Source organism: Taudactylus pleione, unplaced genomic scaffold (assembly GCF_031769625.1).
Source record: "Taudactylus pleione unplaced genomic scaffold, aTauple2 ptg000374l, whole genome shotgun sequence".
Lineage (NCBI taxonomy): Eukaryota > Metazoa > Chordata > Amphibia > Anura > Myobatrachidae > Taudactylus > Taudactylus pleione.
This window is the reverse complement of record NW_028284775.1, coordinates 6,142,215-6,214,303: the sequence shown is the minus strand read 5'-3', so window position 1 is coordinate 6,214,303 and position 72,089 is coordinate 6,142,215. Positions and strand designations below refer to the sequence as shown.

At 43.4% G+C, this 72,089-nt stretch overlaps 1 protein-coding gene across 1 annotated transcript; it reads right to left on the bottom strand.

Annotated features, from left to right (window-relative positions):
- Positions 1–31,948: 31,948 nt before the first annotated feature.
- On the bottom strand, positions 31,949–59,139 carry CDKN1A (cyclin dependent kinase inhibitor 1A). Its single transcript, XM_088444928.1, has 3 exons — positions 59,049–59,139; positions 39,069–39,329; positions 31,949–35,468 (listed from the first exon to the last, which is right to left on the bottom strand). The coding sequence occupies exons 2-3, from the start codon at positions 39,322–39,324 to the stop codon at positions 35,419–35,421; spliced, it is 306 nt and encodes a 101-aa protein (XP_088301054.1). The 5' UTR covers positions 39,325–39,329; positions 59,049–59,139; the 3' UTR covers positions 31,949–35,418.
- Positions 59,140–72,089: the final 12,950 nt, after the last annotated feature.

Sequence of the window (72,089 nt, the reverse complement as noted above, 5' to 3'; positions counted from 1 at the left end):
ATTCTTGCACTGAATTGTGGATAGTGAAACCACCAAAACTTGAATTAAAAAATAAGTGAGATTTCGTACTGTAACAGTGGCAGAATGAAGCATTCATCATTAGTAGGCAATACTAAAGCAATTGGCCAGCACCAGTGCAGTGCTTTCCAATGCTTTGTGCCAGCTCCGCCCCCGAACCCATGATGTCATGGGAGGGGGTGGGGCCACCGGCAGGAGAAGAGTGTAGAGCTGGGCAGCTCTACACAGTGACATACTGTAGCAGTAAGAGCAGTAATAATCCCAGTTGTGGCTGGGCCAGCTGTACAGCAACCCCTACCTGCCTCAAGTCTTATGACAGGAAAGAGTTGACCAGGAGACCATTAACAGTAATTAAAATTAACATTGGTGATATCTGTATGTATCGGGCATGTAATGTCAGTGTGACCTGTGCATAGTGGGGCTGATTCTCTACGGAGACCATTAACAGCAATTAAAATTAATATTGGTGATATCTGTATGTATCGGGCATGTAATGTCAGTGTGACCTGTGCATAGTGGGGCTGATTCTCTACAGATTGCTTTTGCGATTGCAGCTGCGATTACGCCTGCAGGTCTGCTGTGAAAATATGCTAATGACTGCAATCGCAAAGCAAGTACAGAGACGCCCACTACGGCTTTTGCACATCTGTAATACCTTGCAATCCTGCGTATACATCGAGTAACATCGGCCCCTCACGCACAATTACAACAGGTCTGACTTTACTCAGAAATTGCTAACCTCGCACGCAGTGAGCACTCAAGCTGCGCATGCCGTCGCAGTGGCTATAATTTATACACGCCCATGCAACAGCGTTCAAACGGACAGGTACGCCCGCCTGTGTTTCTCCATACACTCCCCCGTCACCACCCCCAAATCCTGACATTCCGTCCCTCCATCTGCAATGGCTATGTATCTGCATGAGTGATTGCAGTGTGATCGCAATGCTAACTTGCGCACACTCACTGCGGTGTATACGCATGCGCAGTTAGCTCCATCAACCGATCTGCCTACGCTGTTGCAGTTGTTTTCCATGATGAATCAGGCCCAGTGATCAGAGTGTATAGAGTAAATAGAGTGATCTCAATGGGGCCCCAAAACAGTATCTTGCCTAAGGCCCCATGGAGTCTTATGGTGGGTACACGGTACACGATATGCTCCCTGAGCGATATCGTGTAGTGTTGTCCCCGGCAGGCTGTGCTCAATGTCATTCATGACATTGAGCACAGCCGCTGAACGATATCATTAACGATATCGTTCAGTGCCGGGCTCTCTCACCCATTCCCTGACATGCAGCAACCTGACGAGATCGTCAGGTTGGCCTGCATGTCCGCCCGATGAACGATGATGACGAATGACCCGCGGGAACGCGCGTCGTCGTCATCGTTCATCTTTTTGGTGTTAATAATGGACGATAAAGTGGACGACTGAACGATAACGATATCGTTATCGTTCAGTCGTCCACTTTATCGCCCAGTGTGTACGCACCATTAGGGTCTGATTCAGAGATGTACGCTAATGCAGCCACTCATGGATCTCAATTGTGAAAATATGCTAATGACTCACTTGCTATCCAGTGCTTAGAGTAGGGGTGGGGAACCTTTTTTCTGCCGAGGGCCATTTTGATATATGTAACAAAATTTGCGGGCCTGCTGCAGGCTCCAACCCTCCGTGTGACATCACACGGGGGTGGGGCCACAATCGCCGGTGATTACAGTAATGCCTGGAGCATCCTGAGTATGCTCCGGGGTGCTGTAAGGGCAGCGGTGTGACCGTCTGAAGCATCCTAAGGATGCTCCAGACGGCACTGCTGCATAGATTCTGGCTGCAGGGTGCCATTCTAGGCACACTGCTAGCCAGTTGAGGCAAACAGAAAAAAGCTCAGAGGGCCATACTGAATGATTCTGGGGGCCTTATATGGCCCCTGGGTCTGAGGTTCCCCATCCTTGGTAGAGACACCACTGAAAGCATCTCATGTCTGCTCAGTGGCGGATCCAGGGGAGGGCGATTGGAGCGATCGCCCCCCCTAGAACAGTTTGTCCGACCATTATCATCTCTCTCCTCTACATCATTAAGTTCAGATTAGAGAGATGATAATGGCTGGGCTGTGCTGTGATCGGAGCTCCCGGCGTCTCCCAGTTAGGGGATGTGTCAGTGACAGGCTGTCACCTGACCCGGGAGCTGGGGAGGAAGTGATCACAGCCGGCTTCTCACACCCTGTGATCAGCTGTTTGGTCTAAATAGACCACACGCTGATCACTGCTAAAAAAAAACAAAAAAAACAACTTACCTCTGTCCAGGGACCGAAGATCGGGGCTCCGTTGATGTCCTCCCTCCAGTCAGCTGGTCTCCCGGCTCCTGCACTGTGAACCTGGGCAGCTGCTGCATTAAACAGCTGACCGGGTCACAGTGCAGGATGGGAGAGCAGCTGACCGAAGCCAGGAGGGAGAACATCACCGGAGCAGCGGAGGTAAGTGAAAGTAAAGGGGGGGGTTGCCGCGAGGGGGGGGGGAGGGGGGTTGCCACGAGGGGGAGGCGGAATTAATCATTAACTCGCCCCCCCTAATACAACAGTCTAGATCCGTCCCTGTGTCTGCTGCTCATGCACAAATCCGGAAAAATCTAAGAAGTTTAACATGTCGCAGACACAGCGCTTTTCCAGACAAGCGGTGGGCTCTCCTGCTGTGAGCAAGGATGAGGTGGCTACTTTAATTCGCCCGGAGAACAGTGTTTAAATGGTCAGACACACCTTCGTTTTTCTAGCTACCCCCGATTACTGTACCTCCCCCAAATGCTGACTACCTGTCACTCAGTTTGGAGTGAACCCTCTGTGTGGGCGTATTTACAATACCATCGATGCACGTGTGCAGTGCGGCTTACACGCATCCGCAATGACAATCGCTCAATCTGCGTAAATATCAGCTTTGCGTCCATCTCTGAATCAGGCCCTTAATCCGGCTCTGGGTACAGAAACAGAACTAAGGGCCTCATTCAGTTACGTGCACTGCTGAATGCAGATACCTGATTACTGGGAATCTGACCGTGCGCAGGACCTGTGTTACGCATGTTCTGCGCATAATTATCAGGCCGAGGAGTTAACAGGGCAGTGCGGGGGAGGGGACGGACTGCATTCTCGGAAACGGGGACATGTCACCCCTGTTTTCCGGGAGTTGCAAGGCCAGGACCTGTGTCCATGGATGCAGAATTCTGGCCTTGCAAGCTGTCCAGCTTGCGTAAATTGAGGCTTGCTCAGATGGCCACCGCCATCCAAAATCCGATGGTCACGATGGTGTTCCCAGGCCGCAACCTTCTGCTGTATTTGCACTTTAGCAAGGACAGAATTGCAAAGCTGCTTGTGTGCGGCTTTGCAATTCCATCCTCTGAATCACCTCCTAAAAGTATATTTTTATTAATCACATTATCTCTAGAATTGTAAATAAAATAGTAAATGTGTATAATGTATATTTGTTTAACTTAATAAGTACAATCACAAAAATATGCTTTTGCCTCGGTTTGCACACTGTGGCGTGCTGTAATGCTAGGCTTTATAAACCTAATCACACTTTGGCTGTAGGAACGTGATCACTGACCTCGAGTTCAGGCAAGGTGCCAGCTAATTGCGCGGGGAAATGTTGTGTCTCGCTCAGCCTTATAGCTTTCAGTAACGTGTCTGTTTATCTGGTGAACCTGCACTTAGGGAGTAGTTTATCAAACTATAACTATGGTAGTTTTTTTAACTGTGTTGTTTATCAGTGTGGTGTTAAAACTCAGAGACACAAAACCAGACACATTTAGAGAAATAAACATAACAGTACTGGGGTATATTTACTAAAGTGGGAGTTTTTAGAAGTGGAGATGTTGCCCATAGCAGCCAATCAGATTTTAGCTATTATCTTCTAGAAGGTGTTAGATTAATGTTATGTAGAATCTGATTGGTTGCTATGGGCAACATCTCCAATTCTAAAAAGCCACACTTTAGTAAATATACCCCTATGAATTAACCAGGGCACTTTATTACTACTGACTTCACCATGTACAATACAATACACAACTGACACTATTTGTGAAAGTGAAGTCTAGTGTATTCATGGCGTAAAGCCTAAACTTCAGTATAGAAAACGTATGCAAAAATTCAAATAATAGATGTTGTATTGCAAATAACTATTTATGGTTTGTCTAATGTATAGAATAAATTTCAAAAATAAATGTTTTGTAACACAATAAATAGGAGCATGGCATACTTTGTGATGGCTTTTATTTGTTTCCACAATTCCACTACTTTGATCGCGAGCAAATGTTGGACGAGCATTGCTGTAATCTGATGGTACAGGATCACCTGCACAGGTGTAGTGAGGACATTATATATCTGGTGACCAACAGCCTTACACAGTGGGAAGTAAGCAGAGTTTACCATCTGTCTGGCTCTTCATCTGTTTATATCTAATTGGAGCACTGTTTTGTTTCTGGTCTATATCTCTAACACACAACACTTTACTGTAATTATCCTATTACAGCATGAAGGCTTCTTGTGCTACCCTGGAGTTATTTTGCTGTCAGCTGGAAATAGCGGCTCATTTGGGAAAAACACTATAATAATATACACAATTACACATACAGTATATGGCTTCTCGACTATTTCCAACTTTGATTAACATAGAGGAGTTTCCTGGGGTATAGTCATTAGATATTTGCTATATGTATGTTTGGGAAATGGGGAAATCAGCTTGTACCCCAAAAGAAGGTAAACTACGATAAGCGAATAGTATAGACGTATGTTAGTGGACATAATTAAAGGGTTTGGGGTTGTTAAATTGTGTCAATTGGCTGTTACATGTATTTTTCTATAACAGTGAAAAAATTATAGAACGCAAGTTTTTTGTTACCAAAATAAATGTTGCAGTTAAATTAGGGGTACATTAAAATGGGTGCAAGTATATTTTTGTGTAATTTTAGGGCACTTTTAAAAACTGTTAATAATACACCTGGTGCAGCCACCTGCAGTGACACTTGTCCCATCCATACTCGATGCAATTATAATCCCGACCGCTGGAATTCCGGCACTCAGAATGCCACACCGGAATCCCAACACCTGTCAGAATCCCGGCGCCAGCATCCTGACCACCTGCATCCCGAAGGTAAGTAGTGGGGTTAGGTGGAGGGTTAGTGTTAGGCACTAGAGGGAGGGTTAAGCACTAAGAAGGGAATGTTAGATTTAGGGGAGGTTAGGTTTAGGCACTAAGGGGGGAGGGTTAGGTTTAGGCATTGGGGAGGGAGGGGTAGGGGGAGGGTTAGGATACTGGCCGTCAGGAGTCGGTATCCTAACCCTGTCGCGATGCTAGCATTGGGATTCTGACCACCAGGATCCCGCGCACTGGCATCCCGTACCCAACCCCTCCCATACAGCCCAAAAAAATACATGACCCACTACTTTTTCCAAAATTTTAATTTTTCACCTTAAAAATGATTTGTAACTAATTATTGCCCAAATTAAGGTAACTAAAAACTTATTTTTGCCTAATTAGTCATTAAGGGGGTGTCCAAGGGTTTCTGTACCAAGCCCTGTCCTGACATGTATACCCAAAAATAGGGATTTTGCACAACTTATCACCTACTCAGGGATGGTGAAAAATTATTTGCGATAATTCCTATACAAATTTTTGCATATGCGAAAACCGCACCTAATAGGATTTTGTGATAACCATTTTTCTAGAAAAGTTCTCAGAAACGAAAAATTATTGGGGGAAAAGCCTTATTTATGTTTCTGTGCCTGCAATCAGTCTAATCAGGTAGCACCTCCCATTATATATATATATATATATATATATATATATTCAAGGTATGCAGTCCAGGAATCTTTCCCATATACTCCATTTAATGTGCTTTATTGCACACCTGAGGGAAAGGAGACGCCCTCAGTCTGGATTAGCACCCCTACTTTATTGGTTTAAAAGCATGGAGTCTTGTAATGTATATGCACACTGGAATTAGGCACAATTCTAGGTTAGCCTACAAGTTATATACTGTAGTGCAACTTTGGTTCATTTTTGGGGCATGGGTCCCCCTGGCTTGCTTTGGTTGATCTGTTTCAGGGCACCGCATTATAACACATTTTCTTTTATAACACATTTTAACCCTTCACTGTTTGTTTATTATACATGTACTTCACTTTTTATTTTCATTCTTTATAAGCAATTGTGGCTGCTCTTAGCTATCTCTTTTACACTGCACTTTTCTTACTATAGCAGTGCCCTGGGGTGGCTTAGCTGGGCCAGTTTGGGGGGTCCTGCGCTCTGGATTTGAATCCTATTATGGTAGGGACCTACCCTAAACAGGTTACCTGGATATGGTGGGTAGGCCAATAACCTTGGCCAAGATTATGCTAAAAACCTCTATTGATTGCAAAATTTTATTGCATTTATATATTATCAATAATTTGGAGTTGTGCACCTGAGATTTGTCTGTTTTTGTGCCTGCAATTAGTCTCATCAGGTAGCACCTCCCATTATATATATATATATATATATATATATATATATTCAGGGTGTACAGTCCGGGAATCTTTCCCATACAGTCCTGCAACATAACCGTAATTTCTCCACTACACCTGAACCCCTCTTCCTATGTTTCAGATGAACTTTGGTTGGTGTAACTTACCTCAACTAAGAAAGGAGCACTTGGCACAGGGACAAGAAGGAAGATATAGTAGCATAGCACCCAATAAAGAGGTATAAGGATAAGAAGAAAACAGAAGATTTAAATATAGAGCTCAGAAAAGAAAAAAACTAAATAATATAGGGTAAGACAGAGAGAGACAACACAAACAAACAAGTGTGGTTTTCTCACGTCACATGATTCATGTGCTTTGTTGTGCAGTTTACTAAAGGCCAAACCACACATCAAAGCACATGAATCAAAACTGCCAAATCCTAAATTACAATCTGAAATGAAAAACGAAATTCAATAAAGACAAAAAAAGTGATCCTTCCTCTTATATTCTAAAAGCTCAGCTTTCTCAGCATTGTGCCTGGTCTACTAGAAGAAGGCCTGGAAAACTGTCTGGGCTCCCGTACCTAGAGATTATTGAATCAATGCAGAGTGACAGTGGTCCCAACTTAGTATCCTTGATCAATGGGTATCAGGGTAATATTGTGAAAAACACTACAAGGGCCAGAATTTAGGGACACCATAAATGTTCTTGCATGATGATCCTGCTTGTAGAAACTCGAGCAAGTTGGTCACAATAAGCTTTGTCAGACACTCCATATTGGCAAACCACAGAGCCAAACAGGATATTTTCACATCTGGATTTACCATGAGGATTGTCCTTGACCACATAATGTTTACAGATCTGCATACTGCCACACATCAAGTGCAGATTAAGTTTTCAGCCTCCAACCAAAAGTAACTCTTGAGTCTGAAAACTGCATTTGATGCGTGGCAGTTGTAAACCTCATACTAAACCGCTGCTTAGTAAATCTCACTAGAGTGAAATAATAGGAAAATCAGTAACGTAGAGGATATTTACGTATTCTCTGTGAAGTGTTGTGTAGTATGTGTGAACTATATAAATACTGTATCTATACATAGTATATAATAAAGTCCCTGCTAGGCGTCTGTCTGCCTGGCAGAGCCGGTCCTAGCCAAATTAGTGCCCTAGGCAAGATTTTTGGTGGTGCCCCCCTCCCCATGGTATCCTGAATAGGGGTATGGCCAGCACAGAACGGTATCAGCACCCACCCTCACCCACCACCACTATCCCAGCAGTGAGCACCACAGTACCCCAGCGCTCTCCCAGTTCCAAACTTACTTTGCATGAGCGGGCAGCGGTCCCGCTTTACCCATCTCTGGCTGGCAGGCTGCAGCTGTGTGGGATGATTGCTGGAGGCGGTACCCAGAGTCGTGAGGTGTGGCTCACTGCTTCGAGTTCCGCAAAAGCCCATGGAGCAGCAGCTCTCCCGCGACCATTTACTTATAGTCCTGAATGAGCCTCTGCCCATGCCCATAGGGAGCGTGGTCTATGGTAATTGGCCACACCCCCAGTATTGGGCGGTATTGACTGACCCGGCACAGGGTGCTCCAACCACTGGAGCCGGCCCTGCTATAGAGCATTTGTGGAGGAAGGATTAGGCATATGAAACATTAATGTATGACAAAAGGGAGCCAAGCAGTGATGAATTTAGTGAATCAAGTCAATGAAAAAACGGTCCCTGGTAGGCATCTGTCTGTTTGTTCCGGTTCATCTGGAGAACCACTGAACGGATTTTGATGCAGTTTTCACTTTTCTATAGAGCATAAATATTAGTGTATGACAGAAGGGAGCCGAGCAGTGATGATTTTAGTGAAGCAAGGCAATGAAAAAACAGACATCGGAGCACATTCTTGGCTTAGGCTGCCTAAACCGGTAATGATGTATCACAACGATGGACTATTTTATACCATGTAAGGATTGATACATATTATCCAGATTCTCCAGAAAAATTTATGTAAGCCCTGTTTACTAATAGAAAATTTCAGTTTTTCCATTTTTTACTGTTCCTATTTCATCCATGTGAAAAACGATTTTTAATTTCAAACTAGTCCATTTCCCAGTAGGAGTGTGCTTTGGCATAACAATAAATAAAGCACAGGGACAGAGACTTAAAGTGGCTGAAGTTGACCTCAGTGGAGACTGTTTTGCTCATGGACAACGTTACGTGGAACTTCTGTGTGTCACGTCAAAACTAAATATTTTTGTTTTGACGTCACGAGGAAAAAACTACTAAGATTGTCTATAAGGCAATCTTATAAGACCTCAGTTAGAAGAGACTATTGCCGTAAATTCAAAATTGCTCCAGTGCGAAGGCGGGGCGGGTTGCCGGTCTGTTAATAAATAAATAGGGATAACATAGTAAACAAGTGTGAAAAAAAACCCACATTCTTAATAATCAGGATAATTTACAATGGATATAAATCTGTGCTAAATAGATACAAATTGCAAAAGGAAAACTGTCCAAATAATAGTGATCCATCTGAAATAAGATAAGTGCAGAAGATGATGAAGTCCAAAGAAGACCAATATATAATTTATGTATAAATTAATAGGGGCATGTTTATCAAGGCTTTCGGACCCATAAATAATGTGGAAACAGTAGTTTCCGCATTATTTTAGTAAAGTATGTGCCAAATACTAATACCAATGCCAAAAGCAGGAGATATAGCAGGTATCTTCTGCATTTGGATCCCAAACAGCAACATACTGCCATCCCCATACATATATTTGGGGACATTGCACTAGTACAATTTAACAAGCTCTGGAGACCAAAGGATTTTGGCACTTGCATGTGTAAGGTAACATCAGGGGCTGGCTGACAACTTTTAGCCTGGGGGGCAAGTCCAGAGAACTGGCCCATAAGCAAAGACCCATACACCTCTCTCTCTCTCTCTCTCTCTCTCTCTCTCTATATACACACACACATAGGGCCTGATTCAGCAGCAGACGCAATGGCGATTACGGACACAGATCAAGCAATTATTTGATATTACGCATGCATATAATCCGCACTGCGTGTGCACAGCAATCGTATTGCAATAACAGACACACAGAGGAATCCATTGCAAAATGAGTGACATGCTGTCAGCGTTTGGGGGCGGTGATGGAAAAACGCAGGCGTTTGAGTGTGCATAAATTTAGCTATTACGATTACATATACGCAGCATGAGACTTGCAGTGTTTACAGCTGGTCAGTCCTGTTGTAACGGCTGTGTGACTGGCCGATGTGCATCGATGGTACAGATATTTATGCAGAAGAGCGACATTGGATGGATATGAGAAAGCAGCAGTGGGCGTCTTTAAGCCAGCTGAGCTTTGGCAGGTATTAGCATACTTTTGCAGCTGCGTTCTGTGCAAAATCGCAGCTGCGTTCCCATTAGCGTCCACGGCTGAATCAGGCCCAAAATGTTCAAAAAGCCAGCACTCCCATGCTTACATAAAGTAACTTGCGTCAGCCCTCCTTAATTACCGGTTCCTGGTCGCAACTGAATCCATCTGTAGGATGATTTTTGAGGTGGATTAGGAGCGTGTCCGGGCCCTGACAGGTAGAGCGCAACAACATATTTGAGCCATAATATGAACCAATAAGATCTATAACTGAGCAGTGCTGGGCTGGGCAGGTGTTATATTGTACTCTGAAAGCAGGGACTGAGGGACATACTGTTGTAAGACATTATATGGCTAATAAGGGTTAAGTGATTATATTAAAACAGTTATTGCAGAGAAAGGTGCTTTGTGTGGGCTTGTGCAATGGTCAGGGTGTAAACAAGGCACGGATCTCCCCCTCCATCAATCATCCTGTCCTGAGCACCAGATCGGCAGAACTCACAATTGTCCCCTGTGCATTATCAGCTTTCCTGTAACCTCTTCCCTGCCAGGCAACACTGACTGGATGGCCGCCTCCAGAGTAGTAATAAAGCAGCATAGCATTCCCTGCACAAAAACATAAAAAACCAACATCCCTCACTCATCGTGGGTGTTGTGCATATTCTACCTGTGGAAGCCTTGCATGCAGGTGGGAGATCTGCAGATTGTGCTGCCCCAGGAACTCTGCTGCTGTTCCCTGTAATCTGCAGAGCAGGCAGCATGCAATATGTAGCGCACAGGCTGTGCTGACATGCAGGACACGGTATGCAGCATCAGTCCAGCACCATCCCCTCCTGGGAGGAGCTCTATCAGGGGAGGGAGGGGAGGATCTGGCCCGGGGATTAACCCTGACACTACTGCAATACAGTGTCAGTACAGTGCTGCCCTCCCCTAACACAATGGCCCGGGGCAGGCAGCTATGACACCGTCTGACTGCCGACCACTCGAGCTTGATTCTGCAAGGAAGGACAGAGGGGCTCTCTAATAGACACTGCCGCCAGCTGTAGTGTGGCCGTGTTACTAATATTTTTATAATTGGCAATTGCTGGCCGGGCCCTCTCCTGCTTGTGGCTGTGTACTGCCTCAGGCTGTCACTGAGCGAAGCCGCAGCACAGCACAAGCAGTCTCTCCACTGTGATAAGGCCGCCTATGCGTGGCCATATCACATCCTGGTTTGTCACTAACTTTACTCCTACAGGGCTTCCGTAGCCCTGTAGGACATAAAGTAACTGGAAGGAGGCAGCTGCCGCCGGTTACTGGTAAGTATGTGTGTGATGCATCGCGACCACTGGAGCACCAGGGTTTTTCTGGTGAGTGAGGAGGCGGCCCGGGACACCAAGTGACGGTGCAGCCCAGGGGGCATATGGCACCCTGCAGCCCGGCCCAGGCCGCCCCTGGGTAACATCATCTGAAGGTGTCACCTATCTTACCTTAATACAGCAACCAGGCCGGAGAATGATCCTGCAATCCCTCTCCGGTTGGCTGTAGCCAAACGCAACGCCCTTTGCAACTACTTTACACTACACATGATTGGCTGGATAGCTGTCAATGTGCTGTAGTGCCTCCGGGCCCAAACCTGGAAGTAAAGTGATATGGTGGGTACACACTGGGCGATTAAAGTGGACGACTGAACGATATCGTTATCGTTCAGTCGTCCATCGTTTTTGTGATAAAAATGGACGATAAAGTGGACGACTTAATACGGGGCTGGGCGTCTGCAACTTGTGCTGCGGTCTCTATGCGTATGCATTGATTAGCATATTCTTGCAGCGGACGGGTGCGTGCGTCTGCTAGCATGCGTTCCTTGCTAAATCACATTTTAACACAATTTATTTCCCATATAAGATACAGTGGGCCTCATTTATCAGCGAGTTTTATCACTCAAAACGAGTGATAAAATTCGCTGTGTATGATAATGGTGCTCAAGCCAATCAGCTCCCAACTGTCATCTGTTCAAAAAATGACAGTGACAGTTGGGAGCTGATTGGCTGGAGCACCATTATCATACACAGCGAATTTTATCACTCGTTTTGAGTGATAAAACTCATTGATAAATGAGGCCCAGTATCTTGTACCATTATAGAGCTGCAAGGCAGTAGTTTTTCGTATATATTATTGCATGTGTACAGTACAGTAATTATGATTTAATAATGTAAAAAATACTGTACATACCACAAAATAGAACTGCATGTTATCTCAAATGATTATTGTTTTCCTCCAGTTAACATTTTATTTAACTGTACAGATTTACATTTTCCAATGATATACATGATGAAACAAACTGGTTAACATAATGTACTATGGCCAATTGTTAATAGCCACATATTCCCTCATTTCACACTTTTGCAGATTTTACACCACTTTTTTCCCTGGTCCCTTCAAAAATGGAAACAGTGAATTAACTGTATTTAGTCATATGTTTACTTTAAACATACATTATTATTTTTTTTAAATGGCTCATAACTGTAAATTTTCCAGAATAATCAAGTTGTTCTGTGAATTTTACATTTAAATGTATCATTTAATGTGAGAAACTAATCTTCACTAAATTGTATTTTTAATGGAGGTTTTAAAAGCATGATACATAAAGTTTTACATATTCAATAAACATTTTAGCTGCCATATCATTATAAACAAACACAGTTACAAAGAGGTTTGTATTTTGTGCATTTGACTGTAAAATAATATGTTATTGTTTTCTTTACTATAAGACCATGTGATTTCTGCCCAGAAGTATGATAAACTTGTAAGTATATAATTATGTGCTTAATACCAGAGTTACCATCAGAAATTGTGGGGCCCAACATAAATGAAACTTAAGTCCCCAACCTCTCCCATGCCACAAATACACATATAGGATACAGACATAAATAGAATGGAAACTGAGTATAGCACCCTGTATACAGGAATATGGCTCTACACTGACGGATACATATCTGACTGTGCTGTGGTATATACTCAGGGCCGGTGCTGGGGTGTTTGCACCCTCCTCACCTCCGTCAGGGACAGACAGCTGCCAGCTATCTCTGTCTCTCTCTCTCTCTCTCTCTCTCTCTCTCTCTCTCTCTCTCTCACTCACTGTTCGGTGGGTCCTGCTCCAGTCGTTGTGGTGTGCAGCTGTGGCAGCTCCTTCATTGCCCCTCTTCTTGGGCACTGCAAACCACACACAGAGTGAGCAGGTGTGCCTGTGTGGCATAATATCACATAGGTTGCTCATGTAAACTGATGGTCTACATCAGTGGTCTCCAACCTGTAGCTCGCGAGCTACCAGTAGCTCGCGGCCTTAATTTTGGTAGCTCACCTATCTGCAGTTCTGCTGAGTCAACTAGGAGGAAGTGACCTCTGACGTTTGCTCCCTCGTGGCATCGATGCCAAGGATGGAGCCACAGGGAAGCACGTCGGGTGATTGCAGCAGCCTCAACAGCAATCACATGACGTATTTTCCCATGGTTCCACCCACGATGTTTACGCTACGGCGGAGTGAGTGACTCTCGTCCAGCCCTGACGGAAAATCACACAGCAGCCCTGCCTATATCTTTTGCTCCTCTACTACACGTACCTCCTTGGAGCCGGTAATTAACAGTGAAATGTGCCTGTGCTTAAATTTTATTTGCAAACTGCAACATCACTGTAATAATTAAATACATTGTTGTTTTGTTTGAAACATTTATATATTTTTTTCATTTTCATTACATTACCTTCAATTGTTCGGTTATTAGCCAGATTTTTTTCTACAATTTTAGTAGCTCTTCAAGAGGTTTCATTTATCTAAAGTAGCTCACACCTCAATTAACGTTGGAGACCACTGGTATACATGCTATTGCTGGCAGTGTCGCTGCTTATAACAACTTAACAAGGCAGGGGGAACAACCTAGCTCCGCCCACTCAGGGTCTGACAATGAGATCAGTTTCTGACCGGGCAGTGGGCTCCATGGACATAAATTACATTTAAATTAAGGGGGAACGACAATCTGGCTAATAGGTGGTCTGTAGTCCAGACCACCCATTAGCCAGATCACTGAACCATCTGAATAAATCACTACAGTGATGAGACGATCTGCAGTATAAATCACTCAGAGATTAGACGATCTGCAGTATAAATCACTCACAGAGATGAGACGATCTGCAGAATAAATCACTTACAGAGATGAGATGATCTGCAGTATAGATTACCCACAGAGATGAGATGGTAAAGTATAAATCAGAGCTTCTCAACCTCAATCCTCAAGTTTTCCCTACTGGTCAAGTTCGGAGCTCAAGACATGCCCACCACCATGGATGCAACAACCTAAAGTTTTCACTCCAGGCTGATAAAGGTGGGGAAGAAACGACAGACCCTGAAAGGCCTCTTCCATGTAACAATACAAGCATTCAGTTTGTTGGGAGGTAGTCAGCATCCCAACGCGTGATGCCGACATCAAAATACCGGCGCCGGAATCCCGACAGCATCAAGACCCCAGCTCCAGTATTCCGAAGGTAAGTATCTGGGGTTAGTGGGAGGGTTACAGTTAGGCACTAGGGAGAGGGTTAGGGTTAGGTACTGCAGGGTGGGGGAGATTAAGTTTAGGCACTAGGGGGGAGGTTAGGTTCAGGCGCCAGGGAGGGAGGGTTAGAGGTAGGGGTAAGAGTTAAGGTGGGCACACACGGTACAATGTGTACCCACCGATGCGACCCACGATCCCAGGGCCAACATATAAGGCTGAATGGGATAATCAGCCGCATCACCCAATCTGTCTGCATGTACAAAAGATCAGGTAATGCGGCTGGCGACCCCACGGGTGAGAGCGCCCAATGCACAATATAGTGCATACACACGGAACGATATTGCTGATTTATCCTTCCGATGCGTTGGATTATTAGCAATATCGTTCCGTGTGTAGGGCCCTTTAGCGTTAGGCTACTTACCTGATGCTGTCGGGATTCTGACTGTAAGGGATGCTGCTGTCGGTATTCTGACCAGAGGCATCCCGACCTCTGGGATCCCATACCTAGCCCGTTTTGTGAGCAGGACCAAACATACCTCTCTCTGGTATTTAGTGATCACTACACAGAAGTGTGTGTCTTCTCTTTATATTTCTGTTTCTCGCCAAAACATCTCAGCAAGAGTAGCGCTCGGACCACATTTCATATACTAGTCTGTCTAGCAAGAGGTGAAGTTGACCACCAGAGATCTTGAAGCAGCAATTTAAAGTCTTGTAAGTAATACAACTCTTATTTTATATTGCCACTCTATGCACAATATCTATCCATCTATTAACTTAGTAAACTTAGTAAAAAAAATATGGCAACAGGGTAATACTATTAAATAAGGAAATGCATGCTTTATCCACATATCCTGTAAAAAAAAAGAGTCTTTGTACCGAGTTCAACTGTGAGGAAAATGCCCATGTAGTATTTACTTTCCCAACCTGTAAAACCTCCTCGATTGCTTGTAACATACACTATTCCTGGAACATGCCTTAATGGAAAACAGAAAGTATAACCCTTCTTAAGATATAACTAAGAAGCTTTCCATTTAATTGATTTTTCTTTGACCACCTATTGCAGGGGTGGCCAACCTGCGGCTCTTGAGACGCATGCGGCGCTTTAGGTTTTGTGATGCGGCTCCCCCCACTGGAACTGTGAACGCTGGCCTCTGAAGTGGTCAAAAGCTAGAAGAAGCCTCTGATTGCTTCAGAAGCCAGCGTTCCCAGTGATACAGAAGCCAGCGTTCCCAGTGATGCAGAGGCCAGCGTTCCCAGTGATGCAGAGGCCAGCGTTCCCAGTGATACAGAGGCCAGCGTTCCCAGTGATGCAGAGGCCAGCATTCCCAGTGATACAGAGGCCAGCGTTCCCAGTGATGCAGAGGCCAGCGTTCCCAGTGATACAGAAGCCAGCGTTCCCAGTGATGCAGAGGCCAGCGTTCCCAGTGATACAGAGGCCAGCGTTCCCAGTGATGCAGAGGCCAGCGTTCCCAGTGATACGGAGGCCAGCGTTCCCAGTGATGCAGAGGCCAGCGTTCCCAGTGATGCAGAGGCCAGCGTTCCCAGTGATGCAGAGGCCAGCATTCCCAGTGATGCAGAGGCCAGCGTTCCCAGTGATGCAGAGGCCAGCATTCCCAGTGATACAGAGGCCAGCGTTCCCAGTGATGCAGAGGCCAGCGTTCCCAGTGATGCAGAGGCCAGCGTTCCCAGTGATGCAGTGCACGGGTGACGTCATGACATCACACGCGATGTGAGGAGCCTGCCCTGTTCTCCTGCTGGATCTATTTAGATCCAGTCAGAGGCAGCGGGACCCAGAGCCAAAGCCAGTTTGATCAGGTAAGTACTGGGCACGGGGCACTGCTTAAGGGGCACTACTTTAGGGGGCAAAACTACAGGGAGCACTGTGTAAGGGGCAAAACTACAGGGGGCACTGCATAGGGGGCACAAATACAGGGGGCATTGCATAAGGGGCATAAATATAGGGGGCACTGCATAAGGGGCACTGCTTAAGGGGCACTACTTTAGGAGGCACTTTCAATGTGCTGGGCTCACCCCCAATGTGACTAAAAATTAGGGGTGAGCGGGTTCGGATTTCTGAAATCCGAACCCCCCCGAGCCCCCCACGATCCGAGTCCGATCCGAGTCAGGCTCGACTTTTCCCGCCTGACTCGGATCTGAAATCGAGGCAAAACGTCATCATCCCGCCTTCCGAGTCTCGCGGGTTTTGGATCCTATATAAGGTACCCGCGTCGGCGCCATTTTCTCACTCGGCTGTGGACAGTGAAGAGGGAGGGTGGGAGTTAGGGCTGGCTGGGCTGGGCTGTGTAGTGTAGTGTAGTGCTGCTGTTGTCCACTACTTCAAAGTCCATAGGGGCTGGCTGGGTTGTGCTGTGCTGCTGTTGTTAATAGGGGCTGTGTCCACTACTTCAAAATCCATAGGGGCTGGCTGGACTGTGTTGTGCAGTCAGTTCTCCATAGGGGCTGTGTCCACTCCAAAGTCCTGTGCAGTGTCCCAGTCCTAAAGGGGTGCTGTAGTGTTGTCCAGGGGGTGCTCTGTCCATCAGGGGTGCTCCCCCCAAGTGCTAAAAAAATAATATATTTTCTGTGTTTGTGAATTGTGTGCGCAGTAGCCGCACGTGCATCAACAAAGTAGTGCCAAGCGTGCGCCTGTGTCATAAGTAAAGGGCCATCTGGCTTGACCGTTAAAGGGTGCTGTAACCCCCAAAGTACACTCCAGTCCAAACCAAAAAAAAAATTATTTTCTGTGTTTGTGAATTGTGTGCGCAGTAGCAGCACGTGCATCAACAAAGTAGTGCCAAGCGTGCGCCTGTGTCATAGGCAAAGGGCCGGCTGGCTTGACCGTTAAAGGGTGCTGTAACCCCCAAAGTACACTCCAGTCCAAACCAAAAAAATATATATTTTCTGTGTTTGTGAATTGTGTGCGCAGTAGCCGCACGTGCATCAACAAAGTAGTGCCAAGCGTGCGCCTGTGTCATAAGTAAAGGGCCGGCTGGCTTGACTGTTAAAGGGTGCTGTAACCCCCAAAGTACACTCCAGTCCAAACCAAAAAAAAAATAATTTTCTGTGTTTGTGAATTGTGTGCGCAGTAGCCGCACGTGCATCAACAAAGTAGTGCCAAGCGTGCGCCTGTGTCATAAGTAAAGGGCCGGCTGGCTTGACCGTTAAAGGGTGCTGTAACCCCCAAAGTACACTCTAGTCCAAACCAAAAAAAAAATTATTTTCTGTGTTTGTGAATTGTGTGCGCAGTAGCCGCACGTGCATCAACAAAGTAGTGCCAAGCGTGCGCCTGTGTCATAAGTAAAGGGCCGGCTGGCTTGACCGTTAAAGGGTGCTGTAAACCCCAAAGTACACTCCAGTCCAAACCAAAAAAATATATATTTTCTGTGTTTGTGAATTGTGTGCGCAGTAGCCGCACGTGCATCAACAAAGTAGTGCCAAGCGTGCGCCTGTGTCATAAGTAAAGGGCCGGCTGGCTTGACCGTTAAAGGGTGCTGTAACCCCCGAAGTACACTCCAGTCCAAACCAAAAAAAAAATTATTTTCTGTGTTTGTGAATTGTGTGCGCAGTAGCAGCACGTGCATCAACAAAGTAGTGCCAAGCGTGCGCCTGTGTCATAAGTAAAGGGCCGGCTGGCTTGACCGTTAAAGGGTGCTGTAACCCCCAAAGTACACTCCAGTCCAAACCAAAAAAATATATATTTTCTGTGTTTGTGAATTGTGTGCGCAGTAGCCGCACGTGCATCAACAAAGTAGTGCCAAGCGTGCGCCTGTGTCATAAGTAAAGGGCCGGCTGGCTTGACCGTTAAAGGGTGCTGTAACCCCCAAAGTACAATCCAGTCCAAACCAAAAAAAAAATTATTTTCTGTGTTTGTGAATTGTGTGCGCAGTAGCCGCACGTGCATCAACAAAGTTGTGCCAAGCGTGCGCCTGTGTCATAAGTAAAGGGCCGGCTGGCTTGACCGTTAAAGGGTGCTGTAACCCCCAAAGTACACTCTAGTCCAAATCAAAAAAAAAATTATTTTCTGTGTTTGTGAATTGTGTGCGCAGTAGCCGCACGTGCATCAACAAAGTAGTGCCAAGCGTGCGCCTGTGTCATAAGTAAAGGGCCGGCTGGCTTGACCGTTAAAGGGTGCTGTAACCCCCAAAAGTACACTCCAGTCCAAACCAAAAAAATATATATTTTCTGTGTTTGTGAATTGTGTGCGCAGTAGCCGCACGTGCATCAACAAAGTAGTGCCAAGCGTGTGCCTGTGTCATAAGTAAAGGGCCGGCTGGCTTGACCTTTAAAGGGCGCTGTAACCCCAAAAGTACACTCCAGTCCAAACCAAAAAAAAAATTATTTTCTGTGTTTGTGAATTGTGTGCGCAGTAGCCACACGTGCATCAACAAAGTAGTGCCAAACGTGCGCCTGTGTCATAAGTAAAGGGCCGGCTGGCTTGACCGTTAAAGGGTGCTGTAACCCCCAAAGTACACTCCAGTCCAAACCAAAAAAAAAATTATTTTCTGTGTTTGTGAATTGTGTGCGCAGTAGCCGCACGTGCATCAACAAAGTAGTGCCAAGCGTGTGCCTGTGTCATAAGTAAAGGGTCGGCTGGCTTGACCGTTAAAGGGTGCTGTAACCCCCAAAGTACACTCTAGTCCAAACCAAAAAAAAAAATATTTTCTGTGTTTGTGAATTGTGTGCGCAGTAGCCGCACGTGCATCAACAAAGTAGTGCCAAGCGTGCGCCTGTGTCATAATTAAAGGGCCGGCTGGCTTGACCGTTAAAGGGTGCTGTAACCCCCAAAGTACACTCCAGTCCAAACCAAAAAAATATATATTTTCTGTGTTTGTGAATTGTGTGCGTAGTAGCCGCACGTGCATCAACAAAGTAGTGCCAAGCGTGCGCCTGTGTCATAAGTAAAGGGCCGGCTGGCTTGACCGTTAAAGGTGCTGTAACCCCCAAAGTACACTCCAGTCCAAACCAAAAAAAATATATATTTTCTGTGTTTGTGAATTGTGTGCGCAGTAGCCGCACGTGCATCAATAAAGTAGTGCCAAGCGTGCGCCTGTGTCATAAGTAAAGGGCCGGCTGGCTTGACCGTTAAAGGGTGCTGTAACCCCCAAAGTACACTCCAGTCCAAACCAAAAAAATATATATTTTCTGTGTTTGTGAATTGTGTGCGCAGTAGCCGCACGTGCATCAACAAAGTAGTGCCAAGCGTGCGCCTGTGTCATAAGTAAAGGGCCCGCTGGCTTGACCGTTAAAGGGTGCTGTAACCCCCAAAATACACTCCAGTCCAAACCAAAAAAATATATATTTTCTGTGTTTGTGAATTGTGTGCGCAGTAGCCGCACATGCATCAACAAAGTAGTGCCAAGCGTGCGCCTGTGTCATAAGTAAAGGGCCGGCTGGCTTGACCGTTAAAGGGTGCTGTAACCCCCAAAGTACACTCCAGTCCAAACCAAAAAAAAAATTATTTTCTGTGTTTGTGAATTGTGTGCGCAGTAGCCGCACGTGCATCAACAAAGTAGTGCCAAGCGTGTGCCTGTGTCATAAGTAAAGGGCCGGCTGGCTTGACCTATAAAGGGTGCTGTAACCGCCAAAGTACACTCCAGTCCAAACCAAAAAAAAAATTATTTTCTGTGTTTGTAAATTGTGTGCGCAGTAGCCGCACGTGCATCAACAAAGTAGTGCCAATCGTGCGCCTGTGTCATAAGTAAAGGGCCGGCTGGCTTGACCGTTAAAGGGTGCTGTAACCCCCAAAGTACACTCCTGTCCAAACCAAAAAAAAAATTATTTTCTGTGTTTGTGAATTGTGTGCGCAGTAGCCGCACGTGCATCAACAAAGTAGTGCCAAGCGTGCGCCTGTGTCATAAGTAAAGGGCCGGCTGGCTTGACCGTTAAAGGGTGCTGTAACCCCCAAAGTACACTCCAGTCCAAACCCCAAAAAAAATTATTTTCTGTGTTTGTGAATTGTGTGCGCAGTAACTGCACGTGCATCAACAAAGTAGTGCCAAGCGTGTGCCTGTGTCATAAGTAAAGGGCCGGCTGGCTTGACCTTTAAAGGGTGCTGTAACCCCCAAAGTACACTCCAGTCCAAACCAAAAAAAAAATTATTTTCTGTGTTTGTGAATTGTGTGCGCAGTAGCCGCACGTGCATCAACAAAGTAGTGCCAAACGTGCGCCTGTGTCATAAGTAAAGGGCCGGCTGGCTTGACCGTTAAAGGGTGCTGTAACCCCCAAAGTACACTCCAGTCCAAACCAAAAAAATATATATTTTCTGTGTTTGTGAATTGTGTGCGCAGTAGCCGCACGTGCATCAACAAAGTAGTGCCAAGCGTGCGCCTGTGTCATAAGTAAAGGGTCGGCTGGCTTGACCGTTAAAGGGTGCTGTAACCCCCAAAGTACACTCTAGTCCAAACCAAAAAAAAAAATATTTTCTGTGTTTGTGAATTGTGTGCGCAGTAGCCGCACGTGCATCAACAAAGTAGTGCCAAGCGTGCGCCTGTGTCATAAGTAAAGGGCCAGCTGGCTTGACCGTTAAAGGGTGCTGTAACCCCCAAAGTACACTCCAGTCCAAACCCCAAAAATATATATTTTCTGTGTTTGTGAATTGTGTGCGCAGTAGCCGCACGTGCATCAACAAAGTAGTGCCAAGCGTGCGCCTGTGTCATAAGTAAAGGGCCGGCTGGCTTGACCGTTAAAGGGTGCTGTAACCCCCAAAGTACACTCCAAACCAAAAAAATATATATTTTCTGTGTTTGTGAATTGTGTGCGCAGTAGCCGCACGTGCATCAACAAAGGAGCAGCGCCAAGCGTGCGCCTGTGTCCCATAAGTAAAGAGCCGGCTGGCTCATTTCTTAAAGGCTGGTGTAACCCACAAAGTGCACTTCTCTTCAGCAAAAATAAAAAAATATTTTCTGAGTTTAGCCGCACGTATATATCAAATCGATATAACATAAATGGAGGACCAAACTTTCTCCGATAAAAATAAAATAGAGAAAGATCAAGAACCACTTCCTCCTAGTGCTGAAGCTGCTGCCACTAGTCATGACATAGACGATAACATGCCATCAACGTCGTCTGCCAAGGCCGATGCCCAATGTCATAATAGAGGGCACATACAATCCCAAATGACAAAGTTCAGGAAAATGACCTTGAAAAAAACATTTAAATCAGCTGAAGAGAAACGTAAACTTGCCAATATGCCATTTACGACACGGAGTGGCAAGGAACGGCTAAGGTCGATCCCTAGTATGTTCATGACTAGTAGTTCAGCTTCACATGACGATGGAAGCCCTCCTCCCACTAAAAAAATCAAAAGAGTTAAGCTGGCAAAAGCACAGCGAAGAACTGTGCTTTCTAAGAAGATATGACAAATCCCCAAGGAGAGTCCAAGTGTGGTGGTGGTTGCGATGCCTGACCTTCCCAGCACTGGACGGGAAGAGGTGGCTCTTTCCACCATTTGCACGCCCCCTGCAAGTGCTGAAAGGAGCACCCACAGTCCACTTGCTGATATGCAAATTGAAGATGTCACTGTTGAAGTACAACAGGATGAGGATACTGGTGTAGCTGGCGCTGAGGAGGAAGTTGGCGAGGAGGATTCTGATGGTGATGTGGTTTGTTTAAATCAGGCTCCGGGGGAGACAGTTGTTGTCCGTGGGATGAAAAAGCCCATCACGGTCATGCCTGGGCAGAAGACCAAACATTCCACCTCTTTGGTCTGGCAATATTTCTATCCAAATCCGGACAACAACTGTCTTGCCATATGTACCATATGTAAAGGTGAAATAAGTAGGGGTAGGGACGTCAACCACCTAGGAACATCCTCCCTTATACGGCACCTGCAGCGCGTTCATAAAAAGTTACTGTCAAGTTCAGAAACTTTGGCTAAGACCGTAAGCAGTCCAGGGACACCTAAATCCCGTTGTCCTGTTGTATCCAAGCGCCTGCAAACCACACCGTCAACTCCCTCCACGTCAATTTCCTCCTTAGTCAGGATCGGAAGTAGTCCTGCAGGCCATGTCACTGGCATGACTGACTCTCCTATCCGGGATTCCTCCGGAGGATCCTGCATTGCTACGCCTACTGCTGCCGCTGCTGCTGTTGCTGCTGCTGGGAGTCGTTCATCATCCCAGAGAGGAAGTAGGAACACCACTACTTTTACTAAACAATTGACCCTCCAACAGTCCTTAGCGAGGAGGATGAAGTACGACAGCAGTCATCCTGAAGCAAAACGTATAACTGAGGCCTTGACTGCTATGTTGGTGTTAGACGTGCGTCCAGTATCCGCCATTAGTGCAGTGGGATTTAAACAATTGATGGAGGTAGTGTGTCCCCGGTTCCAAATCCCGTCTAGATTCCACTTCACTAGGCAGGCGATACCGAGACTGTACAGAAACGTCAGAAAAAGTGTCCTCAGTGTCCTGAAAAATGCCGTTGTACCCAATGTCCACTTAACCACGGACATGTGGACAAGTGGAACAGGGCAGACTAAGGACTATATGACTGTGACAGCCCACTGGGTAGATGTATCACATTACGCAGCAACAGCAGCAGCGTCACCAGTAGCAGCATCTCAGAAACGCCAGCTCGTTCCAAGGCAGGCTACGCTGTGTATCACCAGTTTCAGTAAGAGGCACACCGCCGACAACCTCTTAGAGAAACTGAGGGAAATCATCGCCCAGTGGCTTACCCCACTTAGACTCTCCTGGGGATTTGTGATATCTGACAACGCCACCAATATTGTGCGGGCATTACATCTGGGCAAATTCCAGCACGTCCCATGTTTTGCTCACACAATAAACTTGGTGGTGCAGAATTTTCTGAAAAGCGACAGGGGCGTGCAGGAGACGCTTTGGGTGGCCCGAAAAATTTCTGGCCACTTTCGCCATTCAGCGACTGCGTGCCGAAGACTGGAGCGCCAGCAAACACTCTTGAACCTGCCCCGCCATCACCTGAAGCAAGAGGTTGTGACGCGGTGGAACTCAACCCTCTATATGCTTCAGACCACTACATTTTGGCCACCGTGCTCGATCCTAGGTTTAAAGCCTATGTGGTGTCTCTCTTTCCAGCCGACACAAGCCTGCAGAGGTGCAAAGACCTGCTGGTGAACACACTGTCAGCTGAAGCGGAACGTGACACGTCAACAGCTCCTTCTTCATTTTCTCCCACAACTGGGGCTGCCAGGAAAAAACGTAGGTATCCTAAGCAACCCGCTGGCGGTGATGCAAGGCAGGCAGGACCAAGTTTGGACATCTGGTCCGGACTGAAGGACCTGGCAACAATTTCTGACATGTCTACTGTCACTGCATATGATACTGTCACCATTGACAGAATGGTGGAGGATTACATCGGTGACAGCATCCAAGTAGGCATGTCAGACAGTCCATACCTGTACTGGCAGGAAAAAGAGGCAATTTGGAGGCCCCTGTACAAACTGGCTCTTTTACCTGAGTTGCCCCCCCCTCCAGTGTGTACTCCGAAAGAGTGTTTAGTGCAGCCGGGAACCTTGTCAGCGAAAGGCGTAGGAGGTTGCTTCCACAGAATGTGGAGAAGATGATGTTCATCAAAATGAGTTTGGGGCCTAGTTTTTCAAACTGCCATCCTGTCTGCCACTGCAGTATCACGCCTAGATGGGTCACGTGTTTGTGCCGCCCACTCGTGTCGCTTAGCATAGTCATCCAGCTACCTCGGTGCAACCTTTTGGACATAAAAACACTATTGTGAGGTGTTCAGAATAGACTGGAAATTAGTGGAAATTAAGGTTATTGAGGTTAATAATAGCATAGGAGCAGAAAAACCTACAAATTCTGTGATTTTAGCTGTTTTTATGCTTTTTTTCAAAAAAATACAGATCCAAAACACAAAACCCAGAATCCAAAACACGGAAGGGTGGTTTTGGCAAAACCAATCCAGATCCAAAACACGAAGAAAGATCCAGATCCAAAACCAAAACACAAAACACGAAAAGTGGCCGGTGCACACCCCTACTAAAAATGCTTCTGTAAAAGTCATACCAAAGGTGTGCGCACAAAAATGGGGCGTGGCCTTGTGACAGCTAGCTATCGGCTCTTTAGCTTGACTACAGATAATTTTTGTCTCTTAGCCTCTGACTGGTCGGCCACCTCTGATCTATTGTATTCCTGAATGCCCAGCTTATATAACGTCTAGACGTTTCTGTACCACTCCCTACTGTGCACTTTCAGCTGATGCTGATATTGTGATTGTTATTAGTGAACATACAAAGGCTACTCTCCATGTCATGCATTCTCTAGAACACATGCAACTACAATAGCAAATATGTATCTAAAATGTTGTTCCCTTCAGTCTAAGCTTCCAAAGGTTGTATTGTAACAATGGTAGCTCCGTAGGACTTTTCATGAAAGTCATGCTCAACAAAGGGAGAGAGGGCTGGTATATATACATACGATAACTGGGGTATTGAAGAAACATTTATTCCAGGATTATTGTTGCATCAATTAGCCCACTGAGTAATGTGCCGTTCTATTGGTGTCAACTGTATAGAGTTTACAACACGCTGTAGAATAGTAATGACAATTTGAAAACAAATAAATGTAAACAGATATTGTGTAGGGGATGCTCTCTGCACTTACCTACCCAGAGGGGGAAGGGGGGTTTTGTGGGAGGGAAGGAAAGGTGCTGGGGCGATAGATAACCAAAATTTGCCTATAATGTGTTCACAATAAAAGGATTTATTCCACAATCATTTAAACAGCAATACTTGTACTGAACAAATAGCCACATACACTGGTGTGTCAAACTAAGGGATCCGGTCAATATCCCGACAGTTGGGATGCTGGCGCTTAGAATACCGGCGTCAGTATCATGACACCTGTCAGAATCCCGGCGCTGGCATCCCGACGGTAAGTACTGCGGTTAGGGGTTAGGCACTGGGGGGGAGATTAGGTTTAGGGTGCTGAGAGGGGGAGATTAGGTTTAGGGTGCTGAGAGGGGGAGGTTAGGTTTAGGGTGCTGTTTAGGGTACTGAGAGGGGGAGATTAGGTTTAGGGTGCTGAGAGGGGGAGACTAGGTTTAGGGTGCTGAGAGGGGGAGACTAGGTTTAGGGTGCTGAGAGGGGGAGACTAAGTTTAGGGTGCTGAGAGGGGGAGATTAGGTTTAGGGTGCTGAGAGGGGGAGATTAGGTTTAGGCACTTGGGGGAAGGTTAGATTCAGGCACCGGAGAGGGAGGATTAGGGAGAGGGGGTAGGGAGAGGGTTAGGATACTGACTGACAAATGCCGGTATTCTAACCCTGTTGGGATACCGGAGCCAGGATTCTGAGCACCAGCATCCTGTACCCAACCCCAAACATCCCTGAAGGGTGAAGCCGGTTGGAGGAATCTTACACTCTGCAGAAGCCCTGAATACCGGAAACAGCTGCAGAAGGAACCGGAAGTAGCCAATGTGCGTCCCATAGTGAAGTCCAGCAACCAGGATGTACACAGAGGCGCCGGGCAGAGCGAATGCAGTAGCAGCAGGACCAACACTGCTGCTATCTGGACCTCAATTGTGGGAAAAAGGGAAACTCAAGCACCACATATCACAGACACCATCCCAGGTAAACACCATGTATTCTGACTTATTTAGCCAGTTTCGTTTTGGATAATCAGGTCTCTGAACTTATCATCACAACCACCTGCTATCCTGTGTATTTAACACCAGAATTATCTGCAAAAATTGTTGTCCACCCTGATGCAATATTCAACCATCTGAATTGACCCATGTATACCTAGCATTGTACAGCCAGGTAGGCAAAGCATTTTATAAGATTACAGGTCTCTGGATATTTTCTATCATAACCAAGGCCAGTTAGGCCTATTACCTCTTGACTGTTTCTTTTATTATTAAATATGATATATATATATATATATATATATATATATATTGCCAGTTATTATAAGTAACTCTTACCAAGTATATTTATTAAACGAAATTTATTGTATGAAGCTTGCCCTTCATGTGATTATAATTCATGTGTATTTATGCGTATTTTGTTTGACACATCAGTGAAAGTATTGCTGTTTTAATTATTTTGGAATAAATCCTTTTTATTGTGACCACATTACAGCTGCATTTTTGTTATTTATGCCCTTCCTCACACCTTCACTTCCCTCCCACAACCCCCCTGGATAGGTAAGTGCCAAGAATATCCCCTATACAATATCTATTTTCTATTAATTTGGAAAGGAACCTAGTTGTTGGCATGCTGCGCCCTATCTCATAACGCCCATTGGATTTGCACAGATAGTTTCAATAATTCCTCAAAAAAATTCAAAAGTATCCCTTGCACACAAAATAAGTCTGTTTCCTGTTGGGAACCCGGGCCCTAAACCAAAGTGTCTCTACCAAATTCAAGGGGCTCTTCCACCAGTTAAATTAATATAAACATAAATTAAGAAATCATAGTTCAAACAAAATTCGAAAATGTTTAATAAAAAAGTACTTTGGCAAAAATTTACACACATTTGGAGGTACTTGGAAATAATTTACACTTTATACAGCCATCAGGGAAACACAATAGAGGGTGTTTCAAACATGATGCAAAAAGGTTGGGAAACTATCCTAAAATAACAAGAGCCCTGGGACCCCTGGGACTCTTCCCCATTTCCCCTCTCTCATTGCAGCCTTCAGAGTGATTGGCATTTTTGTTTTGGAAACCTGTTTGTGGCAATTTATTATGATATAGCAGGTTGACTAACATAGCAACATCTCCACTATCAGTGTCCATTTATTAGATTTTACACTACTTACATTTCCCAATACTAAATTTACACTGATAACAGTATTTTGTGTTGATAAGTACTGTACATAAGTTTATACTTTGTAGGCAAGCTGCAGACGTGTGTCAGCATCTATTATATTTGATCTGTTAAATATATTTTAAGCCCTTATGCATGAAGCCATGTGGTAACATTAAAATACATTTCATTTCTACGTATGATTTTTATTCTAAGAAATAGTTCCAATCAATCTTATGAAGCCTGCAATGCACAAACTAGCACATTATCACACTTACATGTGTATGCAAGACACACATATTTTATCTACAATTACATAATAGATAAGTTTATTGCCATTTCTTCTCATCTCCTGGAGGCCTTCCGCAATTCCTTTTGCCCATTTTGGCAAGAAGGACATATAAGCTTCCATTTTGTGCTCCGGAATATTTGTTTCGATAAGATTATTTCATCTATGATGATGCAAATGTATTTCCATTGCTTGATTAAACATTTGAAAACATTACATGACTGTATGTATGTGTATTGTTCAGAGTTTTTAGACACCCGAGAAGAGATGTAGTCAAGAAGCCGGCGGTCAAAATGCCGACCGCCGGCTTCCCAACTGTCAAATTCTGGCACAGGCCTAAATAATGAAATCCCGACGCCTATCATTATCCACCTAAATCCATTAAAAATCCACCTAAATCCATTGCCTAAATCCCGACGCCCAGCATACCGAATGAAGGCAAACCGGGCAGCGCAAGCAGACAGCCGCGGGGGGGGGGGGGGCTAGTATTATGGGCTCCCGGGAGGGTTAGGCTAGGGGAAGGGGGGTTTAGGGTTAGGCAACCCCCTGTGGGGAGGTTAGGCACCCCCCTGGGAGGGTTAGGTTTAGGGTGCAGGGAGGGGGGTTAGGTTTAGGCACCCCTGGGGGGAGGTTAGGGTTAGGCACTAGGGGGGAGGTTAGGGTTCGGCACCCCTAAGGGAGGGTTAGGGGGGGAGGTTAGGGATAGCTTACTTACCTGCCCTGTCGGGATCTGCACTGTTCGTGCTGCCAGCATCGGGATTTGAACTGACAGGCTCATGTCAGGCGGTCATTCATACCGATCCCCCTGAGAGTCTATGCTTTGTCTCTTTTCTGTATCTCTATGAAGTTATTCAACTGAACAATGAAGAATCTGTACGTTATTTTACATAAGCACATTTTTCTCACTACTATAGCTTTTGGATGATGTCACAGTGTATTATATGTATTTATACAGTACCTTCACCGCTGGGTGCTCCTTATTTCTAGTTTCCAAATTACATTTTTCACCAGAGGAGACAAGGGAATTATTAAGGCTTGTTACCACCCTCAAAAGGGAGTGAACCATTTTTATGCATTATACTTTTTTGGTATACTACTATATATGGTATACTGTGTGGTGGGTTGGGTATGGGAGCCCTTGGGATGTCAAAAGACCGACAATGACATCTCGATGCTGAGAATCCCGACAGGGGATACGTAAGTGTCCTAACCCTCCCCCTTCACCCTCTAACCATAACCCTTCTTTTCTGCACCCTAGCCCTCCCTACCCTGCACCCTAACCCTCCCAGTTAGTGCCTAAACCTAACCCTCCCCCCTTAGTGCATAACACTAAAAAAACCCCTTCCGGTGGTGTCTAACCTTAACCCCGCCCCGCTGTCCGCAGCTTTACCCTAACCTCCCCCCTCCCGCAGCCTAACCCTAACTCCCCTGGGGTCATTAAACCCAACACCCCCCCCGCCCCACAGCTAACAGCTAAGGGGGCCTGCTATACTTACGATCGAAATCCTGGCATTGGCATCTCCACTCATGTCGGGATTCCGGGCGCCAGTCTTCTGTCCGTGGTTCGGGATTCCGGAACCGTAATTTCGTCAGCCAGTATCTAGATGGTAGATAATGTAACTACATCCGTGTGGTAATAGGGAATGCATGTGTTGGTGATGCACCTCTTCCTTTGCGCTCTCATTTGCACTGGCTACATCTCGGTGTGCACATAGGTGACGAGGGGTCTTGCTCATATGGGTCTAGCAGCAACTTACATGTGTGGACACAAAGGTGCCAGGGTGACGGTGCAGAGCAAGCAGATGTCAAATTGAATTACCAGACCATCTCTTGATTTCAAAAGATGACATTTATACTCCTCTTGCTCCTACTCCTGAACAGTACTTGAGTTGCAATAACTTTATATGTCCCTTGCACATTCTCATAGGACACTTGGAGATGGATCAGTTCACGGAGAACGGTCTAACACACTCCGGGGGGAGATGTACTAATGCTTGGAGAGAGATAAAATGGAGATAAATTAAGTACCAACCAATCAGCTCCTGTCATTTTACAGGTTGTACTTGAGAATGACAGTAAGGAGCTGCTTGGTTTATACTTTATCTCTCTCCAAAGGTTAGTACATCTACCCCCGTCTCACAGGTGCCTCACAGCCCTCATAGCTGGGCTCTTTAGTTCCACGGTCCATTTCAGCTTACGTGCATACAGACTGTCTATGGATCTTACTGTATCCCCTTCTCTCACTTGGGGTTTTTCTCATGTCAGCAGTAAACAGTAACTAACTGCTGTCCACACTTTAAGGGATCTGAGACCACTTCCCACTCCTATCAGTCCCCAGCCCTGTGCTTTCCTTCCCCTGTCACTTGCCGACCCGGTCACTAACTGTCACTGCATAAGCTCACCCTCCTGGTAATGCTTGTCTGCCTGTGCCACCATGGAGCGCACCACCCACATGCGTAGCCCGATGGGGTGTTATACTGTATATGTACATCCTTACTATAACTATTGAATTAATGACTGCAACACTATACGTTTTAGATAAAGTGACATTTGTTACACGCTTTGCAGAATGTCCTAAGGCTAAGCATTTCAGCCAAACACAGATTGATATGTTATGGGAGCTTTAAAACTGTCAGCAAAAGAATGTTAAACAAAATTCTGTCAGTTGTTTGCAGTGTAATTTGTAAAGGCAGTGTGATTTGTAAAGGCGGTGTAATTTGTAAAGGCGGTGTGATTTGTAAAGGCAGCGTCATTTGTAAAGGCAGTGTCATTTGTAAAGGCAGTGTGATTTGTAAAGGCAGCGTCATTTGTAAAGGCAATGTAATTTGTAAAGGCGGTGTGATTTGTAAAGGCAGCGTCATTTGTAAAGGCAGCGTCATTTGTAAAGGCAGTGTGATTTGTAAAGGCAGTGTGATTTGTAAAGGCGGTGTAATTTGTAAAGGCGGTGTGATTTGTAGAGACAGTGTGATTTGTAAAGGCGGTGTGATTTGTAAAGGCAGCGTCATTTGTAAAGGCAGTGTCATTTGTAAAGGCGGTGTGATTTGTAAAGGCGGTGTGATTTGTAAAGGCGGTGTAATTTGTAAAGGCGGTGTGATTTGTAGAGGCGGTGTGATTTGTAAAGGCGGTGTGATTTGTATTTGCAGTGTGATTTGTAATTGCAGTGTGATTTGTAAAGGCGGTGTGATTTGTAAAGGCATTGTAATTTGTAAAGGCAATGTAATTTGTAAAGGCAGTGTAATTTGTAAAGGCAGTGTAATTTGTAAAGGCAGTGTGATTTGTAATTGCAGTGTGATTTGTAAAGGCAGTGTGATTTGTAATTGCAGTGTGATTTGTAAAGGCAATGTGATTTGTAATTGCAGTGTGACTTGTAATTGCAGTGTGATTTATAAAGGCGGTGTAATTTGTAAAGGCAGTGTAATTTGTAAAGGCAATGTAATTTGTAAAGGCAGTGTAATTTGTAAAGGCATTGTACTTTGTAAAGGCGGTGTGATTTGTAAAGGCAGTGTAATTTGTAAAGGCATTGTAATTTGTAAAGGCAGTGTAATTTGTAAAGGCGGTGTAATTTGTAAAAGCAATGTAATTTGTAAAGGCAGTGTAATTTGTAAAGGCATTGTAATTTGTAAAGGCAGTGTAATTTGTAAAGGCGGTGTAATTTGTAAAGGCAATGTAATTTGTAAAGGCAGTGTAAATTGTAAAGGCAGTGTGATTTGTAATTGCAGTGTGATTTGTAAAGGCAGTGTGATTTGTAATTGCAGTGTGATTTGTAAAGGCGGTGTGATTTGTAATTGCGGTGTGATTTGTAAAGGCGGTGTGATTTGTAATTGCAGTGTGATTTGTAAAGGCGGTGTGATTTGTAAAGGCGGTGTAATTTGTAAAGGCGGTGTAATTTTTAAAGGCGGTGTGATTTGTAAAGGCGGTGTGATTTGTAAAGGCAGTGTGATTTGTAAAGGCAGTGTCATTTGTAAAGGCAGTGTGATTTGTAAAGGCAGTGTGATTTGTAAAGGCGGTGTCATTTGTAAAGGCGGTGTAATTTGTAAAGGCGGTGTAATTTGTAAAGGCGGTGTGATTTGTAAAGGCAGTGTCATTTGTAAAGGAAGTGCCATTTGTAAAGGCAGTGTCATTTGTAAAGGCAGTGTCATTTGTAAAGGCGGTGTCATTTGTAAAGGCAGTGTCATTTGTAAAGGAAGTGTAAATTGGCAGCACATAAAATTGGCAGGGATGTTGTGGTCATGTGTGTGGAGCTTAACCAAACAGCAAGATGGTGCACTGGATTTCATTCACTCCTGTCCAGTAATGCAGATGGCTGGTGACTACCACCACTATGTGTGTACAGAACATTGGTCAACTCCATTAATAAGCTCCCAAACTCCATTAATAAGCTCCCAAAGGATCATTCTGCTCAGACTGACCACTGAACCCTCAGATCTGTACAATTTGACTAACCACCATTTTTACATATGGGACCACTCTAAATCAAAAACAATAACACAAAAAGCAGATAAAGAAACACATGACTAGGTACTTAGAGTTACTCCTTTATTCTTAATAAATACATTGTAGGCTTTTAATTACACAATGCTCCAACATAGTATGTACAAAATAATAATTAGTGCTAACAATTTGGCATACAAAGTGCATTAAAGTAAACATGAACATTGGAAGAGCGTGAGAGTTGGGAACCCTTCATAGTAGTTACTATTTTGTTTTACACGTTATTATTGTTTGAAAAATCCAAGTTATGGCCTTATGTAAGTATTATGTGACTTCCCTGAATTCTGGTGCAGACTAGTAGAGGGATACCATATTTTCCTAGTACAGTTTAGAAGATGAAAGCAAACATGGTTGGTTGCCATGGGGACAGCAACTTTTGCACCATTTTTCATAAATGTTTTATCCACAAAGGAATCAGTGAATCCTTTATTTTATTCCAAGTATCCTCTCACACTAAAATAATTAAAACACAGGAACTATGGTGCTTCAATTAATTAAACATTTTACAATTATACAGTATTGGTACAAATTTATTACAAATATCCGTATATATATTTCTTTACAGATTAGAACAGCAGGAACCCAACTCCTGCAAATCTCAGAGGTCCACTAAACCCAAATATGAGAGAGCGCTATATCTACATTGCTTACACAAATGTGTTATTTAAAATAAAAGTTAAAAGGTTTTTATTTACCTTTCAAATTGTCCGATTTTATATACATAATTAGCTACCATTTAAAATAGATTAAGATTTAGCAACAAAACTGGAAAACACCAGGGAACAGCAACCAATAAGACTACAGATGTCATTTTTCCATGTGCAATGAAAATGAAAGCAAACAGTGTTGTTATAGGTTACAACTCTTTTTATTTTACTGTGTACAAGTTTTTTTAAGTTATGGATGATATGCAATGTATGCTTTATATGTTTTAAGATGTATTTTGGCTGTATTTGTATAAAGTGCTCAGTCCTTAGCTAGTGCTAGGTGTATGTACTGTTATGATGATGCAAGTTCTATATATTTGTAGTAATTATTTTATTACACAGTGGCGAGTAAATTTTGCAAGAACTAGCATTTAGGGGTATATTTACTAAAGTCCGGGTTTTTAGAAGTTGAGATGTTGCCCATAGCAACCAATCAGATTCTACTTAACATTTATCTACCACTTCTAGAAGATAATAGCTAGAATTTGGTTGATTTAGACAACATCTCCACTTCTAAAACCCCGCACTTTAGTAAATATGCCCCTTAGTCCGGGTTAGGAGAAAGGTAAAATTATTTTGTTTACAAGGTTACATGGCTCTCTTATAAATATTTACAAAGAAAGTGGCCAACTAGTAGACTGAAACCTGTTGAAATTATGCAGCTTTGCCATATAATGGCACAAATGAGTAAGGCTGCCCATCCACTAGCAGACTATAGAAACGACAGTACGATTACAACATTGTAATCGTGCTGTCGTTTCTATGTCTGTGATAAGCCTACATTGAATGAGCAGTCGTTCAGTGCAGGCTCATCAATTATCTGGCAACATGCTGAACCTGACGTTATCGTCAGGTTGACCAACATGTTTGCCCGATAATTGATGTCGGAAACGACCAGCGCGTTTGCATTCCTGGTCGTTTCTGACTTTAAAGTGCCCGATTTGCGGACGATTTGCAAGCGATTGCACGATAACGACTTCGTTATCGTGCAATCGCCTGTCAAAATCGTCTAGTGGATGGGCAGTTTAAGTGCAAAGTTTGCCTGAATGTAAAGTGCTGCCATAAAACATAGCTTTTAGTGTTGCAACAAATACAATATATGTTTTTTTTTAACGCTGCATGCTTTAACATATAATTTACTCTATTTCTAGTAACCTAGACATATTGGGCATTGTTTAAATGTAGAAGTAAATTGAAGTAGAAGGTGTTTTTTCACGTGACTAAGTCATGCTGCACTACAAGGAAGGCCAAGTAACAAGTGCTGGCACTGTGGCAGACAATGCAGAACATCATTTACCAATAACCTTGTATACAGACATCTCATTTTATTGGAATCAATTATACTTTCCACTGCTACATTTAAGCTCCACTCTTCAAGTGCTTATATGTAAAAGGAACAGAGAAACGCAGGCTGCAGAGGCCCAGCATTTCCCTGTACCCAAGGCAAGGTAATCTTAATCTGTGTATAAAGAGCATACACATCGTACAAACAAAGGAATAGCAGCTAAAATGTATAGTAAAGAACACATTAGACAAGCAATACAGCTGCAGCTCTGTCATATTTGAAAGCCTTCTTATATTTTATACAGAAAAATATTCCAGTCCTTAAAATAATCTAAATATTATATTAATGCATATAAATTAAGATAATTTCTTTAGTAACATATATACAGATAAACGTGTGTATGCGTATACGTATGTCTCCCACATCTTAAATTAGCACTAAGCCCAAAATATTGTCATACATTGAACATTTTCAGAACATAAATAAAACATTGCACAACACATATCAGACAACAGATAGTTTTTACATAAAACTGAAAACTGCAGGAGTGAATATCTTAAGAATATAAAAGGTAAAAGGTATATGATCCAAGACCCGGACAGTGCTTCTTAACATTTCCTAGCATAACAAAGACTGTAAATGGCTTAAGCACATATATGCAGAAAATCCACCAATATACCAAATAACAATACAGAGGTCAGCAACACTGTACAAAAAATAATTTTGTTTTTAAATAATAAAATGTGTCCCATCAAATTCAATATTTGTTGAAATGTTTTTGTGTATGTTTTTGGGCTGTCTTTTTCTTTTTCACTAAACAGAGTATAAAGAATATAGACCACACTGATCCACACAGGCTTTTTCTTTACACATATAGCTATAGGCAATTTTCTTCATGTTGCAACATTTAGGTGTTTGGAAAATGAGCCAGTATTTATTTTCCATCCCTGTACAAGGCGGATTCTAAATGGAAAATATTCATAGGTATTTGAGCATTGTTTATATAGACTCCAAAGCAAGTGAATGGAGAGGCATTTTAGGTTTGACTAAGAGCTTCAAATCTGTTTAATGATGTATACTACACAACATTGTTTAGTTCACCACATCCCTTTTTAAATATTGGTGTGCTTACTGCAATTTGTGCTTTTATATAATTATTTCTAAAGCTCCACAAAGTAGTACAAGGTTTGCAAATACATACGTACACAAAGGTGACACACGTTAGCCCTTGGAAAACATTCTTCATATATATGCAATAACTAGTGATTTTTGCGCTAAATCGGTTTTCCTATAGCAACGAAGGGGTTAGATGCTCTCCAGAGTCTGTATGAAGTGCATCAACATTTCCAGCTGTTGAATAATCCAGGTATTGTCTATGTATATTTATAAGTAGACGATTTACATCCTCAAACGGATATTAATATGGAAACGTATACTTTTAATTCTTGTCCTGAGGAAGGACGCTTGGAAAACAAGCTTTGTGAGATCTGGAACTGGGCCAATCAGGGGCTAGACCGGCTTGGAGAAGGAAGAGCAGCGACGTTTCACTTGAAAGAACTCTGAGGAAAGAGCACAGAAAGTGAAATGAATTGTATATACTGCATCAAACAAATACAGACACGTTGTTCTCAATAACTCATATACAAAAATACAAGAAATGCAGTTAACCCATCATTAGAGCATGAAATGATTTGTTAAAATGTTATTTTAATTTGACAATACTGTAGACAATATAACCCAAGTAATAGTTAGTTGTATATACTTAGTAAACCAGATGTCCTTAACTGGTGTGCTATGACAAATCTTAGGTATATAGCAGTGGACACATGGAGCTTTCAATCTAGCAAACAGAGGGCCTGATTCAGAGCCAGACTCTCTGACAGAGCGCTCACGCTGAATCAGGGCCGTCCCTCTTGTTTTTCAGAGCGGCCTCCTGGCCGCTCGCATAGCTGTGGGTGACCACCCACAGCTATAGCGAGCGGCCAGGAAGATAGTTGCGATGGTCAAGACCATCGCGACCATCGGGCTTGCGACGAGACCCTTGTGGTAGGGTCTCGTTGCCGCAAGCCCTAGAGTGCTTTACCAGAGCCGAAAGCACTCCCACTGACATCACTTGTGATGTCAGTGGGGCCAGCCCCAGACGGTAGGCATTCCCATGGGAACGCCTCCGTCTGCGCAGCCACGCCCCCGACCCGCCCACCAAAGGGGGCGTGCTGTCACTCAACATCGACAGCACGCCCCCTTTGGTACGAGAACCGGAGCGACGGTTTGCCGGTCGTCATCCGGGTCTCGCGCATGCGCACGACGGAGCCGGCTCCGTCATGCGCATGCGCACTGGGCCACCATCGACCCGCTTGCGAGCGCATAGCGCTCGCGGGAGGGTCTGAATCAGGCCCATAGCTCAGATCATTTCTATCCTCTTCCTCCAGGATAATTCTAAAACTTCCCAGTGCCTGATCCTGAGTTGTGCGTAGCCCATAGTCCTAGCACAGTAAGGGCGTGTTCACGTATTTGCCAGACCAGCATTGAGACGCATATACTGTCAGTAAATGTATAGGTTGCAAGTGCAAGTGCCAGAGGGTTGGTGCAAACACATTTTATTGATGATGAGTCGCCAGCACTAACTTACTGCATCTGATTAGCTGACTGTGGATTCACCTCTGAGGCTGACAAGAGCTATGTTCATTAATTGTGCATATATTATGTCATTCTTTGGGCGTACTTACATTTTTTTTGCTATTATAATTCATACACGAGAGGAAACATAATATCCTTAGAGGATTTTTATGTAAACCAAACCTAATAGTGAATGCTTTTGTTCTGTATTAAAACTTAAACCTAAAAATATTGGCAAGTGAAAAACAAGGTTTAATCAGAGAACAAAGGGCTCCATTTACTAACGAGTTTTTGTCTTTAAAAATTTGTTTTATCAGTTATTTAAAATATACTTGTATTTATTATTGCTGACACAGTTGTTTTTAAGCAACAGTACCTCGCATCCTCATAGCAGATGCCAACAGGTTGTTATTTATCAATGAGTGCTATTTGTCAAATAGCGTTCGAGAGACATGTGGCTTCCGGGACTGAGGCTACTTCGGCAGCAGCTCAGCACGGAAGCGGACTAGGGCCTGGTGTACGAGAAGCAGGGGGAGCCCACGCAGGTGTTGCAGTGAGACATCCTTATGAAGAAAGGTGGCCTATAGAAGCGCTGTTAAAAAAAATAAAATAAACCTCAGTGCTATATACATATGAAAAATAGCGCTGACAAGACTCAAATTCATTAGCGCTCGCACAGAAACCTGAGATTAATAAATATTGATGTCAAACTAAAAACTAACGCAAAGAATGATAAACATAATTAGCACTATGCTACCCACTCGTTAGTAAATGGAGCCCTAAGCATTTCTTTCATTCCATAACGAGTGAATGAAAGGAGTGAGATGCAACAAATCTTATGGTACATACACATGGGACGACTGTCAGTGATAGCGATATCGCTGAACGATCTCCCGGGTGTGCTGGATGATCGATACCCATTTTTGCCATAGATTGGTTTTTTTTCTCCATAATAAAAAGACACAGTATGTATATTATATTGTATTTGTAAGCATCTTATAGCAGTGGCAGTGATTCCATACAAATGAAAGGAAATTGGAATGACAAACAAATGGGAAAATGCCACCAACAGTAACCTCAGGCAGCATGTGGTTTGAGCTCAGACACATTAGTCCAGTAACTCATGAAACACATGTATATACGCCTATGCAGTTGTATACCAATATAGACAAACTAGACAAGTAGCATATACAGTAACATGGTCACATAACCATTTCCGGTCCAAATTGGGAATTATGCAAGATCTATCTGTACAGTGCTTCGCTCATACTAAGTTAGGGTATACTATAAGACCCAATTGGGACTTGGCCAGGGTCCTGGTGGACATGCCTAGCACTTGTGAAGCACCGTTCATTGCAGTGCATGTGACACCCATTCCCTGTAGCTCTGCTATGCATAGAACTGGTCAACGGGAGATACCTCGAATTCGAGCAGTCCCACTTTAATAGGGACAGTGCGGAGGCAAGTTTGAACAGTGCTAGCCCGTCTCTTGAGCACCATAGCTCTAGGCCAAAATTGCATAGCTATGGCTATTGGACAGACATTATGGATGAATAACAAATTATAAAGAGACTATAAATGTTTACACAGAAGCTGAAATTGGAGATAAAGACAACAAAAGGCAATCCATTTCATCATGTCCAAGCCAATCATCTGTATACCCGGCAGATACTGACAAGCAATTCAAATAGAAACAGTCATAACAAACTAGGCAATAGCCTTGATCCTCCCAGTCCACGCCCAGGCTAAGATTTTGTGATAACCACGCTCCAACCAGTTAAGCAAGCCCTTTTCTATGCTACTAACTTTTCTATGAAAACAGTCTGACAGCTGGGGTCTAGATAAAGAACCATTAGAAAATAGAAAAATAACTAATTTGATAACAGGATAATCTCACATATAGCAACTAATGCTGGCCATACACCTGCGCGACCAGCATCAGATCAGATTCACCATCCGACTCCCCGGAGCTCCCTGGCAGTCCCGGCAGCATATTTGTTGTTTTTCTTAGCACACGATCTGTTGTATGATCAATCCTGTGCCTCACGCGCTCATCACGGAAAAAGTCATTGAAATGACTTGAATGGACGCACGATGCATCACATGCACAAAATACACGGTACAATCTGCACACGATACGATGGAACATATGGGCTGCACATCTGATCATAAGATCCGATTATAGGAGCTGCGGGAGCGCGCATCGGATCGTTTCTAACTAAAAAATACACGATTTCCACAGGATCCATCGTAAGACACGTCGAAAATCAGGCAATCGGCCCGAAATCGTGCAGGTGTATGGCCAGCATAACTTTCAGGGTTGATGTGTTCTAAAATTAGCTAAATTTGTCATATTTCATCTATAGAAATTAGTTTTTATAAGACACACTGTATACACCATAAAGTCCATCTATTGTATACACTTTACTGACCATTATGTGCAGTAGAAAATACACCTAGTTCTTAATGGACCATATTTTTTATATAAAACAACAAAGCCAGCTGGAGACTCTGAAGACATGAAATGGAATGTTTTGAATTACCTGTAATAAGTTTTTGTTTTCGTTTGCAACCACTAGTATCTGGGCAATGAACTTTCTCCCACTTGAATTCACCTTGCAGTGGAACCTCATTGACAAAATCAAAGTTCCATCTGCGTTTGGCCTCTTCCACAGACTCACTTATCGCTGCTTTATAGTCCATTTTAAGGCGTTCATGATCTACAGGTCCAAAGAGGTTCCTGCAAACTGCTGTACTGACGCTGTTATTGGACTTTAAGGTGGCACTGGCTGAATGCATGTTTTCTATGAAAGAAGAAAACAGAGTTAAATGAAGAAACTGATATTACATGTATAATAATCAAACATTTTTTTTCTCTGGATTATTGAACAATAATTAAAGCCTAAGTATGGCATTGTGATCCAATTACAATACGTAATTAAATTTATCAAAATGTGTGTACAATAAAATAATGTAGTGAAATGTCAGATACGCAAGCAGGTGTGGTCTCTGTATGAGCCCCCTCCTCTCTTGTGGCGCAGTAGAGAGTAGACTCTGACACTGTTCCAGAGTCTACTTCACATGTGCAGGTCTCTGGGAACATGGTGCTCGCTACTGCACATGTGCAGGACTCTGGGAACATGGCGCTCACTATTGCACATGTGCAGGTCTCTGGGTACATGGCGCTCGCTACTGCACATGTGCAGGACTCTGGGAACATGGCGCTCACTATTGCACATGTGCAGGTCTCGGGGTACATGGCGCTCAATACTGCACATGTGCAGGTCTCTGGGGACATGGTGCTCGCTACTGCACATGTGCAGGTCTCTGGGTACATGGCGCTCGCTACTGCACATGTGTAGGTCTCTGGGCACATGGTGCTCACTGCTGCACATGTGCAGGTCTCTGGGTACATGGCGCTCGCTACTGCACATGTGCAGGCCTCTGGGAACATGGTGCTCGCTACAGCACATGTGCAGGTCTCTGGGTACATGGCGCTCGCTACTGCACATGTGCAGGTCTCTGGGAACATGGCGCTCGCTACTGCACATGTGCAGGTCCTGGGAACATGGTGCTCGCTACAGCACATGTGCAGGTCTCTGGGAACATTGTGCTCGCTACTGCACAAGTGCAGGTCACTGGGTACATGGTGCTCACTACTGCACATGTGCAGGTCTCTGGGTACATGGCGATCGCTACTGCACATGTGCAGGTCTCTGGGAACATGGCGCTCGCTACTGTACATGTGCAGGTTTCTGGGGCCATGGTGCTCGCTACTGCACATGTGCAGGTCTCTGGGTCTCTGGGTACATGGCGCTCGCTACTGCACATGTGCAGGTCTCTGGGTACATGGCGCTCACTGCTGCACATGTGCAGGCTCTGGGTACATGGCACTTGCTACTGCACATGTGCAGGTCTCTGGGAACATTGTGCTCGCTACTGCACATGTGCAGGTATCTGGGTACATGGCGCTCGCTACTGCACATGTGCAGATCTCTGGGTACATGGTGCTCGCTACTGCACATGTGCAGGTCCTGGGAACATGGTGCTTGCTACAGCACATGTGCAGGTCTCTGGGAACATGGTGCTCGCTACAGCACATGTGCAGGTCTCTGGGAACATGGCGCTCGCTACTGCACATGTGCAGGTCTCTGGGGACATTGTGCTCGCTACTGCACATGTGCAGGTCACTGGGTACATGGTGCTCACTACTGCACATGTGCAGGTCTCTGGGTACATGGCGCTCGCTACTGCACATGTGCAGGTCTCTGGGAACATGGCGCTCGCTACTGTACATGTGCAGGTTTCTGGGGACATGGTGCTCGCTACTGCACATGTGCAGGTCTCTGGGTACATGGCGCTCGCTACTGCACATGTGCAGGTCTCTGGGTACATGGCACTCGCTACTGCACATGTGCAGGTCTCTGGGTACATGGCGCTCGCTACTGCACATGTTCAGGTCTCTGGGTACATGGCGCTCGCTACTGCACATGTGCAGGTCTCCGGGAACATGGCGCTCGCTACTGCGCATGAACAAATCTTTGGGAAAGTGGTGGCTGTGCCATTTTCCCAGTGATTTCTGCAGCTCCATCGCCAAACTCTGGATAAGTGAGTATAATGTATGGGTGCAGGGTGTGCACCATTTCTAGATACGCCACTGTACACAAGAGGGGATAGTGTATTAACAGCATACTTGCCTACTTTTTTTTCTCCTCCACAGGAGAAGCCCAGGGAGGAGATGGAGGTGGGTTGCGATGGAGGAGGTGCCTGACAGTTTGCATCATTAAGCCCCGTCCCCTTCATGGTAAATTGCAGCTATCGGAGCAAATTTAAATAGAGGATGGGGCTAAACGACACGATTCTTGAAAAATCGCGTAATTAAGCCCTGCCCCCTACACAGGGACCCGCGATTGCCGCAGAAATTCTCCCCATTCTGCCCACTTCAATAGGAAGTGGGCAGAAAGCGAGAGAAATGCCTACTCTACTAGGGGGGTGGGGGGCGGGGGTTACCCAAAAAATCGGGAGAGTAGGCATGTATGCTTAACAGTAATGAATAAAATGATTTAGTCATGGAAATAATTTATTGGAGAATTGTGTTAAGGTTGCACTGACATACATTTAGCTATCGGCACACACGTAACATTTGTATATGTGCTCTTCCTGCTCTGATAAAAAATATATTTGCTAGTAACCTTAGTCACTAAGGAATACTCTGTGCAAAGAGAGAAGGAAAACAAATGTGATAAAAATAGTTTTGTTTGCTAGTATCATATTACTACTGTTCCCACCCAGTACAGTCCTATGCTGACATCATTACAGAGTGAGTCAGGCATGTCCCAGCCTGCTCAAACATGCACCTTACCCTTGAACTAGAAGGAACATGTCAGTACAAGTACCAACTTAAGTTCTTGTATGCAGAATTAGGGAATTTATCAATCTGCGACAATGAAGATTTTTTTGTTATGTGTGTGTGTGTGTGGTGGGGGGGGGGGGGGATGGGGGCAGTCAAATATTGCCCGGATAGTGAAATTCTGCAGGCTCACGGATACTGATCCAGAGCAGAAAGGGTTAACTTACTACTTCACTGGGTCAGTCTCTGTATGTTAAAGTCATGTTAAAGTCATGTCAAAAAAATATTTAAAACCTTCAAACATTAAAAGACTAAAACGGATTCAAATATAGATTAAAATATAAAAAAAAATTCAATCAATTTAAAAACTTTTTTTTACACTCATAGGGCCTGATTCTGCACTGAACGCAGATTTCCGATTATCGGAAATCTGCACGTTCACAGGACCCATTCTGCGAGTGTTCAGAATGGGTCCTGCGTAGTCGCACGCAGACCTCTCTATGCTTCTGCCTGATGGAGGCACAGAAGGGTCTGCATACAGGCAGAGGCATTTAATGGGCGGTGCCTGGGTCGGCCGGCGTTCCCGGAAACAGGGGCATGTCCGCCTTGTTTCTGTGAGTAACAAGTCCAGGGACTGTGTCGACCAACGCAGTGTCCTGGGCTCCCAAGCCGGCCGGCCTGCCTGCCTGCCTGCCTGAGTAAGCAATTGTGATCCTTGCTGTATCACCCCCATAGTGCTGAAATTACTTTGCACTAACTTATCCCCTTCCACAAAGAGATCTTCCTCTCAGAAAATGTTACATGTAAACCTCTCCATGTGACAAGGAAGAGGAAGAGTGCACCCCATTCACTTCAATATATCAGCACAGACTGATGTGAGTGCTATGAATGTTAGAACATGTTTAGAGTTATTCTGCGAGGAAAATCACTAGCATTGAAAGTGCTTGTGTAACGCAACAGTTACACTAATGTAGCATCGGCTCTAGAACCAAACCCGTCTGAAAACTAGGATGGGCACTAAGCCAGAAAACATAAATACAGGGACTGTTTTTCTCAAAAACTATAAAAAGACAAATGTTAATTTGGGTGCACAGAATTTCCTGCATCAGAATCAATGTCTAATATGGGAACACACAAAGGTAGCCACTAAAGCTAGACTGTACCACTTCTGGCATGACTAAGGAATGTTAGCAGGGCCGTAAGGTGGGCAGTGCAGCCGGTACCAGCAACCAGCGCCCTGCTCCAGCTCACAGCTCCTGCACTGTGTGGGGAAGAGACATTATGTCTTCTCTCACAGTGCCATGGAATCTGTTCTGCCACTCGGAGAGTCTATGGGACGGTCAAAGAAGCATGCAAGTGCGCTGAAGAAGGTGCTACCGCCCGCCTATCCCTGGGGAGCATAGTTATGACAGCTTGAGCGCCACTCATGAGGCGGGTGTAGCACAGAGCACAGCGGCACCCTGTTATAGTGCTGCAAGTTAGTGCAGTCAGATTACATGAACAAAAATATTGGTCATCCTGTAACAAGATTTAACAACCAGCTAATTAATGGTAATTAATAATTAAAAGATTGTGTGGATGTGGTATACAAGCTTATCATAATGTTGACATTCAGCATGTGGACATAATAATATCAACATGTTCAGAATGTCAACAGAGTCTAAAAGTCGACATGTTGACATTTACAATGTCAACAGGGACATATTGTTGACATGTTCAACATGTCAACATTATGCATGTTGACGGAAGGGATGTTGACCATACTATCTAACGGTAAATGCAGCCTAACTCCAATCCCAACTCTGCTATGTTTTTAATGTCAACATGTTGAACATATCAGCATTTTGTCAATGTCAACAGGTTGAATGTCAACATTAGGAACAAAGTTGTCGACATTCAGAACCATTCAACATTACAGTCTCAACATTGTGAATGACTTCATATCTATTGCGCTACTGGACCATGCTCCCATTGTTGCTGGCGATATCTCAGTTTGTGTGACAATCAATAGAAAATCAACACTGACCTGAAACCTTGTTTTTGTGGTGACAAAACCTCTGGATTTAACCAATAAAATCATAATATGTTTGGCCTGATAGCAAATGTGTGCAATCAGCACGTAAGTAGAGAAATTGATGGGGTGATTCAAAGTTGCACGTAAAGCGACCATTATTACGCTCACTTAATGCGGTGAAAAATAAATGGAGATCTATGCCTGTATTCAGATGTGCCCGCATCTATGTAACCACCAACCCCCATCTATATGCTGTGGGAGCAGCCGCCATCATCAGCAGCATGCATTTGCACCAGTCCTATCTATCCTGATGTAGGAGATCTGTCTGAAGTCACCTGGATCTCTGCATACACTTACCACTGAATAGCCCACGACTCTGACAATACTCCCATGACATGCCCACGGAATGCTTATCCTACGTGTGAGTGTGCCAGTGCCACCTCGTTACTCCCACTTAAGAGGACCCAACTGAGATGCATGCAAATCCCAATCACCTGTAAGTTGTGTATGCAGCCCCCAACGCATGCGCAGTTTTGCTACAAATGGTCACAGAACTGCGTGCAGCTCTCACTTAGGCACATACTGAGCATTACATCCTGCAGCTAGAAATACAGAAGTGGTACCTTGCAGTTGTTCAATATTAAATAAAAGGGAGCATTGTTGGGAAATTCTTCAATGACATGTAAGTTACAAAAACAGTAAATGGTCCTGGGTGATGTTTAAAAACAGATTTTGTGAATAAAGAGTATATCTACAAATAAATAATACAAATATATTTTTCAGAGGTGAATCATTGGACAGGATATTGCTACAAACAAGAATAATGATAACGCTGTCAGACGTCTGTGTCTTATTTACTTCTATAGTAACCAAAGCAGTTGGAAGTTATGGAAAAATCACACTAATGTCTATGATAAAGCGGAATGTTCTGTACCATTAGTGATGTCATCTTCACAACATTGAGACACTTCTTATAAATGTCCCTAGCTGAAGGATATTAATTCTGAATATACATTTTTAATAATAAGTACACATTTATATGTGAAGGCTGATGAGTAATTGCCTCAATGTATAATTTGAAATGTGAAAATGTAGAGATTGAGGCTATTATACATACATATAGCTATAAATAAATGAAACATATTTGAGTACCTATTCTCAATAACTCTAATTTTATTTTTCACTGCAATGAAAATACATATTACTCATCAGTCTACGTTATTGACTAAAGCGGTTATAATACATATAGAGTGAGTATATCCATTGTGTAATGTTATTACTCAATGTTTATGAACTATAACGTCAGGTTTAGGTATTGCTATTTTTACCATTTGCACTTTGCACTAAGCAGAAGAGGGTTAGAGAATAGCTACTAATGTCTTAGCACTTACATCTGCACCTCCTTACCCCTAACGTCTTCTAAGTATTAACACTAACGTGCTATGTAAAGAGAGGAAGGGGCTACCTTAATTATTTCGAGCAAAACCTCTTACTGTTAAGGATATGTTAAAGGCATCAACGACTTGTTAAATTTAATAAGAGAGTCCAGATCATCTGGGTTAATGTATTTTAAGTAGTGATGAACTGTTTTAAATAGAGGTCAATTACGCCTAACTTTACAGCACTACAGCAACAGAACACAGATGTATATATGTATGAGCCCTTAATGATTGGTAAATATGTGTTCTAGTTAGTTTACACAAAAATACATTTATCTGGACAGATTTGCATCTAATTTATTGTTAGGAACAGTCAAGTTATTTTCTTAGCCAAAGTACATCAGCTATCCATAGATCCCAACAGAACAGGATCTCTAGTGGATGCATTACCATAAACTGCAGCTTCCCTTAGTTTTAAAATGCTATTAACTTTTCAACAAAGTATCTCAAATAAATTATTTTTGTTTTAAACCTTCTGGCTGGAGTTCAGTTCAGTGCAATGTGTGGCAGGAAGTTACTGTAATGTCCTGCGTTTCGCATTACAGTCAATTGTGGTGATCTAACTACACTAATCTTCCTGTGCATCTCTATGGCGTGGGAGGGAAAATCAGTGAAGTTACTGGCCAACACTTTCTGTAGATCTACAAATATTGCTTTATGCCACATTTATAAAAAAAAATTATAATTTTACAAATAAAAGAATGCAGATTTAGTAGATATTATAAAGCCACCATGGTGACATGGATATTTAACATTTACAGAAGCAGTGTTCATTCTCTATACAACAGCATTATACATATAGACAGTACACATATAACGCACAGATTAGACTCAGATGTAAGAGCTTTTTTGGAAAAGAAGAAGCAAAGCTAAAGCTGTTCACAATGAACTGGCCATAGTAAGAATGGATATATTTGCATGATTTCCTGAGTTATTGAAATCAGTGATTGTAACTATTTCTTGTTTTGCCCACTAGATGGCAATATTTCTAGCTCAAACCATAATGTAGAATTTACTATAGTGCTCAGTTATACTTTTTTTAATCAAAATGTGTCACTATTTTATTTATAGTAGGCTGTAAACTTTGGCTCTAACAATTAACAACAACAATTAGTCATCCATTGCCAACAAAGCAACAAAAGACAAGGACTACAATAGACGCAGCATATACAATAAATATTCCTCATCAAAAGCACTATCATCAAAATAATTTGTTAGACAACAACCATAATTGCATAATTGTTATGGCATTATAGAAGATGATATTATATATTACATTATCATTATAAACAATCATATTTAGTTAAGCTGACCGCTGTATCAATGCAGTTTGGGCCAATGCAGTACACCTGCTAGTATTGTCAAATGTAAATCTTTAAAAATAAAGATTTATCTGTAAGAGCAGAAAGTTTCACTTTCTATTTATACCATGTAAGAAATATGAAAAGAAAAGGAATACATGAAAATTGACAAAAATAATAAGAGCAGTTTCCCTTTTTAACAATATGTCATAAACGCCTGTCACCTCTGAAGCAATCTACCCCATAACACGGAAGGAAAGAAGCAGGTAGTGATTACATGTTGTTTACAGTGAATCATATATTCTTATCTTTGCTTTAACCTTGGACTCCAAACACTTTCGGCTGCTAGAGAACACTAGATCATGTTAAACAACAGTTTAATAACAGATGCTAAAAATCAATATGGATGGTACTTATTTGCACACTGCTACCTATATCCTGACCACCCACCCCTTTGCGCACATTTGTATTTATTAATATGGATGTTAACTACTATTGTTTACGTAAATTATCATCATAATTTTAATTTTGTTGTCTGGTCAATATATCCATGAAAAATGCTTGTTTGAGTTTACCAAGTGTATAAAACATACATTATTTGGTGTTCAAAATCACTTTGCTTCCTCTGTAATACTTTTAGGTATTCAACAAATGTTCAGTCTATCTGAAGAAATGATGTGCTGTAGTAAAGGTCCCTACACACATAGCGATATTTTACACGATCTCCCCGATTCCGACACATTGGAACGACAGAGCATGTATAATATGCATGTGTGTGCCAAATTGGCAGCTTTTCAGACCAAATCGTGCCCACGACTGCCGGGGAGAGGTCAGGGGGAAATCGTACACATGGTGGGAACGTGAGCACATCGCTATGTGTGTAGGCACCTTTAGCTGTTTAGCACTGCATGGTAACTCCCTTAGCATAGTTAGCTCTCTCATCCTTATTTAAGTTGGGATCATAAGAAATGGACCATACATACCTTTCAACATACAGAATCTATTGGCAAAATTGGAACACATCAAGCCCAGCCTTCGATATTGTAAAAATTATGCCACAAATTCACTCAAAACCCATCCTAATCTGCCCAACCATTGAATTTTCTCACAAAATACACCTCAGCAAATTGGGGTAGTGCACTAAAGTCAGGAATAAGTCAATATTTAATTTTTTTTCTGCACTGATGCCATCCAGCTTCAAGTTGTCTAATCATCCAATTTCCTTGAGTTCAACCCAGGCTCCGGAGAGAGTAGAAAAAGCTTCTTGGATCCTGCCCACTCCTCCAGTAAAGTAGATAGGGTAGGGATATGATTTGCATCATCATGTAATGCAGAACACCACACAGCTGGACCTTCACTCCGGCGAACCTTGGGAGTAGGTCACAAAAGTTAGTCGTGTCGGGGATCGATTACATGATTAGCTGTGAATAGCATCACTGTGCCTTACTCACTGTTGTACAATGTCTCAAATAGCAGCAATGTACAGCAGAGGACAGCCTATGATGGAGCAATACAACAAACCATCTGCACCTATCACGTGTGCTTCTCCCTCTGACATCTGTAATAGTTTGCAGCTACCAGTTCAACATTCAAATTGTCGCACTCAAATCAGGGACAGTATCAATATACAGCATTTTAACAGTGTTAGATGAACTACTTCAAACATGATACTTTACCATCATGTTTGAAGTTGGAAAGCCGACACTGTTAAATTGCTGTAAATCGCATTATTAATAGATTGGCATTACGGGTTTCACATGACACTGTCCTCGTTCTGTGTCAAAAAATGGGCAAAAGTTTTGAGAATGACACAAGTATTGGTTTTCACAAAGTTTGCTGCTTCAGTGTTTTTAGACCTTTTTGTCACTATGGTATACTGAAGTACAATTACAAGTATTTCATGACAACTGCATTAAGTTTATGCAAAGAGTCAATATTTGCAGTGTTGACCCTTCTTTTTCAAGTGCTCTGCAATTCACCCTGGCATGCTGTCAATCAACTTCTGGGCCACATACTGAATGATGGCCGCCCATTCTTATTTATTTTATTTATTTATTTGTTTATTTATTTATTAACAGTTATTTATACAGCGCACACATATTCCGCAGCGCTTTACAGAGAATATTTACCCGTTCACATCAGTCCCTGTCCCAATGGAGCTTACAATCTATGTTCCTTATCACATGCTCACATACATACACACTAGGGTTAATTTTTTTTTGTGTTGGGAGCCAATTAACCTACCAGTATATTTTTGGAGTGTGGGAGGAAACCGGAGTACCCGGAGGAAACCCACGCAAGCACAGGGAGAATATACAAACTCCACACAGTTAGGGCCGTGGTGGGAATCTTGCCTAATCAATGCTTGGAGTTTGTCAGAATTTGTTGGTTTTTGTTTGTCTATCCGCCTCTTGAGGAAGGACCACAAGCTCTCAATGGGATTAAGGTCTGGGGAGTTTCCTGGTCATGGACCCAAAATTTTGATGTTTTGTTCCCCGAGCCACTTAGTTATCACTTTTGCCTTATGGCAAGGTGCTCCATCATGCTGGAAAAGGCATTGTTCATCACCAAACTGTTCTTGGATGGTTGGGAGAAGTTGCTCTTGGAGGATGTTTTGGTACAATTCTTTATTCGTGGCTGTGTTCTTAGGCAAAACTGTGAGTGAGCCCACTCCCTTGGCTGAGAAGCAACCCCACACACGAATGTCTCAGGATGCTTTACTATTGGCATGACACAGGACTGATGGTAGTGCTCACCATTCCTTCTCCAGACAAGCGTTTTTCCAGATGCCCCAAACAATCTGAAAGGGGATTCATCAGAGAAAATAACTTTACCCAGTCCTCAGGAGTCCAATCCCTGTACCTTTTGCAGAATATCAGTCTGTCCCTGATATTTTCCTGGAGAGAAGTGGCTTCTTTACTGCCCTTCTTGACACCAGGCCATCCTCCAAAAGTCTTTGCCTCACTGTGCGTGAAAATGCACTGGTGGTGACCCGATCCTGCAGCTGAATCAACTTTAGGAGACGGTCCTGGCACTTGCTGGATGTTCTTGGGCCCCCTGAAGCATTCTTTACAACTATTGAACCTCTCTCCTTGAAGTTCTTGATGATCCGATAAATGGTTGATTTAGTTGCAATCTTACTAGCAGCAATATACTTGCCTGTGAAGCCTTTTTTGTGAAAAGCAATGATGACTGCACGTGTTTCCTTGCAGGTAACCATGGATAACAGAGGAAGAACAATGATTTCTAGCTCCACCCTCCTTTTAAAGCTTCCAGTCTGTTATTCTAATTCAATCAGCATAACAGAGTGATCTCCAGCCTTGTCCTCGTCAACACTCTATCCTGTTTTAACAAGAGAATCACTGACATGAAATCAGCTGGTCCTTTTGTGGCAGGGCTGAAATGCAGTGAAAATTTTATTTTTGGGATTAAGTTCATTGTCATAGTAAAGAGGTACTTTGCAATTAATTGCAATTCATTTGATCACTCTTCATGACAATCTGGAGTATATGCAAATTGTCTTCATAAAAACTGAAGCAGCAAACTTTGTGAAAACCAATACTTGTATCATTCTCAAAACATTTGGCCATGGCTGTAGAATGAAGCGACAATTCACCAGGGCCATAGCACCGCAAGGCCAGTTACACAACAGCCTGATATCATATTGGGAATCGGTTACCCCACAGCCTGGTATCATATTGGGAATCGGTATGTAAAGCCGGCTGTTGGGATGCCTCCTGTCAAAATACAGACAGTGGCATCCCGATGGTTGGTATCCGACAAGGGTTGGGTAAGTATACTTACCTTCTCCCCTTTTCCCCTTAACCCTAACCCACCCTTCTGGTAGCCCAACCCTAACCTTCCCCACCCCGCACCCTAACCCTCAGCGTTAGTGCCTAAACCTAGGTATACCCCTTCATGCCTAAACCTAACCCTCCCTCTTAGTGCCTAACCCTAACCCCCCCCCCCCCCCCCAGTGATGCCTAACCCTCCCCCTTAGGGGAGCCTAACCCTAACTTCCCCCCAAAAAAACCTAACGCTAATAGAATATCTGTTTCAGTTTCATAATACATGGTACTGAAATGTATTTAATTGGAAGAGCTAAGGGTAGTTTGCTGGAAAGGAAAACTAAATAAATAGAAAGTCGATTAAGAATTAAAGACATCTCACGTGTATTACAGGAAAAACTGTACATGAATTTTACTATTTCATTCTCTGTTCCTAGAACAGGCACATTTCCCTTGTTGGTGTGTAAAGGGCTGAGTCACCCAGCTGCTCACAACACTGCAGTGTCATTCAGAGTCATCTGGGTCCCTGTTTAGTCACAGTCATAGGGAGGAGAGAGGCACTATCTGAGACATGTCCAAGCATATTCCTCTGCATACACTACACTATAGCGCTACTGTCTCTGTGTAATGTTTACTGTAATAAAATGTAAGCTTATTTTTTGTTACAAGTATAACTGAAAGAGATTTGATTTAAATGCTATTGCTTGATATTACCTTTCAATGAATCATCTGTTTTGTGATTATTTAGCTGTTTAGTGCTTATTTTACTGTCAGTGGATGATCAGATTGGTGGTAGCCTTCATATTAATACATGCATACACACAGGGAAATATGTATGTTCCTTAACAGTTAAAGACTGCCAAAACATAAACTTTACTCATAAATGCAATATATTTCCCTATTTACACACAGTGAGATAGCTTACTGGGACATAATGGAATAAGTAGCAAAAAAAATAAAAAATCTGAAAATGGAACAGGCGTGTGTCTCATCACCTAATCTTTTGTCACGCTATACAGGGGCGTTTCTAGAGAGGAGGGGGCCCGTGTGCAGTCTCCGACACGGCTCCCTCCTCTCGGTCAGGCGGCCGGCAGCGCACTGAACAGTGCGCGGCCAGCGCCGGAGTTATAGACTCTGGGCACTAGAGTATGTGCAGGTCACTGGGAAAATGGCCGCGACGGCCATTTTCCCTGTACTGCGCATACAACAGGAAAATGGCCGCAGCAGCCATTTTCCAGTCATTTTTACAGCGCCGGACCCCCGTGCCGACGTGGGACTCTGGAGAGGTAATTAATATATATGGGTGCAGGGTGTGCGGTGCGGGGCCCCCCGCACACCCTGCACCCATTATAGATACGCCCCTGACACTATAACAGTATATAGGGGGCGATTCAATTGTTTTCACCCGCAGTTGACTCTAATTGGTGCCTGACGAAACAATTTAATTGTTGCTCTGTTAGTGTGTGAATAGCCATGGGTTGGACACATTTCTGCTAGCACCCTCCTGAGGTGGCGAGCAGAAATGTGCGATAAGTCTGTGGTTTGGGCACGCTAACCAGAACTTTAGACATGTTTAGCCGTTTTAATGTGCAACCAAACCAATTGAATTGCTCCAGCAGACAGCCATTAATTATCGCGGTGCTTAAAACAATTGTATCGCCCCCAAAGAGTTTCATGCTGGCTATTTCTCACCACCAAACACACAGCAGAACATTCGGTTGTTTTATATTTATAAAAGTTAGTGCACAGTAACTGTGCTGTACCCCATAGCAATCGTATTCACTAAAACATTTGAGAAAATGAAAGCAGATATCTAATTGGTTTCCTAATTGGTTGCTATGGGTTACCAAACCTTTTTTGCACACTTACTTCCTACTCACTGACTCTTTGCTGCTCCCCATCCTGGATGGGAGGCCCAGGGTGTCACTAAGGGTTGCGTGTGATTCACCTCATCTCAGCCCCCCCACCCCACCGCAAAATGCTATGTTTGAAGCCATCAAATAGCAGGAGGCAAGGTTATAATGATGTCCTTTATCATGAATCACCTCATTGCATCCTCGTCCTACCCAATTCACTGGGGAAGTGGATGGGACCAGGAAGGTGGGCTACTCTCTTGGGAGTCTGGGGGTGCTCACCAAACTGTCTCTCAGACATTCCAGGAGGGTAGACAAAAAAATTACTTACATGTGCACAACTTTTCATAAATATAAACATTCCACTGTGATCATGGCTCTTGAATAATGTCCAGCATATTCCCCACAAGTGAGAAGTGAGTAATCTGAAGCATGAAACCTCAGATCTACAATTCTCCTGGAAAGGAGACCTTTGATGTGGCATGTTGGAGGAAATGGTACTAGGAACTAGGCTTTGGGTTCCCAGCTAAGCGGGAGTGTCTCACTATATACATATAATTAATATTAGGAATCTTCACATCTAAGATTATTTCTTGCACTGGTTCTTTCCTAAGATAATTGTTTGTTCTTAATACCAATATTCCACCTATTTATATTCCCAGTATATCTGCTCCAATTATATTTTTTTCCAGCAAATGAATGTTTGATAATAGAGTTTTACATTTACAGTATTTGGTTTCCAAATTTGCTCATTTTCCAGATTGCACTGTGTATAGAACAGGAATGCTCTCCTAGGTCAAACTTTTGATCTGGTTGCATGAAAAAATGTGGTTGGTGGAATATCATATTGATCTGTACCATACTTACCCTCTGAGGTGATGAGAGGGGAGTAGAGAAGTTACGGAATGCCCTGGCCCAGGTTTATCTGGAAGAGGGGGGGGGGGAATGGAGAGGAAGAACATACTCCTTTGGAGTATGTTAACTTAGTGGATGCTTTTACGGGTGCGCATAGCTACACCCGCATTCCAGCACCAACACCCTGGATGCCCTATGGGTGGGAGGGGTCAAGGTTGGCGGTGGAAGCAGAGGGTGCTGTGGTGCAGTATGTCACATTATTGCAATACAATGGAAATGTGGGCAGGATTCAGGTGGGATGTCTACTTGGGAGAACTACCCCAATTCAGGAGTCTCACAGAAAATCCTGGAAAATAGGCAAGTACTGTCTGTATTTGTCATCAGCTGAAAACAATGCCTAGGCCTACTAACCAGATCTATACAACCTTATCCTCAACGTCTGTGCCCAAATTGGCTACATATTTATTTAGTCATTTAGTTTTATTTTAGTTATACTTCTGTACCTTAAAATTGGGTACACACTAGGTCGACATGTCGGCCTAACTGACGATTGGTAAGTGTATACACACTTACCAATCATCTGCCCGTTGTGCTGGGCTTGACATTTTCAACTCGGCGGGAATGTGAGCTGTCAATCACCACCGGGTCCCTGCAGCATGTGCGGGGGCGATTGGCAGGGACCCGGATTTCAGATATATCGGCCATCTTCTGTGCTGCACAGCAGATCAGATACAACGTTGTTCACAGACATATCCGCTGTACACACACGGCAATGCACTATACATATATCGCCTGTTCAATGGAACGAGCAATGTATCTATCAGTGTCTATAGAAGTTCTTTGAAATTTTTTATGTCCCGTAAAATAATCTAAGTTTTCTTTTAGTACATATGGAGATACACACTTTATTCTCTGCAAATTATCTAGTTTTCACATTTTTTTAAATAATGAACCCAGTGGGAGGTTACTACATAACAGGCATCAAATAATCATACAATTCCAGCAGCTATAAAGTTGAATCAAAACCACCTGTTATTAGATGTCTATATAACATATAATGCATACATCAACTCTAGGGAGGAGACTGTCTAGTTAATCTGGTTTTACAATATCCCCCTAGACACAATCTGCAAAGCTTTAAATGACATGTTTATAATAGAGTGCATTATAATTTGGTGTGTCACCTCTAATTAGGATTTATATATGAGTTATCCTTAGGTTTCTACAAGCCACAGGAGTCTCAGAGCTTGCCACAGCCACTCCTTATGTTCCACTTAATACTTTGTGTAGCCATGAAGAGCTTCCTCCACCTAAAGAAATTATGGGTTATTATTACCAAACTACTAAGCTTTAAATGTAAATTAGAGATCCATGCTTCCAAACCTTTGTACTTGTGGATGAGAGACCTGTCGAGGTTTAAGGTTTTGTATACACGTTGAGGACACCAATTCTCGGAAAAATGTGCTTACATGAAAGAAAAACGCTGAGGTTTGGAAAGATCTGTACACATGAAGAAGGGACAAGTAGTTTTATAGAAACCAGTGTGGATCTAAGAGAAGTCATGTAGATTGCTATATATACCTTAATTAATAAAGTTGTCCTTTATGACACTTTTGATTTGTTTCCCTTTTGGCTTCATTATTGTTGTATGTGAATGAATCACTGTACACTACTGTGTATTTACATCTATGCAGTTTTCATCTGCTTTTCAAGCAGACAAGAAAAGCAAACAATTATCAGATAGAGGGTAACTAACATAGGGCCTGATCTGCTGTAAATGTTCAATGTAGGTGTAGAACTTACACCTAACGTAAAATACACAACATGCTTTTCAAATGTGAATCAAATTCTTAATGACCCTCTACATTGGCTCCTGGGGAGCTTAAGACATCATTAACCTGATGTGATGGACAGCTCCAGATACCATAGTGCCCCAGTTGTAAAGAGGGTGCACTGTCTTTTGAGTAACCATAAAGAAGACAACACATGTCAACAATACAAATCAACAATAACACAAGACCCCACCCAGTTTTAGAAATCGAGATTATATAGCTCAGTGGTTCCCAGTAATTTTGATGTTTGTGACACATTTATCGTCACTACATACTGTTTTCATAATCCATGCTACAATAATATAAGAAACCATATTGGAGACAAAATTAGTACACAAAAAAAAGAATTAGCCAGTGTATTGTGTACCATAACTAACAAAGGTAAATAAATCTATCCCATATTTCCATTGAAATATATAACGCACATTAGACACTGGCCTGGCAAAAAGAAATATGATCACCTAAGTAATGTTACTAAGTGATGTTTCGACACTATAAATAATAACATGTCATGACATGCCTCTAGGGTGGACATACAGCCTTTACATGAAATGATAGTTGCTTCTTGCAAAGTTAACCATTTCCTTATAGAAAACTATCTCTAGGACCGGACGATATGCAGAAAATCCAGTACAGAGAGAAGTGGGTTGCTAAGGAAAACAGACTCAGAGGGGAATTTACAGGGACATTTTCAGGAAGGATCGTATCATGTTGAGCAGCAAAGTGAGTGGAGTATGTTTCACGGTTCATTTCAGCAATTTAATTTTAAGGGGGGTATCCACTAAGCGATTTAAGCAAGCGATTGCACGATAACGATGTCGTTATCGTGCAATTGCTTGAAAATCGCCCATGCATCGTGCATGCTTCGGGGATGTTTTGCACGTGCCCGCAGGTCGCTTCCGACATCGCCTGTACATGCAGGTCAACCTGACGATCTCGTCAGGTTCTGCATGTGCGGGGATGAGGGATGTGCCGGGACTCAACGAGTGAACGTTCAGTCCTAGCACATCACTAGCTATACAAACGACAGCACAATTGCAATGTCGCAATCGTGCTGTTGTTTGTATATCGCTAAGTGGATACCCACCTTAAGAGATTGATGTGCAATGAGTGGCTTTGCTATAATACAAACAGCAGTTCTACCAACGCTCTATCGTATAATGAGACTATCTTCAGAGATTATGCTTTAGATTAATATGAACATCATACAAATGAAGTACAGGTTGAGCCTCCCATATCTAAAATGCTTAGGAAAAGAAGTAATTTAGATATCAGGTTTTTCCGTATTTTGGAACATTTGCATACCATAATGAGATTTCTAGGTGATGGGACCCAAATCTAAACACAGAATGCATTTATGTTCCATATACACCTTATACACACAGCCTGAAGGTAATTTTATACAACATGTTTAATCATTTTGTGCATTAAACAAAGTTTGTGTACATCGAACCATCACAAAGCAAAGGTTTCACTATCTCAGTCATGTAAAAAAATTCTGTATTTCAGAATAGTCGTTATATAGGAGACTCAACCTGAACAAAGAGGAACGTGCAGGGACATTTCTTATATAGTTATGTAGGATAATAAGGAAGAAACAAACATTTTTGTAAGTCATTGCTGGGGTATAACTATGACTTGCAATACATCATTAATAATGCACAGTGCAGCCATTAGAAACACTTAGCATTTACATGTATAGCAGTTTATAACAATATAGTGAAAGACTTAGTTCTAATACACATGATTATAAAAGTATAGACTTATGGTTATGGATGCATTTTAAGGCTTGTAAAAAACTGTTAACCTTTGATTTATAGCATATGTATTTAAGTTCAGGCGAAAGAGAGATCAAGCCATAATAAAGTACACCTAGACATATTGTTATCTAGCAGACCATATGTTTGAAATGTCTCGTCACGCAATGAATGTGACAAGGTGAGTTAGGTGTGGGATTACCTGAGCTCAACTCCGCTGATACCCGAGTACTGAACATAACTATGTACAGTATACTGCTGCTTCAGTAACATTTTACTGCTGTTTGTTAGGGCTGTAGGAGGACAGAACTTACTCATGGATATTTCCTCCGCTGAAATTTTCAGCACTATTGATCTATAATAATGTACTTTTACTGTATAGCAGGCAGGATAAAGCAACATTACCTCTCCAGATGCTGTGGAACTACAAGTCCCAATGTGATATGTCAGGGGTACATGTTGCCTACTACTATTGTGTGGGTGTTAGAGCACAATATAATGTGCTTTAATACACATGTCTGTTTATCTTATAAATTAATACATCTTCACTATATTGCTGCATCATATACTTATAGATTTCCAGCTGTGGATAACCTGCAACTCTGTCTTGATTGTAGAGATTGCTAAGAGTTATATCTCAAAGGCTTGGTGGTCACATACTGCAATATACTTACTGTAATGACTTGTGTAGTAGTATTATTGTGTTCATCTATATCGGTCATTGTTCCACATTTAATGTTGTAAAGGGATGTAGTTGGCTGATGGACAGTTACAATGTTGACAAGCAGAACAGGGACAGCGGTATGTGAAGCCTGACATGCCAGCATGCTATTATTGCACTGTACAGCATTATCACCGTTTCAGCTTTACAACTTTATACACAATGCTCTACCATCAGGACAGCCCAGTGGTAGCATGCCGACATGTCAGGTTCGACATACTGTCTACAGTCTCCCTTCTGCTTGTTGACATTTAACTGTCGATCAGCAATATAGAACCCTTATGCATATGATCAATTGTTTTACATATAACAATGCTGAATTTTTTGATTAGGATTGGTAAACTGTTTAGCAATAATAGTTTGAACAGCTAAGGAATATAATAATGCCAAAACACTTTAGAAGATGAATATGGCACTACCTGACACCATATTACGTAAACGCTACAACAAGTCTAATTGCTTTTGCCAAATTATTGAATTTCAATCCACTAGTAATGTTATTAAGTGGGATGCACTGGTGTCATGGATATTCCAAAAAAAAAACTAGCAGCACAGCAATGGATGAGCATCAGAAGAACATTGCTGGATAAGAAACAGGAGAACAGAGCTAGATGAAGGGCAGAAGAGTTCTGGATGAGAGAAGAGTGCTGGATGAGAGATAGAAGAGTCCTGGATGAGAGAAGAGTCCTGGATGAGGGACAGGAATGAGTACATAGCTGGATAAACGGCAGAAGAGTCCTAAAAGAGGGGGAAAAGAACAGCCCAACCCAGCAGGGGACTTGCCCTGGATGATATACAGAACAGCATTGGGTGGAGGCAGGAAAACAGTCCCAAGTGAGTCGCAAAAGTACAGCCCTGGATGAGGGGCAAGATTATAGCTCTTGATGAGGGGCAAGAAAGCAGCCCTGGCTGAAGGGGAAAAGGGCAGCACTGGATGAATGGGGAGGGCAGTCCCGGATAAGGGGCAAGAGGGCACCATTGGATGAGGGGCAAGACACCACCCCTGGGTGAGGGACAAGAGACCAGCACTGGGAGAGCTGCAAGAGAGCTGCCTGGTTAAAGGGCAAGAGGGCAGTCCTGGATGAGGGGCAAGAGGGCAGTTCTGGATTAGGGGCAAGAGAGCAGCCCTGGATGAGGGGCAAGAGAGCAGCCCTTTGTGAGGGGCAACAGACCATCTTAGGAGAGCTGCAAGAGGGCAGCCCTGGATGAGGGGCAGGAGCTCAGTCCTGGGAGAGGGACATAAAACAATCCTAGGAGAGGGGCAGAACTGCGCTGGCAGAGGTGCAGCAGAGCACTCCTGTGTGACTACAACCCACAATAACTGCTGCGCACACAGACATCTCCATCCATGCTGCATCTCACATCTCCCTCCTGCCACCATCCAGTACTATGTGCAGCTGGTCGGTAGCACAGGTGTATCACCACAAATTCCCCTCCATGAAGCAGCACAACTAGTAAATCTTATGCCTCCTCCGATATAACATGTAACAAGCAAAACCCAGGGAGCTCAGATGGAGACTAAACGCCTTAGTACAGAAAAGTCTAAATAAGAGAATAAGGTAGCAGTATCTTTAAAGCTTTTTCAGGGTAAGTAATCAGCCCATGAGCCCTACCTGTTATACAGGTCCAGCAGCAGCAATAGGGGTCTGTATGATCCGTGGTGTCTCTCACTCCAGTCCCGTCTGTATTACTGTACAATGTGTACATCACACACACAGAGCCGGCTATTTCTATCAGCGGTTACGTCAGTCACAGGAGATCCCAGCACGGGGCGGGGCTGTGTGTGGGCGTGACCTCCGTGTCAGCAGCAGTCGGGTGAGAGCCGAGGCCGCCGGGTTCCGCCCTGTCTGCAGAGACTGTACTTTTACTATAGCGCTACACTCACTGTCCACAACACACAGTACTATAAACACTGCACGTAATCAGTGTAATTTGCTTGTTATATTAATGCTTCATCGCTTGTCTGCTACATGGAAGAATCTGCTATAGTATATACTATATATGATGCTGAATGTCACCAATAAACGTGTTCCATCACTCCTGTACAATGACATTTATTTTCATACGATTAGATGATCTCAGGGAAAATATCATTATTCCATATACAATATTATCTATAGAGAGACACGTTTAGGAGACATACTAGTTTCAAGTTTTCATTTTCTAAAACTCAAATTACATAATCTTAACCCAGCAAGTTCGACATTTTGAAGGTGGAATATAGATCATATGTTTATTTTATCACTTAAAAAGTAGCAAAGGCTGGATTTAGTCATCATCCAAGTAGGACCTCATTATGAGTTGGACCCAAACGCAATATGTGACCAAATCTGCATAGGTAGTAAGTGCGCCCATGTAAGTAACAGGAGCAGATGCCATAGTAATATGACAGGAGTGTGGCTTAACTGTGAATACAAAAGTTGCTAAAAATCACAGAACATAATTCGTAAACATTACAGTAAATGACCAGAAAGTGCAGATAGTACCGTGTTTCCCCGATAAGAAGACGCTGTCTTATTTTTTTTTTTGTCAAAAAACCCTGTAGGGCTTATTTTCGGGGTAGGGCTTATTTTCATTAACATTTTTTTTTAATCTCCCCCTCCCTGTTGAATGCAGTCTGAATGCCCGCCATTTCCCCACTTACCTTTACCTTCCTCCACGGTCCACAGCTCTTGATCCGCGGCTCCTCCGACGTCGACCTCGCCCTCCAGAGTCGCGCCGTGACATCATGACGTCACATGCGCTGACTCCAAAACAAGCTTTATTTAAAGCTTGTTTTGGAGTCTGACTACTGTATCTCACTGTAAGCTGGTGGAGGAGCGGACCGAGCGGGCCGGGCTGCCTCCTCCAGCTCTATCATTTAGTAAGGGACCAGGTTGGCGGGCGGTAGCAGCGGCGGCCGGGCCTGCTTTCCCCCCTGGCGGCATCCATTTCATGCGGTGGGCGGAGCTGGTGGCATTTTAGTGCAGGACCGGAAAAAAATGGGGATTTAGGTAGGGCTTATTTTTGGGGTAGGGCTTATTTTCATTAACATTTTTTTTTAATCTCCCCCTCCCTGTTGAATGCAGTCTGAATGCCCGCCATTTCCCCACTTACCTTTACCTTCCTCCACGGTCCACAGCTCTTGATCCGCGGCTCCTCCGACGTCGACCTCGCCCTCCAGAGTCGCGCCGTGACGTCATGACGTCACATGCGCTGACTCCAAAACAAGCTTTATTTAAAGCTTGTTTTGGAGTCTGACTACTGTATCTCACTGTAAGCTGGTGGAGGAGCGGACCGAGCGGGCCGGGCTGCCTCCTCCAGCTCTATCATTTAGTAAGGGACCAGGTTGGCGGGCGGTAGCAGCGGCGGCCGGGCCTGCTTTCCCCCCTGGCGGCATCCATTTCATGCGGTGGGCGGAGCTGGTGGCATTTTAGTGTAGGACCGGAAAAAATGGGGATTTAGGTAGGGCTTATTTTTGGGGTAGGGCTTATTTTGGACTGGGTTTCAAAAGTAGGGGTAGGGCTTATTACCCAAGATGCTTAAAACATGTGAAATGCTAAGTACCCAAGATGAAATGGTAAGTACCTAAGATGCTTAAAACATGTGAAATGCTAATCATACAAATGAATGAGGTGCAGCCTGGACCGTCATCAGCTCACAGTACCCGGGTTTGAGTACACGCAAATACTGTCCTTTAAAACAGGCAAATATGTGTCTCTTAGGTGGACTCTACTAAGGCTACATCTACATGCTCCTCTTTTGGTGCACATGGCCACAATCTACTTAAAAAAGCCCCACATAGTGAGAAGTTACAGCCAAAAAGTAGCAGAATGGAGAAGTGGATCAGTGCAGTGGCGTCACAAGGGGGGTGTGGGCCACACTCGGGTGTCACCCGCCGAGGGGTGACACCAAGGTGCAGACTGACACTCCCACACAGTGACAGGAGACGGGTGCTACACTGTAGTATTGAGTGCAGCACCCAACTCCTGACACTGAGGGAGCCGGCACTGCAACACAAGCAGTCAGCACCCCCCACCGCCCCTCCCCCCCCAGTAATATTAAGAACGGGGGATCGGGCAGCGAGGCCACGCCCCCGTCCAGCGAGGCCATGCCCTTCATCCGAGGCCACAACCCCTTTTCGGGGCGCGCTCCAAACGTCCCTCCCCGCATCGGGAGACAGCACGGGGAGGGACGCCACTGGATCAGTGGAGAAGTTCCTACCTATTATTTTATAGACTGCATTTGATAAGTGCTACTTCAAAGCTGATTGGCTGCCATGGGCAACTTCTCCACTGGTTCACTGCTCCACGCTTTTCACTCTTTGATACATAAACCCCACATGAATGAAGTATGTTTGAAGTGTCTGCAGTGAGCGTCCACACAGATTTTTTTAGCATCATATGGTAACAGAGCCCTTGCATTATCCCGAGAGCCAGGCAACAAGATTATTGTACATTTTGGCCGCACACATGGGGACCCATATCTGATGTGATATGTATGGATCTCTCTCTGCTTCAATGTGGCCATAAGATGACTGCATACATAGGTTGATAGTTGTCTTCCATCTGCATTAATGATCTTACTGATTTCAATATGTTTATTAAGCATTACTGTGTGATCATATCACTTATTTCATATTTTATCATTCACATCATCGTTTCCTGTGACATCACCTTGATAGGTTTTAGCGCTACCTTACACCTCAACATTCAGTTTGTGTTTAGCACTCTTATCATTTTTTCTGTTTTTACCCTGTACTTATTGAATTATTTCCCTTGTTAATGGTAATTGATAAGATAATTGTTGGACTGAAATCAAAATCTTAAAATATGTGGGTGTAAGTAGAGTTTTGTTCATAAATTGTCACAAGTCCACCAGAGCCAGATTAACAATGGGATGGATGGGACTACAGCTCCAGGCCTCCACATAAAAATAGGTCCAACATCATGACAGCATGTTGATGAGCAGTCATTCAGCTGGCCACATGGTTGGCCATAAAGTATTACAATTGTATTTCTATATTCCTCACAAAATTGCAATGTTCCTACTTGTACATATATAGGGAAACATTGGGGCTGGTAATGTAGGGGTGTACATTTACACTTAGCTCTGGCCATACCCACATAGCACTGATCACATCTACACTGCTTCTAACAATAGGCCCTTGATCATTCTCAGCTCCATGCCCATGTGGCCCTTAATCAATAATCAACTACCTGTAACCGTGGCTACAAATTTGCTAAAGTAATGTATCTACCATCTGGAATTCAATGCCTGGGATTTATGAGGTAGAGGAAAAAACAAGCTGCAGTTTATCCTGGTACTGATAACCCAGGAACGTTCAAATTAAACAGTGGTTTGCACACAAGTTCTGTCTGGACAGAGCTATGGCTCTGTGCTACCTGCATTCAGCACTGGTTGCACCTCCTGCTCTGGCAACATTGTAATTATTACACATAAGCACAGTTTTGCAGATGGATTTTGCGTGTCTCCTAGTACTGAGCACAAGTATCTACACTGATTCTGAGTTGTACGCATCTCAGTCACATATACACTTGCAGCTGAAGGGGCATAACTGGGTTATAATGAGGTGTTTGCAGGTAGGCTAAATTAAGTGAGGTCATGTGAACAGAATTCAGTGCTCTGCTGAGTTGTACGCTTCCAAAGATATGCCTTTCTCACATGGATCTTTTGCACCAAGGTTATGACACGGCATATGGACAAATATCAGCATTTAGTTCCGTGCACAAAATGTGAGAGTTTATCAAAGTGATTTAATGAAAAACATCAGAACGTGTGAATATAAAACAGGAACTTAGGCAAACAAATCTGCTTGTACACTCAGATGACTGAATTTCTCAACTTGTAAAGTCAATGTTATTTTACAGTTGTTGTGACATATTCCTCATTGGACAATATGCAATCCATTTTATACATCTCACAATAAAAAATATATTTCCTTTTTGATTTCTGCAGAGTACAAATAGAACAAAAAAATTTAAAATATCTTTCAGCAGTTATAAACCCGGGTACAGACTAGACGACATCTTAAAAATTTGCCGATAACGACCAATCGTTATGATACAGCATGCTCCCGCGGCTCGCTAGCAACATCCACTGTCATTTGTACATGCAACTTAATTTCATGAATGTCGCTAACGACTAGGAGCAAATCGTGCAGTGTGTACGCTACCAACGACAAACGATATGTCTTCACGACCTGCCTGGTGTGTCCTCATCCAAGCCACTCCCTGGACACTTCCATCCTCCATTTTCTGTCCTGAGATCGCTGGCAGAGGATACAGGATTTCCATCAATCAATCGGCGTGTTTTGGTATGCATACAGTGCTGCCCACCTGTCCACCAATGTCGTATGCTGCTTCTCACCACTGTTGCTGCTACCCACAATGATGCTGGCCACGCCACGCAATGAATGCCAGCCATTTCACTGCTGCCCACCTGCCCACAAATGTATTGCATCAATTTTTTTCTGTTGCCCATCAAGGTTTATATGCTGCTGCCCACCAATGTATGTCACCCATTTCACCCCTGCCCTCCAATGTTTATTTACTGCTGCCCACCAATGTATGACACCCATTTCACAGCTGCCCACCAGTGTTATATACTTCTGCCCACCAATGTATGCCACCCATTTCACCATTTCCACCAATGTGTATACTGCTGTCCACCAGTGTATTGCACCTAATTTTTTCTGCAGCCCACCAATGTTTAATGCTGCTTTATGTGACACTATACATTATTTTAAGAAAACATTTTTTAAAGTAAAAAAATAAAATAGTACACACTTATAAACGACTAAAACTAAAACTATTAAAACACAAAAAAACACTAAAACAAATTATTTCTAAAACTAAACTATTAAATACATGAAAAAAATTAAATAAATATTTTGATAATTATTGATTTTACTGTTGATTGGAGGCTGTACCATCTGTTTAGCCATATTAATTTAGGCAATCCCTTGGACAGTATAGGTATAATGACTCCTGCACCAACAATGTTTCCATCAGCTCCAGCACTGTACATGGAGGCTCCAACACAGTCATAGCCTCATTAATAAAATGTTATAGTTTATATGTCTTTTTTAAAAAGTTCTTTTAGTTTTGTGTTAAATATTCCTTCCTGATACCTGTTGATTCACAGTTTATATTTTTACATCCTTTTGACAGAATTTTGGTCCGGATTCATAGACATATATCAGGAAAAAGAGTGCCTCTGGAGAATAAAGTCAAAGGATTACTCTAATAAGGTGAAAAAAACCTGGTCCTCCAGGAATTGGCAGACTGCCATGGCACTACCCCCACTCAATTAAAATAGGTCAGGTATTTCTCCTGGACCTGTTTTGCGCATCTAGAGGCTGTATGTAGAACCCCTGATGCAGCCAGAGAACACCACCGATCCCTGACATCGGTGTGGTCTGGGTCATCTGGCACAGCTGTATTTGAAATATTTTGTTGGCTGGTCTTTCGCCTCAGAAAATAATGCAGGACACAGCATGCCACGACAAACTAATCTATTTTGTCCACATGCAAGTTGATGGCTGTGTGGAATTTTGTGAACCGATTGCTGAGGATGCCAAAAGCGTTGTCCACTATACGACGTGCCCTGGAAAGCCTATAGTTGAAGATACGCTTCTCCTTGGTCAGCCCCCTTTGCGCATACGGCTTCATGATGTGCTCATGTAGTGCGAAGGCCTCATCACCAACGAACACAAAATTTGGCCATATATGGTTTCCTCAGCTGATGGCAAATTGAGGTATTTGGAGATGAGCCTCTGGTAGAAAGCCGTCACCGTTAAGTACCCACCATCCGCAGCCTTGCCATTCTTGCCAACATCCACAAATATAAAATCGTAGTACACATTGACAATGGCCATCATAACTGCTGAAGAATCACTTGTAATTGTAATAAAAGGATCCACTGTGGGCAGGTGGGGTTATCCTCACATGTTTATCATCAATAGCTCCCCCGGAGTTAGGGAAATTCCAGCGTGATTCAAACTCCTCAGCAATGCTTTTCCATTCCTCCACGGTTATAGGGAACTAGAATGAGAAAAGAAAAAACAGTAAATACCTGAACTTTATCTATAACTTTATTTTATTTACAGACAGCAACACCAGACTTGGACATCTACACTGCCACCAACGAGCCAACTGAAGTGGACGAAAGCGAGGCTGAAACGAGCATATCCCAACCACCCCCAAGAATAATAGAATTCCTAACAGATTCCTAAAGCTTGCCGAGTAAGTTCTGCACACCCCGCCCGGTTAAGTTCGATATTTTTGGGTCACACCTAGCCTGTCGAATATGGGAAATGGACAAGAACCAACACATGTACTTTGATAGAGTGGTGTATGACGTAATGATGTGTGGCCTAAGTGTCCAATTAACTGCACACACATTACTAGTGGCTCCACAACCCAGGCCCCAACCCACTACACCCACCTATCCCTCCAGTACAGGCATTATGACTCAAGCAGCTACAAACCCTCAGCCCCCACCCACCTATCCCTCCAGCAGAATATATTCTGCAATGCTGGACATGGAGGCTCCAACTCAGGCAGATCCACAGTTTTACAATTTATAGTTATTTTAGATTATTTTGGTTTATATTTGCACTAAAATAAGAAAATGTGCATTTTAAAATGCTTATACCGTTTTATAATGACAAATGTTGGTCTATAATATGTTACAATATATTATAATAACCTGGTTTTATTTAATAAAAAAATGGATCCCTCTGCAGCCACCACTCCTTCATCCAGCATGATCGCAAGTGTCCCCTATTCTGAGCCCTCTCCCTATCAGTTCACACCACTGCCTTAGCATAAGATGCCATAACTTGATAGCGAAAAGGATTCATCACAAGAGAAAAGAGTAGACACACTATGTTAAGGCAAGCTAAAAACAAAGCAGAGCAATCTAGCAATGTAACAGCATTCAGCAGGTATATAAACCTAACCAAACTAGCCACAGAGCATAAATGCAAAGAGGTAAAATGGCCGCTGGCTATTTATCCCCTCCTGAAAGTCCTGCCCATCCCTCAGTATTTAAATTAGCCAGAAACCCAACAATTTGGTAGTATCGAATGACTCACGTATATTGTCTGGTCATTTTCGCTCAGTGTGTACTGTGTACGCACAATATCGTTGGTCCGGGAGTTCCAGGGAGTTCAAGGGAAATCGAGAGCGACATCGAATCGTTTGCATGTCGTCTAATGTGTACCCGGCTTAAGCCTATTTATAGTACATTAAAGTCGTAGTTGCAACTTAACCGTTCACTAATGAAAATAAGGTAGATCAAAGGGCCTGATTCAGACCCAGTCGCTAAGCTGCGCTCCCTTGCTAGGGGTGATTATCGCACATCTGCGCATGCGTATGCGTCAAAGTATGCATGCGTGAACCAGTCACTGCGGCCGGGAATCGTGCGCTCGTAGTACACAGACTGGACGCTACTTTGAGTGACAGCGATAGATGCTTATGATCGGGGGAAAGCAGGCGTGTCTGAGCGTCAAAACAGAGTTGATGGGTGTGCATAATTAGCAAAGTAGTGTCATTGTGCACGTCACTTGGTTGTTTTTTTGCCTGAACTGATCGCAGTGCTTGCAGTTGGGTAGGGGCTACCTCAAGGGCTGCGTGCGGCTCCGATGGGTTTCGATGTTACCGATTAATCACACACTTCCTGGAGATGACGTGTACTACGAGAGAGGTGGGCAGTTTTATACTCCTGCGTATGCTCACTGCCGTCGCTCTCTAACATATAGAGGATGTCCTTAAGCCACACAGTGCGATCACAGGATTTGCATACCGGCCCCTTTTGGCAGCGAGCACAGCTTAGCGACCTGGTCTGAATCAGGCCCAAATTCTTTATCTAAGACTTTGGGAAATTGTGCATATAACTTATGTATCCGCCATGTTTCCCTCAGAGAGATGATCTTATGTCCTCTATAAGTTCCCATCCTAAATGCACTATATTATTGTTTTACTTTTCACATATTTTTCTCATGTAATATTACTTTTATGGTCAGTTATATTGGGCCTGATTCAGAGTTACTAACAAATCAAAAAATAGAGCATAAAAAGTGCAATTTACACCTTAGCAAAATCATGTTGCACCGCAGGTGGGGCAGATTTAAAACGTTTGGAGATTTAAAGTTTGGAAGGGTGTGTCCTAACTTAGGGACTGATTCAGAGACCCGATGGTTTGCATCTCCAATATTTTAGGATCTGCGTATGTGTAGAACGGGTCCTGTGATCTTGCTCACAGGTCCCCCAAGCCACAGTATGATTGACATCCTGCGGAATTTGGGGGAGGAGCAGGGGCGTGGCTGACCAGTGTTCCTGGAAACTGGGACGTGTCTCCCCATTTTCTGGGAGCGATGTCACAGATTTCCTGGCATCACAGGCTGTTGGGGCCTGGCCAGGCTGAGGAAGTCTCACCTTACTCAGCAGTCAGAATGCAGACATTGTCAGACTGTCGGCATTGTGAATGTTGACAGCCAGAATGTTAAAACACAAGGGTTAGATTAGGGTTAGGGTTAAGCTGCAGTTATGGTTAGGCCTACATTCGATGTGAAAGTAAAATCTCAATGTCGACATGCGGGCTGTTAACATTCTGGGAATGTTGACATGTCAGTGTCGACATTGTGAATGTCAGCATTTGACATATTGACATTCTGTACATTCAGACCATGTTGACAGTCTTTGTTGCAGAAATTCTGGTATCGACTGTGGACATTGACTTAATATACCACATCCTTTTTTGCAACAGAATCTTCATGCATACTTTTGGTGCGCATAATGCATCTAAAGGCGACCCATACATGGGGCGATTTGTATCAGATCCGATTGCACATACGATTTCCCTTGAAAACTCTACCCTTGACATTCTGTACGATTTGTGTTAAAAAAGATATACGATTGTGCAAAGGACCATACGATCCGATGTATCGTTTACGATATATCGTATGTAGCAAATACACACACGATGCATCTGCTGGAATGTCAAAAAATGAAGGATGGGTGTGTCCAGGGACATCGTACATCACATCGTACTGCAAAAGTGCGTACGATGTGTGTCAAATCATACACGATAGGTCGCAATCTTTCTGCAAAACCATCTGATCTACGATGCCGATACACAATGCTGGGGACGCGCGTCAGCATCGTAATCGTGTATGAAAACACTACTTTTCACACGATTGGTCGTTACGATCAGTCGAAAATAGTCATATCATGTGAAAAATCGCCCCGGGGCCTTAACTCTTAATATGTCTATAAAACAAAAAGAAAATTATTTACTTGATTTCACCAAGAAAAAAAAAATTGATAATTAAAAGATGAATTAACTTCAGATCTACTGCACCAGTATGAGATAATTATGTTTATTAAATAGCCCCCTATATGTATGTGGCCGCAACACCACTATCCATTCTCTTGTGTAATTAACCAACATCATTATCATTGCTCAACTGCACCATCATTATGGGTACTTACACAAGTGGACGGATAGGGGTCTTACGGCCGTATACATACTACCACTCTGTGAGTGTCTGAAATATTGGGGCTCTTGTAGAGCTTCCAGCTCAGCAAAAAAAACAGATAAAGGCACAAATGCTAAATAAAAGTAAACACTTTTAATTCATTAACTACAAACATATATTATTCCCCTTTATCAAATGGGAATATTCTTAACTGTAACAGTCCGAACAAAAATATACCAATAGATGCGACCTAATTTATTATAGCAGCAACACCAATACATTATTTACAGTGGGAAGAGTCCAAACTCACCCAGCCAAGGAGAACATCTGCTGCATTTATGTAACCACCTTGCGGTACTCGGCCTATGCTTACACTCCCTCATCCTCCACCGATCTACCTCTATAAGTGCAAGGAGTGGTAAGCATAAGGAGCAACAGAACCTGCATATGAATATGTGTAAGTGTGTTTTGCTGCTTATAGTGACTTTCCCTTATGAACAGTTGAGAGTCAAAAGATACTAAAGCTGGGTATACACTTATCCAATTTGCATTCAATCTGACCCCCAATCCGTCCAGTTGGTCCGACATTGGAAGAGTGTATATGCTCGATCAACCTTTGATTTCATCAAGTCCTGGTCGAGTCAAAAGATTTTTAGACCTGCATAAAAAAAATGACCGAATCAGCACCAACTTTGTGGGTAGCTAAAAGCACTACACAGATCAGTATGTGTAAGAAAAAAATGTGTGGGACCTCATCTCTAAGCAGTAACCAGCCCCAGACCTCTCAGTCTGGACTGGTATTGGAAAATGGGGAAAACCTGCATGGAATTCTCCCTATTTTCCAATAAGCAGCACCAGGCTTAACTAGTCAGTGGTGGGTATAACGCTATATCAGGGGGGGGACACAGAGTGGGATCACCCTGCAATTATGGCAACCAGCCCTAAACTGGTCCACCCAGAGCTGATGACCCTCTGGAAATTGGTATCCCAAAATTAAAATGTGGTTCCCCCCTCCTGACATACACCGAATGCTTTAGTAAATTATTAAAAAAAAAAAAAAACCTCCCCCACACAACCCTCGTTTTTATACTCACAAAATCCATGGTGCCTCTTCAGTCCATAGTTTGTTGGCAAAAAAACAAACCGATGGAAAGGCTGCTTGCACAGCAATTAAATGACAGGTCACTTGTGGTCACTGCCATGGAAATTAATAGGGAAGTGCTGATTAACTGGTTATGGCAAGGTTCCAGTACCATTAAAGTAATTGAAATACTCTATATCACATGCTGCTTGTACCGGTGTAGGCAAAATTGACTGTGTTGGATTTTACCCTTTCTTCGAACAGAGGGCTCGATTCAGACCCACTCGCTAGATGCGTTCGTACAAAGCCAAAGTATGCAAATCCCGCAATCGCACAGCAAGGCATTAGCACGCCCACTATGTCTTGGTGTATTTAGAGGCCCACAAGCTTGTCTTAAGACGCCCACTTATGCCAGTCATCTCCAGGAAGTGTATGCAACCATCGGTAACATCGACTACCATCGAAAGCGAACGCAGCACTTGTAGTTGACCATAACCTACCGCAAGCACTGCAAGTGCTTCAGTGTGAAATTCAACATAGTGACGTATAACATGACGCTCCATAATAATTATGCAGGCCTCTGAAACGGCGTTAAGACGCTCAGACACACTTGCGTTCGCACTACCACTCCCCCGTTTCCATTCACCAACCCCTGTTACCACCCACAAACGGCTTGTCCTGTCACTCAGTCTAGCGAGCCGTCTATGCTTAAGGAGCAATCGGTTCGCGATCGCACAGACTGGTTCGTGCATGCGCACTGCAATGCGTACGCATGCGCACATTGCAAACATCGGCTGGTTGCGTCCGAAAGCATCCTAGTTGGTCTGAATCGGGACCAAAAATTGTTCCAGTGCACCACCATATGACACATGTTTACCAATGTCCACATATAGGATTTCATACCGTGTATTGACAATTGCAAAGAGAATTATAGTTTTGAAATAGGATCCTGATTTTGGTGACAGCGCCATCTTTTATGAAAGCAGTGGGTATGCTCTGTTATTGAAAAAAGTATATGCAAATGATAAAAAATGAAAAGTAATTTTTATTTAAAATATTTTTACTGTATATGTTCATGTGTCTTGAGCATGTATCTATTGTTTATAATTTATATTAATATTAATTTATATTAATTTAATTAAAAAATAGTTTTTTTAACATTGGTGTCTTTTTACTGAGTTCCTCCAATTGCAGCGTTGAAACAATGAGGATTACTCTGGCCTTGGAACTGCATTATTGCCCATTCCTGTAATGCATCATCCCTGCATAACATAGACATTTATTTTAGGGGTGAGCGGGTTTGGATTTCTGAAATCCGAACCCCCCCGAGCCCCCCCGATCCGAGGCCGATCCAAGTCAGGCTCGACTTTTCCCGCCTGACTCGGATCTGAAATCGAGGCAAAACGTCATCATCCCGCCTTCCGAGTCTCGCGGGTTTTGGATCCTATATAAGGTACCCGCGTCGGCGCCATTTTCTCACTCGGCTGTGGACAGTGAAGAGGGAGGGTGGGAGTTAGGGATGTGTAGTGTAGTGTAGTGTAGTGCTGCTGTTGTCCACTACTTCAAAGTCCATAGGGGCTGGCTGTGTTGTGCTGTGCTGCTGTTGTTAATAGGGGCTGTGTCCACTACTTCAAAGTCCATAGGGGCTGGCTTGACTGTGTTGTGCAGTCAGTTCTCCATAGGGGCTGTGTCCACTCCAAAGTCCTGTGCAGTGTCCCAGTCCTAAAGGGGTGCTGTAGTGTTGTCCAGGGGGTGCTCTGTCCATCAGGGGTGCTCCCCCCAAGTGCTAAAAAAATAATATATTTTCTGTGTTTGTGAATTGTGTGCGCAGTAGCCGCACGTGCATCAACAAAGTAGTGCCAAGCGTGCGCCTGTGTCATAAGTAAAGGGCCGGCTGGCTTGACCGTTAAAGGGTGCTGTAACCCCCAAAGTACACTCCAGTCCAAACTAAAAAAAAAATTATTTTCTGTGTTTGTGAATTGTGTGCGCAGTAGCCGCACATGCATCAACAAAGTAGTGCCAAGCGTGCGCCTGTGTCATAAGTAAAGGGCCGGCTGGCTTGACCATTAAAGGGTGCTGTAACCCCCA

What these genes read in the sequence shown, in the direction of transcription:
- CDKN1A (XM_088444928.1), bottom strand. Translation starts at nt 39,324, where the DNA reads ATGCATTCAGCCAGTGCCACCTTAAAGTCCAATAACAGCGTCAGTACA. An exon ending in AAAACAAAAACTTATTACAG is followed by an intron (nt 35,469 to 39,068) that starts GTAATTCAAAAC and finishes CTCTTTCCTCAG; the next exon opens with AGTTCTTTCAAGTGAAACGT.